At 42.4% G+C, this 72,089-nt stretch overlaps 1 protein-coding gene and 9 non-coding genes across 10 annotated transcripts; 9 read left to right on the top strand and 1 right to left on the bottom strand.

The window, feature by feature from the left end:
• Positions 1 to 4,281: 4,281 nt before the first annotated feature.
• LOC135708980 (uncharacterized) lies at positions 4,282 to 4,803 on the bottom strand. The gene has a single exon (XM_065231174.1). The coding sequence runs from the start codon at positions 4,801 to 4,803 to the stop codon at positions 4,282 to 4,284; it is 522 nt and encodes a 173-aa protein (XP_065087246.1).
• A 40,159-nt stretch (positions 4,804 to 44,962) lies between these two features.
• TRNAE-UUC (transfer RNA glutamic acid (anticodon UUC)) lies at positions 44,963 to 45,034 on the top strand. Its single transcript has one exon. It is a non-coding gene; the product is annotated as a tRNA-Glu (tRNA).
• Positions 45,035 to 45,621: 587 nt separating this feature from the next.
• On the top strand, positions 45,622 to 45,694 carry TRNAF-GAA (transfer RNA phenylalanine (anticodon GAA)). The gene has a single exon. It is a non-coding gene; the product is annotated as a tRNA-Phe (tRNA).
• A 206-nt stretch (positions 45,695 to 45,900) lies between these two features.
• On the top strand, positions 45,901 to 45,972 carry TRNAE-UUC (transfer RNA glutamic acid (anticodon UUC)). Its single transcript has one exon. It is a non-coding gene; the product is annotated as a tRNA-Glu (tRNA).
• A 436-nt stretch (positions 45,973 to 46,408) lies between these two features.
• Positions 46,409 to 46,481, top strand: TRNAF-GAA (transfer RNA phenylalanine (anticodon GAA)). Its single transcript has one exon. It is a non-coding gene; the product is annotated as a tRNA-Phe (tRNA).
• A 204-nt stretch (positions 46,482 to 46,685) lies between these two features.
• On the top strand, positions 46,686 to 46,757 carry TRNAE-UUC (transfer RNA glutamic acid (anticodon UUC)). Its single transcript has one exon. It is a non-coding gene; the product is annotated as a tRNA-Glu (tRNA).
• A 394-nt stretch (positions 46,758 to 47,151) lies between these two features.
• Positions 47,152 to 47,224, top strand: TRNAF-GAA (transfer RNA phenylalanine (anticodon GAA)). Its single transcript has one exon. It is a non-coding gene; the product is annotated as a tRNA-Phe (tRNA).
• Positions 47,225 to 47,414: 190 nt separating this feature from the next.
• On the top strand, positions 47,415 to 47,486 carry TRNAE-UUC (transfer RNA glutamic acid (anticodon UUC)). Its single transcript has one exon. It is a non-coding gene; the product is annotated as a tRNA-Glu (tRNA).
• A 556-nt stretch (positions 47,487 to 48,042) lies between these two features.
• TRNAF-GAA (transfer RNA phenylalanine (anticodon GAA)) lies at positions 48,043 to 48,115 on the top strand. The gene has a single exon. It is a non-coding gene; the product is annotated as a tRNA-Phe (tRNA).
• A 204-nt stretch (positions 48,116 to 48,319) lies between these two features.
• Positions 48,320 to 48,391, top strand: TRNAE-UUC (transfer RNA glutamic acid (anticodon UUC)). The gene has a single exon. It is a non-coding gene; the product is annotated as a tRNA-Glu (tRNA).
• Positions 48,392 to 72,089: the final 23,698 nt, after the last annotated feature.

Here is a 72,089-nt window from a genome sequence, read left to right as displayed (position 1 = left end):
CTGCAGCCTAGCAGCCTATCACCATGGAGCATCTCAACGACTTCGATTTGGCTGATGATGTTGCTCTACTAGCACAACGGCGCTCTGATATGCAGAGTAAGCTCAATGACCCAGCCGAATGCTCCTCTGCGGCGGGTCTCACCATCAACGTCAACAAGACCAAATCGTTGGATATCAACACGGGCTACCCTTCCAACTTTACGGTAGCGGGGCAAGCAGTGGAGAAGGTCGAAAGTTTCCAATATCTTGGCAGCCAAATAGCGTCGGACGGCGGGACCAAGAGCGACATAGGTGCACGAATCAAGAAGGCTAGGGCTGCCTTTGCGAGTTTACAAAACGTATGGAGATCCAACCAGATAAGTCAACGCACCAAAATCCGAATTTTCAACTCGAACGTGAAATCTGTGTTGTTATACGCCAGCGAGACGTGGTGTGTATCAACGGAGAACACTCAAAAGCTGCAGGTCTTCATCAACCGATGCCTGCGGTATATAATTCGTGCCTGGTGGCCTCACAACTGGATCTCGAATGCCGAGCTCCATCGTCGATGTCATCAGAAGCCGATAGCAACAGAAATTCGAGAGCGAAAGTGGAGGTGGGTCGGCCACACACTTCGACGGGGCGGAAACGAAATCTGCAAGCAAGCGCTGGATTGGAATCCAGCAGGACATCGCAGCAGAGGCAGACCCAGGGGCTCATGGCGGCGGAGCCTCAATAAGGAAATTAAGCAAGTCGATAGAAATCTGACCTGGGCCCAGGTCAAGGCAAAAGCGAGCAGCCGCCCAGGATGGAAGTCTTTCACGTTGGCCCTTTGCACCGCTGGTGGTGCACAGGACCCTTAAGTAGTAAGTAGCCGAATCTTAGATCCATAGGCCAACATTAGAGCCATTTTCCCTACATGTTATCCAATGAAAGAGTCTGGTATAAAAGTTTAATGTTCAATATGTATTTATTAGACAGAGGACTTAGTAATTGACATAAGTGTTCACCTGGCTGTCGACAGAAGCAGGCCACTCTCGATGCTCTGATCACGCGATAGTCTGTTTATTCGGCAGCAACCATTGTGTGGTCCTCCTCATTGTTCTTCATCAGCAGTTCTTTCGGTCGATGCGTCGTCGACTTTGGAAAGCAACCGTTTCGTGGTCAGAGTGTGCGTGCTGATCACGTGTTGCATCCATTGCTGCAATGGAAGCGCTCTGCCCATCGTTGGCGATACTGATATACAATGAAACCACAAGAATCCTCGGCTCTGTAAAGTTAATTCAATGGAGCCTTATGAAATAAATTAATAAACAATATAAGTAATTGACATTTATTTCTATAACATAATCGTTTAGTTTTTACAGTTACGTATATTTCGTATATAAACAGGAGGAAGCAGTACTAAGACTCGATTGGCATTAGTAGGGAAGGTTAGCCTAGATGGTTTAGGTATATGGGTTATCAATTTATTTGTCTAATTTTCATTCCTGGCCCACTGTACATTGGGGCTTGCAAAACAAAAAATCAGTCTACCTACGTCACTGAAAGCTCCATCCCTCCCGCATGCATACATCCTTCAACTGATGACCGATCTCCGCGACTAGCCAGGATGTCCATCCGAAGCCATTTCGCGCCGAGTGCACTCTTTATTTGCACTGAATTCGCTGGAGGTGATTTTGAACTTTTCATTTAACGCACTGGTTGCAAATTTATCATCTGCGCGAAATCATCGCGGCGGTGCGCGGGAAAGACCTCGCAAAACGACGGACAAAATTTCATTGATCTTTCGCTGCTCCTCGCTTCCTTGGACACGGCTGGTCTGGGATGAGTCATTTGGTGTCTTCTTCCGTCCAGCTACGTTTGCTCCACCTTCCACACCCAGACGGTGCTGCGCTGATAATGAATAGATTTATTGAGGCGAAAAATTGATGTATTTAAGACCTTGCCCGCTGGTTGCCTTGTCCGGTCTTCCCTCCTCCCAGTCAGCGGCCCTTATTTTGGCACCTTTTTCCAAGCTGTTTTGGCCTTCAGCCACCAAACCAATTCAGTTCCACCCTGGGATGTGAAGAAGCGAACCTAATTGAAATCGACACTCTCTGGTTGCCCAGCAGCCCGGCCTCGCTGATGAAAGACTCAGGGTTACGTTACGCGCGCCCACCGACCGGCCATTTGCTGTTGAGGTGCGTTTTGGGTTGATCTGCGCGAGGAGAAGTGCGCGAGAAAGTGATAACTCACTTTTGGTCGACAAGCGCGCAACACTAACTACCTTCTCAACTTCGTGGAGCCCGGACACCCAACCCAACCCAAATAGGGAGGTCCACGACGGTGAGGAGGAAAGTGCGAATAAATTATGCACTAATTGAATAATCGAAATTTATGAACGCCATGTGCGCGTACGGAAAACGAGGTTGCTCGAGGGGCTACAAGGAAAAGGAAACACAATTGCACATAAAGGAAAAATGGTATGAATTTAGTCCAGGTGATGGCTGTTTCCGCTGTGACCCCGAGCAGGGATGTTAGCAGTTTTGTTCCGAAGTAGATATAACGAACGCGATTGGAGGGTGTGGGAATTCTCATTGTTCTCAATCGTTAAAACTTACTTTAAGAATTAGGCATTTTCCAATCCTCCGGAAGATCACTTGCTCCGTAGAGCTCTAACTCTTTAATCTGTGTTCACAGCAGTGGAACCATCAAACCCATTAAAGTAATCAAATCAAAACGTGCCGCCGTACCCGATCCGGAATGAAATTTTATCACTGGAATCAATTTCAATTAGCAAATATTCATCGATATGTTTGCTGCGGAAGCACATCCCATCCCATTGACCCGTTCCGGAACCCCTTTGCTATTTATGCGCGCGTCAAAATCAAACAAACCAACCCCATCAACAGCCATAACCAGACCACACCGTGAGATGCGACCTACCTCCGACCCACACCGGCTTGCATCCTCATCCTCATTATTTAAATTCAAATGCACATTCAATTTACGCACCCCCCGGTTCCGATAGCCGTTCGGTGGCCATTTGAATGCGCATCCCCCGCATCCTTCAACCCACCCCCACGCTCTCATCACTTGTCGTGTAAATCTACATTAATATGCATGTAAGTGGATGAAAGGGTCCAGTCATGCAGAAAACAGAGGGACCGAGAGTGGATTTGCATCAACTGGTAGTCAGTCACCATGCCTAGCGGCATCGGCGGCGACCAGGATCATCATCATCAACAGATTTCATCCCACAAGGACACCCATATCCTGCACAGCGCAACGTGATGGTTTATGCAAACAAGCGCCGGCACCGGTTTTCAATCGATGTGAAAGGCTTTTGCCGATATATTTACGCACAAATTGAACACCGAAGGATACCAACCATCGAAGGCAATGAATAAATGCATAGGATAACACACAAATCGCACAATCTATCGTCCCCCATCGGACGGAATAGAGCACTGGCAATCCACCAGTCACCAGTCACCGGTCAATCCCCGGGAAAGGGACATGTGAAGGCACCGAAGGCGACAAACGCAGATGCTAGGAAGGGGTTGGTTGGAATATTTATTTTTTCATTTGTTAAATTAAAATACAATGTGAGCTCGTTTTTCAATGGGGTACAAGGTTTCCGTTCCCCTATATCTATGCTGTTTGTTGTTGGTGAAGGATGCAATATCGGAAGTTAAGTGGCCCTTTCGATTGGTTTTTCTGCTGTTTGCTGTAGAAAGGGCTGGAGGAATTTTATTGGCTGCAATAGTGAGCAGGGTTTTCTGAATTTGATTCAATTATTGGTGCGATGAGTTGAGCTCCAATTTTGACCCATGGATCTGGGAAACACTACTGCACCACTTTTTTAAGTTCTTTATTAAGGAGATTTTTAGCCTATGGCTAGTTCATCTCCGGAGAAAGAAGAGGGCTCAGAGTGCTCTAGATACATGGTATATTAACATTTAGTTAATAACTTTGGTTGCTGGCTCTTCAACTCATATTAAAAAAATAACAATATATAAAATAATGAAACAGAGGAATAACAGAAAACAAAATGATTTAAGACAAGCTACAAACGATTAATCCAAACCAAACAGAGCTCAGCTGGCATGGGTCCAATAGGGAAAATCCATTCAGCTGAGATGTCCCGACGGCCGAAAGAAATTCCTGCTATACCAAGTGGTAGATTTTGGCTTCTTTTAAGAAGGTTACTAGTGCTGCCGAGGCCGAAGTATCATTCCCGAGCGGATCGCTGATGCTGGAAGTTAGGCAGAGTGACTCCCGAAGATTTTGGAACTCCGGGCAGTTGCACAGGATGTGTTAGACGGTGTAGGGTACCCCACAGATGATGCAGCTTCTGCGGAACGGCAGGCCACCATAGTTATAGTAGAGTTTGCTGTGCCCGGTTCGAAGCCGCGAAATCACGCGTTGATCCCTCAGGTTGTCCAGTTCTCTCCATGGTTCAGTTGAACCTTTTACTTTGCGTATGAAGGCAATTCTGTTGCGGAACCACTCAGCTTCCCATGCTGCTCGAATGGTCCGCATGATCCACCGTCTGACATCCTGTAGGGGTTCCTTGTTGGTGAGTCTGGGGCCCGATGTCCCGGCTCCGGCAAGGTGATCAGCAGACTCGTTACCTGGCACTCCGCAGTGTCCGGGAATCCATGTGTACACGGTGTTCGGTGGGGCGTACTTGATAATCGCCTGGATCCATGGGTGTTTTGGTGCTTCCGAGGTGATCGCTTGAACGACGCTGTGTCGGTTAATATAAGTATCGGTTTGTTGGCTGGCGTCGTATAGGCACGGAAGATCGCTGCAGCCTCGGCCGAGAAAACCGAGCATTGTGGAGGAAGACTGCTGCTTTCAGCAATACTGTCTCCAAAAATCCCGATACCTACTCCGTTTATCGATCGGGAGCCGTCGGTGTACCGATGTACGTGGTCGGCATAGTTGGACCCAAGTAACTCGGCGACCGATCTGCGCAAAATGATGGATGCATCCCCTGCTTTGAAGCGGTTCTTGATTCGATTGTCCAATTGAATTCGTGAAGAGTGCCAACTTTTCTCTCCATGCCAATGGATTTTGGCCACTGGGGGAGGTCGATGTCGGCGGCCGTACGGAGGACTCTGTTCCCCTCGTCGAGGTGAAAAAACCTATTGTTTCCGGATGTCTTGGCGGAAAAGGCTTCAGCTTTTGTGGCAAGATTTGCGTTTAAGCAGAACCGGAATGGAAGAAGACCCACTTCGATGCATGCGGCGTCTGCTGGAGTGGATGGCAGGAGACCAGATATGATGCGGATGTAGCTGTAGTAGACTGATGCTAGGGTTCTAACCAGCTTCTCGGAAGCGATGCAAGTTATTTCCGTCCCGTAAAGCAACCTACTGTCGATAATGGCTCGCGCCACCCGGAACCGAACATCGAGGTTGTTTGATCGGTGAGGCCGAGAGATCGTTTCAACGAAGTTGAGTCTACTGCGGCAGTCCTTTTTGACCTGTTGGAAATGCTGGTCGAAGGAGAGCGTTCGGTCGATCAGTACGCCGAGGACGCGAACTGTTTTCCTGTTTGGAATGGCTTGCTCGTGGATCGTAATTGGGGTGCTATTGACTCGGTGCTGAGACGGACATACGTGGCATCGGATGCCCTTCCTGGCGGATAGCTGGAAACTCATCGAGTCGGTCCATTTGACGACGGCAGAGACTGCCGCTTGCGCTTGCCGTAGGGTTCGGATCTGTGTAGGACCGGAGGCCACAATCAGCACATCGTCAGCGTAAACAAATATATAAATGCGCCCAGGTAGCCGATCAAATACCCCGTTCATTGCCACCAGAAACAACGTGACTGCGATAACGGAGCCTTGAGGGACTCCGGTCTCCTCGCTGAAACTTTTCGACCGCGTGTTCCCCACCAATACACGAAATGACCGGTCGGTCAAGAAGTTTCGTATGAAATACATCATATGCCCCTTCAAGCCCCGGTTTGTTAGTTTTTTCAGGACGGCTGGCGTCCACGTCCAGTTGAAAGCCTTGGAGATGTCCAAAGAGATGATTTCAACGTGGTGTTCCTGGTCGTAAGCTTCCTTGAGCACGTCCCCCAGAGTGGCAAAGTACGTGGACGTACCGAAACCTTGTCGAAAGGCATGTTGTCGGTGGTCGAGCAAGTTGTTGATCTCAAGTCGACGGTTCACCATCCGTTCGAATACCTTGGCCATGCAGGATGTGAGAGCGATCGGTCGGAACTTAGATGTGCCCCTGTCTTTTTCGTTTGCCTTCGGGATGGGCATGACGAGACTCTCCTTCCACAGCGTCGGGTAGGTATCAGACACCCAGAGTTGGTTGAGCATCTCAAGCATACAACACTTGCCCTCAAGGGGCAGCTTTTTCAAAAGTGGATACCCGAGATCGTCAGGTCCCGCAGATTTGCCGTTGCTGAGGCTTAGTGCGTGCACGAGTTCCTCCCAGGAGAAAGGCTCGTTGATCTCGAGGTTGTCCGTGTCAGGCGGGATGCTGAACTCAGCAACTGATGTACGGGTAGGCTTTGCCAACCGCTGAAAGTGGCTATCGTAACCGGAGATGGCCGAAATTTCTGCGAAATACCCTCCGAGTTCTTCGGCGACGGCTGCCGGTTCGGAGATGGTAACTCCGTTAGCACAGACAAACAGACGTAACTCTTTGAAAAACTTGTTCTTGAAAACATAGTATCTCAAAACATATAACCTCAGTAGCGACATCTATCTGGCTTCTCGCGGAAAACAAGCTTGCTCGCTAACTCGTAAACAATATTGCATAAAAGTTCTATAGAATACGTCAAAGTGATCCTATAGAATACGTCAAAGTGATCCGATGCCAGCGCTACGGCGAGTAGTTCGCGGAACTGATAATATTCAAATCAACCGTTAAATGCATAAACGAAGATACACAATGAAGAGTTACGTCTGTTTGTCTGTGTCGTTAGCTTGAACATGTAATGGTGTCGAGTGCCGTTTACCGCTTTGCATTAATGGTGCCGTTTACCGCTGTGCAGTTCTACGAATTTCATAGGAGTTCTAAGAATCTCACAGAAATGCTATGATTTTTCCAGAAGTGCTACGAATTTCTCAAAAATTCGATCAAAAGATCTACGTATTTTCCAGAAGCTCTACGAATTCCATTGATGTTCTGCGAACTTCCTAAACCAACATGCTTTCAACATTCCAGAAGTTCTACGAATTTACCAGAAGTTCTAAGAAATTCCCAATATATGATATATATGCCAGAAGTCTAAGAATTTCCAATAGTTCTACGAATTGCCCAGAAGTTCAACGAATTTTCCAGAAATTCAACGAATTTCTCAGAAGTTCCCCGAATTTGTAAGAATTTCTACAAACTTCCCAGCAGTTCTAAATTTTCCCAGAAGTTCTACGAATTTCGCAGAAGTTCTACGAATTTCGCAGAAGTTCTACGAATTTCCCAGAAGTTCTAAGCTGTTCCTTGGAGTTCAACGAATTTCCCAGGGGTTCTAGGAACTTCACAGAAATGGTATGAATTTCCCAGAAGTGCTTCGAACTTCTCAAAAATTCTATTAGAAGATCTACGTGTTTCCCAAACCAACATTCCAGAATATATATGCGAGAAGGTCTAAGAATTTCCAATAGTTCTATGAATTTCCCAGAAGTTCAATGAGTTTTTCAGAAGTTCTTCAAATTTCTCAGAAGCTCTCTGAATTCCCAGCAGTTCTAAATTTTTCCAGAAGTTCTACGAATTCTCCAGAAGTTCTACAAACACTTCCCTGCAGTTCTTCGAATTTCGCAGAAGTTCTACGAATTTCCTAGGAGTTCTAAGCATTTCTTTGGAGTGCAACGAATTTCCCAGGAGTTCTAAGAATTTCACAGAAGTGCTATGAATATCTCAAAAATTCTATTAGAATATCTACGTATTTCCCAAAAGCTCTACGAATTTCCTTGAAGTTCTGCGAACTTCCTAAACGATCTACCAACATTCCAGAAGTTTTATGAATTTACCAAATGTTCTAAGAATTTCCCGAAACAAACAAACTTCCCAGTTGTTCTAAAATATGTCAGAAATTCTAAGAATTTCCAATAGTTCTACGAATTTCCCAGAAGTTCAACGAATTTTTTAGAAATTCTTTAAATTTCTCAGAAGTTCTCCTAACTTGTAAGAATTTCTTCAAACTTCCCAACAGTTCTAATATTTCCCAGAAGTTCTACAAATTTCGCAGAAGTTCTACGAATTTTCCAGAAGTTCTACGAACTTTCCTGCATTTATACGAATTTTCGAGAAGTTCTACGAACTTCCCTGCAGTTCTACGAATTTCGCAGAAGTTCTACGAATTTCCCAGAAGTTCTAAGCATTTCCTTTAAGTTCAACGAATTTTCCAGGAGTTCTAAGAATTTCCTAGAAGTTCATTGAATTTTACAGAAGTTCTTCAATTTTCTCAGAAGTTCTCCGAGCTCGTAAGAATTTCTACAAACTTCCCAACAGTTCAATTTTCGCAGAAGTTCTATGAATCTTCCAGAAGTTCTATGAACTACGCTGCATTTCTACGAATTCGCAGAAATTCTACGAATTTCGCCGAAGTTCTAAGCATTTCCTTCAAGTTCAATTAATGTCCCAGGGTTTCTAAGAATTTCAAAGAAGTGTTACGAATTTCCCAGAAGTGCTACGAATTTAGCTAGAGTTCGATCAGAAGACCTACGAATTTCCCAGAAGTTCTACGAATTTCCTTGAAGTTCTGCGAACTTCCCAAACCAACATTCTTCCAACATTCCAGAAGTTCTACGAATTTACCAGAAGTTCTAAGAATTTCCCGAAACAGGCCAACTTCCCAGTTGTTCTAAAATATGCCAGAAGTTCTAAGAATTTCAAATAGTTCTACGAATTTCCCACAAGTTCAACGAATTTTTCTGAAGTTCTATAAATTTCTCAGAAGTTCTCCTAACTTGTAAGAATGTCTTCAAACTTCTCAACAGTTTTAAATTTTCCCAGAAGTTCTACGAATTTCACAGAAGTTCTACGAATTTCGCAGAAGTTCTACGAATTTTCCTGCATTTCTACGAATTTTCCAGAAGTTCTACGAACTTTCCTGCATTTCTACGAATTTTGCAGAAGTTCTACGAATTTCCCTGGAGTTCTAAGCTGTTCCTTAGAGTTCAACGAATTTCCCAGAAGTTCTAAGAATTTCACAGAAATGGTATGAATTTCCCAGAAGTGCTACGAATTTCTCAAAAATTCGATCAGAAGATTTACGTATTTCCCAGAAGCTCTACGAATTTCCTTGAAGTTCTGCGAACTTCCCAAGCCAACATTCTTCCAACATTCTAGAAGTTCTAAGAATTTCCCGAAACAAACAAACTTCTCAGTAGTTCTAAAATATGCCAGAAGTTCTACGAATTTCCAATAGTTCTACGAATTTCCCAGGCGTTCAATGAATTTCTAAAAACCTCCCAACAAATTTTTTCAGAAGTTCTACGAATATCGCAGAAGTTCTCCTAACTTGTAAGAATTTCTACAAACTTTCGAACAGTTCGAATTCGGCAGAAGTTCTATGAATCTTCCAGAATTTCTACGAATTACACTGCAGTTCTACGAATGTTGCAGCAGTTCTACGAATTTCCCAGAAGTTCTAAGCTGTTCGATGAAGTTCAATTAATTTCCCAGGGTTTCTACGAATTTCAAAGAAGAGCTGCGAATTTCCCAGAAGTGCTACGAATGTCTCTAGAGTTCGATCAAAAGACCTACGAATTTCCCAGAAGTTCTACGAATTTCCTTGAAGTTCTGTGAACTTCCCAAACGGTCTACCAACATTCCAGAGGTTCTACGAATTTACCACAAGTTCTAAGAATTTCCCAAAAGTTCTACGAATTTCGCAGAAAATTTACGAATTTTTCTTAAGATCTACTAGCGTTTTGATAAGCTGTACAAAATTCCCAGAAGCTCAATGAACTTCCAAGAATGTTTACGAACTTCCTAGCAGTACTAAAGTGTAAGGTCTACAAATTTCGAAGAAATTCTACGAATTTTGCAGAATTTCTCCGAATTTTGCGGAAGTTCAACGAACTATGCAGCAATTATATGAATTCTGCAGAAGTTTTACGAATCTCGGAGAAGTTCTACGATTTTTCCAGAACCTCTATGATTTTCCAAGAATGTCAACAAACGCGTTGTAAATGGGAATAATGGTGGTAGTGAGCTGAATTCCATTGAGCAAAAGGCTCGAAGGGGTAACTTCAAGATCTACCGTGCCGACTTCTATGAGAAGATTGACTCTGATCAGCGAATCCAAACACATAAAGCAACTAACGATACAGACAAAACGGTTGCTACGACATCAGGACAAAACTAGCACTGTAACATAGCTCGATCGGAGTGGTAGAAAGATAATGATATATTGCTTGCCTGCTTTGTTACAATATATACGGATGAGGACATAGCTAGAATCAGTGTTGGGAAAATATCAAAAAATCAAATCTCACCAACGCCCAAGATCACGCTTGATTTTCGTAGACAAAAATCAACAAGCAAACAACTGCGGTTGATTTTGCAAGCTGTGATATCGCAGCTCGCAATATCAAGCAATCAAAACTCAAAAACTGTAAATCTCACCAAACTGTGGTGAGATTGAGTTTAATGATTTTTGCTTTACACCCGAATGCAACCGAAACTTCCATAATGGCTTACAGCAGTCCCTTCGCGTCTGCCATCGGTGAAGATTAATAAGAGATAGCAAACGATGTGCAATGGAATAATTTTTGTGTCGAGTCAACTCACAGCTTGAGTTTCGAACGTTGTGAATAGTCTCGCAATATCAAAGGAGCTTGTAAAATCATATCAAGCATGATATTTTGTTCCAATATCACGCGTGATATTGCCAGCGCATGAGAGCGAAAAAATATCAATTGATTTCTGATTTGGCCAACACTGGCTAGAATAACATTTGAAAAGGGCGTAACTCCAAAATGTAAACAAAACATATTGTGCCATATATAGAGAGAACAGTTCACAAACTCGATAAACACGAAAAAGTAGAAGAAAATATCACTTCAAATCATCAAAAACGTTTCATCTTACATGGCGTATTTCCAACTTTCAACTCTATTATGCATCTGGTTGTTACGTCTTGCACCTTAACTACGAATTATATTGTTTTAATATGCCAAACGTACTGATTCTGTAGTATCTACCCTAATAAAAATAACCATAAAGAGAGCTTAACGACGTGTTCGGGGTAACATCCAAACCATTTGTGGGATAGTTAACCCATCCGGGATACAGTTCGTTTATGGTATTTGTTTATTAGGGTAGTCACGCCCAATTTGAAATGCATCCGATTGATATTTCACGTGTAAACAACGAACAAAAAGAAGACCAAACAAATCTCCGGGCGTAATTCCACTCTCACAAAATTTGCGAACGAAGAACCAAGGCGGAACAACAAACAAAAAATCCCGAGGGTGTACTTCCACGGCGGATCACCAGTGTTGGCAATTCAAAGGGTGGAAAATCCGAGCATGATGATAGTTTACACTATTAACTATGTGTCAAGCTTATAAAACCATCCAGAAAATGGAAAGTCGTGAAATAGGATTAATTTTTAGGTCATCAAAATTCGAAAGCGATTTTCTCGATATGGTCATTTTGGAGCTACGCCCTTTTTAAATGTTAGTCTAGAATAGCTTGATCTGAATCAAGAAAAGACATAACAAATAAAATCCCATTTTATCCCACGTGTATCATCTTCGGGTTGGTTGGTTGTCTTTATTAAGGAGATTTTCAGCCAGACGCTGGTTCATCTCCGTATGTATCATCTTCGGCTTTACTTAGTGAAGCAGCTTGCCAACAATTTTCTCGTTTCCTTCTACCGCCCCGAGTGAGCTATGTCGCACGGGCTGCTTGTCATGAAAAAAAGGAAGAAGATTATATCATTATTGCTTTCCACTTATGACATAGCGTTATCATTCGGTTCGTTGCTCGCTTGTCATTTCGTTATTTGGAGATATTTTTGATTCCTTGCCTCTGATAAAGAAAGGTCTAGGCGAAGGAATGATCAAGGAGAAATAATAGAAAACGTGAACTGTTCACAGTTTTCTGGAAATAACGATATGGTGATTAGGGGTTCACTCTTTCCTAATCGCGCAGTAAAGCTGAGTTAAGACAGGGCAAGTCGATTGATCAATTCAGTTGAATTCAACTGACTTGAAAGCGAATTGAACGTGTAAACCCTGACATTCAACTAACTTGATCAACTCACACACACACAATTGAAAAAAAAAATGTTGAACCAGGCTCAACTTTTCAAGCCAATTGAATTCAACTGAGTAGACTTGCCTAGTCTAAGCCCAGCTTAAGAGAAGCACATGAGTTTCGTGAAATACAAATCAACCACATCTTCTCTAGCCGAAGAAGACGAATTCATCAAGAAGAAGGCCTCCATTATGGAGTGAGTGATTCACCATGCAAATGCAGTATCATTTAATCGAGGATGATTCGTTGTCACTTCACTTCGTTATCAACGGCACATGACATCGAAGAAATTGTTAAACGTACCCCACCACCGCCACATCAGTGAGGCCTGGCCTGTCAGTCTGACCTTCTTTCTGGTTGCTGAGAACGGAAAGGCGGAAACTAAATCTGCATCTAGTGTGAACCGATCAAATTAGTAAGTCGTTAACTTGTTTTGAATTGATAAATAGGGAGTACGGTATCAGTCATCATGAAATTTGCGGAGGTACAGTCTATATTACGTACAGTCATAGCACTCTTTGGAACTTTCAGAGCTTATTTGTATTTGTTTAAAAATGTGTCCTCCTTACCTTGTTCCGGTGGGAATAAAGACTGGAACGCGCAAAAATTGGTCGACAAAAACATCATTTCTTTCAGTCAAAATTCATATCACAAAAATCTTCTTATTTTTCTTTTGGTAGTTCAATTCATATATTTAAAGGAAAAAATGTTCGTTTATTCTTTTGGTTTGCCAAATCCGAACTGCCGTGCCTTCCGCTTAACCCCTTCCATTAAATTTTGCACAGTCGTCTCATCGACGTTATTCGCCGCCGAACGCCAGTTAGATTTAAACTGTTGCTCGTTTTCCATGGATTCATTCGTTTTTTTTTTTTGGGATTCCGTTTGACCAAGGCCCAATACCGTTCGATAAGGCGGAGTTCTGGGCTGTTGGGAGGGTTGTAGTCTTTGGGTACCACAACCACGTTGTTCGTATCGTACCACTCGATTGCCTTTTTCCCATAGAGGCAGCTCGCCAAGTCCGGCCAGAACAGCACAGATGTATTATGTTGCTTCAGGAATGGTAGCAGCCGCTTTTCCAGGCACTCCTGAACGTAGAGCTCTTGATTGAGGGTTCCCGTAGTAATGAAAATACCGCTTTTTGAACCACACTTGCATATGGCCTGCCAGACGAGATATTTTTTTCGGGAACTTCGATAGTTTGATAGTTTTGAAAATTTCAGCCACCTTCCCTTTTCCTGATGCGGTATAAAACTCCTGCCCCGGAAGCTGCTTGAAATCCGCCTTCATATAAGTTTCGTCGTGCATGACGACACAGTCGAACTTTGTGAGCAGACTCGTTTACAGCTTTCGGGACCGCTGCTTTGCAGACGTGTTTTGTTTGTAATCTCGGTTCGCCACCTTCACCTTCTTAAACGTCGCCAACCCGGCTCGTTTCTTGGCCCGCTGCACAGTTGCCAGCGACGTCCCGGATGGAGAGGTTCGGATTCCGCTTATATTTCACCGCCACCTTCTTCGTCGTCGCTGCCACATCCGGATTATGATTGTCGCCGCTTTCAGGCTTCCTGGTGGTCGACAGACGCTCCCCGAACACATTTAAAACGTTTGTCACGGTCGATTTGGCCACATCCAGCAATTTTGCCAACTTGGCGTGTGAGAACGTTGGATTCTCTTGCTGCGCTAGCAAAATTTTGACACGCTGCTCCTCTTGCTTGGACGTCATTTTGAAAACTGGAGAGCAAACGGTGAAAACTCATCATAGCAACCATTGTATATACACTCAACTTCCAAATGCAGCATTTCTGGTTATTTTTTATGTAACTTTAAAATGAAAAATTAAAATTATTTATCGGAGAAACTACGAATTAGAATTAAATATGTATCGTCTACTTTGATTTCGTTTAAAATTTTCAAATTCAAATCGCTTGACAGATTACCTTTTCAACTTGTGTGAACAGTGTAACTATGGTCAGATAAAGGCATTCGACAAGATTTGTCGACAGTTAAATCGAGCAGATTTTTCATTATGGCAGCATAAAAATTCAGACATACAAATCAGATAGTCTAAACAAACCTATGTTCAGGATCAAACACCACTGCTACCAGTAATTTGATCTATTGTGTCCTTAGTTTAGTGCATGTCGTATTACTCCATCACTATTGAGAAATGATGAAGTATTTGATTTTTTTACAGTTTTCATTCTTGCATTTATCGCAAGGATCTGACTCTAATTGAAAGGTCCCACTTTTTGAAACACACTCCAAAGGCGAGCTCCTTTGTCAGTCAAAATTGGATTTCTTAGCAACAAAATTAAGGAATTACACCGATAATGACCATGCATCAGAACCCTATTCTTAACCACTTCAAACTAGGGAACAACGAAGATGAAGACTAACTAACTCATTTTTTCCTCGCTTCAAGATCATGCTCGGTGGGCAAAGCCGAGTCTTTTCACTATCAGCAAGGCAGAAAAAGTAACAAGGACTAAGATGTGTTCCTTGGATTACTGAAAAATCCTGTTCCCCTAGTTTGATGTAGCCTGGACTAGGAATCGGTGGTAAATCTTACACCCCGTAACGTATCACGAAAAGGTGATCTCAGCTGGAATATGAGGAAAATCGATGAAATTTTTTTTTGTGTATATCGTATTATTGTGTTAAATAGTCGTAACTTGAGAAAAGGACATCATCAATTTTCATCAAATACGAGCCAATTTTTGAGGAAAATAGAGAAACAAATTATACACTCACCTCAACTTTTGCAACTTTGAGCCGAAATCGAAACAATTTTGAGTTACTCCCATCGGCCGTGCATTACTTTTCGGTGATCCCACTCTTGTTATTGACGAAAGCAAGGGTGATCTACCGGTACAGCTTTTGGTTAATTGATTTCCGGGTTTCGGACGGATTTCGGTTTGCCCTGGAAAGTAACCTATTTTTCTTCTCATTTGAAATATTCTAGACCATACCTAGGCAAAACACTTAAAGAAGTACTGTTAATATCATTGATGAATGATCGACCGTCTATTCTTTGAAGGACCAAAAAAAAACAGAAACTGAAATCCAAACCATTCAGAACACCAACAGCCCCGTTGTTCCACTTCGACGATCGGCTGAAATCGTTCATCACAACATGCCATTCCCGATGTTATGTGTCCCTGTCTGTCTCCAGCTCTTATATTTAAACTTCTGCACTGCTGACACTCACGAGGAGAATATCCGCACGATGATGTAGGAACAAATAAATATACATTTTATCAATCTGTCTTTCATTTGTCCGATCCTCTCAGAGCCACCATGAGTTGAATTGAAAATACTCGCACACACACACACACACATTCCGCGTCTCTCATCTCCCGTGTCCATCCCAACCCCACTGGCCACCAACCGGGCAAAAGGGGACGTGTGTTCTACAACATAATGGCTTTTTCATCAGCAAAGTCCTCGTTTCTGTTTGCTTTTTTGTGCCTACAACAATCCCTCTGCTGCTGGATCGGTGTTGTGTTATTCGCACGCCACCACGCCACACACCACCAACAACAGTTGTTTTGTGATACAAATTAAATCGTGTGCCACCTCGCGCACATCATCCCCCATGTGACTCTTCCCGTTACCGACTCAGAGAAGTGGTCGCTCGTCCTGCACCCGCCCCACTTGTGATTTGAAATGGCAGACAAGTGAGCGGAGCATTGAATCGTCAGCTCTTTCAGCACATTCCGTGTACTTCAAAGGCACGTTTACATTTCTCCCCGTCTAAAAATGCTGCCGGTGGCGGTGTTGACGCGCAGAGAATATGTGAAGTGACTGCGCTTTGGAACTAGAATTTTCAATATTTGTCATGTCACGTTGCGCGTCATTTTGTGTGCCAACCCAACCTCGGAACTCATACCGGAACAGGTTCCACGGACGGTTTCACAGGAAAATGAGGCAAATAACACACAGAAAAAGGACGACCCATGTGCCGCCGAAGGGACATTACATTGTTGTGTGTAAAGTGGAACACAATAGGACTGGAATATAGAGAGAAAAAAATCAAAGGGAGAATGGAGGTGTGGGCAGAGCTTTTGTTCGCTGCGAATAGCCCCCTTTTGTGTGAAGGCTTTGTACAATTTTTCTCGCTTTTCAGGAAGTTTAACAATTTGACAAAAACAAACAATGGCATGTGTAGAAGGGTAAACAGTGAGTGCCACTCTCGAGGACAAAACGGGGAGTGTTTGAAAGAGTTAAAACAGTCCCATTCCATCAGAACCCCTTCCAACTATGTATCCTGTTACATAGTAAAAAAAAAATCACAACAGCTCTATCAACCGATTCCCTATCATTATCATGTAGGTTCAGAAAATGACAAAGTCACGAAAAGATGTTTTGCATTCGCCGGCCGACCGACAGACCGACTGTCTTCTCTGGGTATAATTTTATCATACACACACGAGATGACTTTTACACGAGGTGCATAGCTTCGAGGTCCAACAACGGATGCAGTGTGGATGGAGTCCGATCCATTACGGAATCACTGCAGCTTATTATTAGCTGTAATTTTAATTTCAATGCAAATGCAAAAGCGAGCGGGTACTTGCGAGAAAAAAAACGTACAAATATCATTCTAGTGGTAATATTGACGTAAACTGATATGCCTTTGGGGTTCATTTGATGGGTGTGTGTATGTACTTTCTATGCGAAGTGGCATCAAACAGTATTGGAAAAATTGCATGCTGCCGATTCATAGAGTTTTCGTTAAAAGAAAGTTATGCATCACATTTTTTGTAGATGAGATTCACTAGTTCCCTCAATCTTGTTTTTTTTTAGATGAAAATTGATTTGCGACTATATCCCAAGCGAATCCCAACAGATGTAGTACTGGCTGATCCTTTGTTCAAGCGATCGCGACGAATCGATATGCTGTTGGGAATCCGAGTGTTCAAAGATTCAAACTGCACACTTCGAAATACCTAATTTTACACGTGACGGAATCCATCTTTGACATAAAGGATGAGACGTAAACAAACATATCATGTAAAATTAAGTGCTCCGAGACTGAAAAGTTCGGTACTCGATGAAAAGTACGTTTGATTGAGCTGAAATGCGCGTCTATTATGACTCAATTTTATATATATGTCAGTCTCAGGACACCTAAATTTACATGCATTTTTCTAAGTGTGTGGTCAAACATTTTCATTAACAGATTATCGCATGTTCTAGTGTAAGGAGATTATTTTTGGATGGATAGTTGGTGGCACTGCACTATTCAATCCAATTGCTCTGTCCAGACCGTTTGTAGCCAACATTCAGTCACTCACGAACAGGCCTTCGCCCACACAGCATGTAATTGAGGCATTTTTCCATAGAAAATGTACGCTCAGTCCGAGATGGTTTTATGTCAGGTGGGCAAGAGCTCACGGTCTCCAAGTGTTGGTGAGTTCTTTGCCATTATTGTTCACGAAAAGTTCAAAATAAAAATTTTATGGGCGGATTTGGACAGTTTTTGACCTGTTTCATACGACAGGAAGGTGTATGCTGGTCACAAATTCCGTGCCAAACTGATTTCCTAGCGTTTACCTCTCAATCATTCAGACTCTCAATGAGTGTAGTGAATGGTAGTGAATGATAAGGCAGATTACAGTGCATATTCATACCCAACAAACAATTTGAACTGATTAAGAGCTAAAGAAGCCAATTTTTAGCTGAAGAAGCATATTTTTGCATGAATAAGCTCTTATTCAGCTTTCAATGTTCGTTGGGTATGAAAATGACTCATTGAACCTGACTGTTTTGCGCACTGGTTGGTGGTGCAGTAGCCGACAAGGGGCAGATCAATCTTCCGTGAACCAAGCAGCAAGTTCTAGGAAACGATGGCAATTCCCAAACTACGTAAGATGACCGAAGAAAAGCAAGCAGCCGCACGAAGCTTCAAGAACACTTGCTGAAGACTTCCAGACGGATGGTACGAAGTTGGACTTCCGGTAAAGGAGAGTATCTGACAGCTAGGCGACAGTGAGAAGATGTCATTGTGCAGATTTGTAACAGGTCGAGAGGAGGTTGATTCACAACCCGAACATTCACGAGCAGTATCGAGCATTCCTGGAAGACTACTATTGGCAATGACACATGATCAAGATCAATCAGGTAGTTGATAGTGCTTACTTCATGCCTCACCACGCGGTATTCAATCTGGCGAGCACAACAATCAAAACACGAGCTGTGTTCGATGCGCCGTCCATCACATCAACATGATCGATCACCTCTACGTCGGTCCCATGATGCAAAAAAAGCTAGGTGACACTGTGCTGAGGATCCGACTACCTAAGATCGCATTCACTGCTGAGATTATGCAAATGATCAGTTATCAGGCTTGTAACCGTTTAGTTACAATGTCCTAGGTTTTAATTTGTGCATGTTGTTTTAGGAAACTGTAGTGTTTTTTTAGTGTCAGTCAGTCTCGACTGTCTTGGTCTAAATGTCAATGACCTTCCACTCTCCGGCTTAATAATTGCCAGAAAGGAGAGCATCCTCGGTCTCGGAAGTCCTAATTGTTAAGGAGGAAGACCCTGCTCGACCAAGGTGGCCTTGTCACGGTCAGCTGATGTTCGCCAACGAAGGGAGACGCCGTTGAAACCGAGAAAGGCTACTTCAGTAGCTGCACAGGGATTGCTATATTCCCTGGTTGCGATCCGCCATCGCAACGCGCAAACCCTAGCCTTAAATCCGCCATTGTAGTGTCCACAGCTCCAGCCACCGGGCGCCATCTTCCAGACAAGTTGAAGACACCGATCCGCCATTGTCGACGGCGTGATCAAACCACGGACCACCATCGCGGTAAAACAACAGCTGCCCAATACAATCACCACCAGCGAGCGCTCGCCATCGTCCAGCTTACACCACCGGTACGTACCAAGGAAGCAGAAACCCATAGAACACACCCCATAATAGCCCAATAAAACCATCCGCACAATAATTCCATTTGAATAAACTTCTAGACTTTTTCTACCCACACTTTAGCTTCCAATTAATTTCACCATCACTTAAGAAATCCCACAGTTTCTGCACAGTTTGTTCCGCGTACCCCTCCGAATTACCCAGTAGCATGCCGGCCTTGTGACACAGTTCAGGGGTCTCATGCTACTAAGCTAGATATCCGGGAGTCTTGGTAGAGCCACTAGGGTGAGTCTCATCTAGTCTCAGGCTAAGGCCTTGTTGTCCTCTGCTGTCCGAAGAAGTCGTCTCCAATCTACTCGATCCATGGCCACACTTCACCAGCCTCGTAGTCTGCGAAGGGTCCGCAGATCGCCTTCTACTTGGTCGATCCACCTTGCCCGCTGCACGCCTTTTCTTTTTGTTCCTGTTGGGTCGCTTTCGAGAATCCTTTTTCACTGGGTCGTCGTGCGACATTCTTACGACGTGCTCAGCCCACCGTAGTCGCCCAATTTTTGCAACGTGGACGATGGATGGTTCTCCCAGCAGCTGGCGCAATTCGTGGTTCATTCGCCTCCTCCACGTTCCGTCATCCATCTGCACTCCACCGTAGATGGTACGCAACACCTTCCGTTCGAAAATACCAAGGGCGCGTTGGTCCTCCACGAGCATGGTCAAAGTCTCGTGGCCGTGGAGGACCACCGGTCTAAGCAGCGTCTGGTAGATAGTCAACTTCGTGCCGCGGCGAATTTTATTCGACCGAAGTGTCCTCCGGAGTCCAAAGTAGGCACGATTCCCTGCCATAATGCGTCTTTAAATTTCTCTGCTGGTATCATTTTCTGCGGTCACCAGTGAGCCCAAATACACGAACTCATCGACCACCTCGATTTCGTCACCGTCAATCTGAACTCGGGGTGGGAGGCTAACATTGTCTTCCCTAGAACCTCTTCCTTTCATGTATTTTGTCTTTGATGCGTTGATGGTAAGTCCAATCCGTCTAGCTTCAGCCTTCAGTCTGATGTACGTTTCCGCCATCATCTCAAAGTTCCTTGCCATAATGTCAATGTCATCGGCGAAGCCAAGGAGCTGGATGGACTTCCTGAATATCGTGCCACTCGTGTCTATCCCAGCTCTTCTGATCACACCTTCTAACGCGATGTTGAACAGCAGACACGAAAGTCCATCACCTTGCCGTAGCCCCCTTCGAGATTCAAAGGGACTCGAGAGTGTCCCCGATACTCGAACAACGCACATCACTCAATCCATCGTCACCTTTGACCAATCGTGTCAGTTTATCCGGAAATCCGTACTCGTGAATAAGCTCTCAATTAACAGCTGCGGGAAGATATCAATCTATCCAGCAGCACACTGTTCACAAAAGTTGATGAAATTATGTTTTTCGTAGTGTACCAACAGGATTTTGAACGTACTTCGCAAATTCCTTGTTTTAGGGTGTCCTGTTGAATAGACGGGTGATTTTTCGAAAATCTTCATTAAACCTTCCAAAACCTTCACCAATTTAGTATACCAATAGCGTACCTTCCGAATCTGAGGTTCATTTTTAACGTACTGTTGAGTAGTTCAACGGGTAAAGGATTTCCGAAATTATTATTCTCGAACCGGAAACGAAATAAAAACGCACGATCCGGTTGCTTTTATGCGATGCGAGAGAATATAATTTTTGTTTAGTATCCTTTCCAATATTTCCAGGGTAGTTTTAGCATTAATCATTTAGCTGTAAGTCCGGTAGCATAGAATTCTTGCCGGCCCAGTTTGTGGATGACAATGGATTCAATAGGAATGTAGGCTATCAACAGTTCTAGCTTTAGTTCACTTTAGTAGTATAGTTTGTAATTTACTTTGATTTACTAATTAAGATTTTAGTTTCTAGTACAATAAGTAGCCGTAAGTAGAATAACACGTAAATTAATTGCGATGGCGAATTCACTTTTCCTTTTTCAACCAGTTTATCTTTTGTTTTCTTTATTGTTCGTTTTTACTCACCCGGGGTGACAGTCCGTCAAACCTGTCACTCCGTCGTTATCGGAACCGCCACAGGGATGCGCCCCGCGCGATGCTGTCGGTGTCAGGGTGTATTAAGCTGAAGGTGTGCGCGCTGGCCTAATGGCCAACACTCCCTCCAGGGTACGCCAACTACCGGTTGGCTTACGGCTCGACGCGCTGGACATCTAACACCGCTAACTTGGTTGCCGGGCGCTCATAGATTCCGTTGACTGTTTGTACAGTTGCTGACCGGACCTATCCGTCTCGACCGGAGTTTGTATTGATGACCCTTCCTTTCGGCCAGCAGCTCCGGGGCATCTTAGAGTCTATGATGATTACTATGTCTCCAGTAGCGATAGGCTTCACTGATTGGAACCATTTGGACCGACGAGTGATTTCTGGTAGATAGTCGGTAATCCACCGTTTCCAGAACAGATTAGCTAGTATCTGGGAGGTGCACCAGTTCTGCTTCAGGGCGAGACCGCAGTCGGGACTCGTAACCAGTGGCTTCGTACCGTTTGAAGAACCAAGCAGGAAATGGTTCGGGGTTAGAGCTGGAGCGGAATCGTCATCTACTGGCACGTGCGTGAGTGGTCGACAGTTTACTACGTTCTCAATTTCGGTGAGAGTGTTCCTGAGCACTTCGTCGGATGGTTTCTTCGTTGTACAGACGGCCATCATGTTGCTCTTCACGGTACGTATTAGTCGCTCCCAACTTCCGCCCATGTGTGGAGCTAGTGGGGGATTGAATACCCACTCGGTTTCGGAACTAGTGAACTCTCGCATGATCTCGTCATGGTTGATCACTTCTTCCAGCTTTTTTAGCTCTCGCTCCGCTCCGATGAAGTTAGTTCCTCGGTCGCTGTAGAATTTACGGGGTTGACCACGTCGAGCTATAAAATTGCGGATTGCCATGATGCAGGAACTAGTGGTCAGCGAATGGACCACTTCGATGTGTATCGCCCGAATGGTCAAACAGGTAGCTAGCAGTCCCCAGCGTTTTTCGACCCTCCTGCCGATGACGACTTCAATTGGGCCGAAGTAATCAACTCCTGTGTGCGTGAACGGACGTGAGAAGGCTGCTAGACGACCAGGCGGTAGGTCGGCCATAAATGGAGGATTCGGTGCTGCACGTTCGATCTTGCATCTTTGACAATTTCTTCGTACTTGGTTGAAGCATGCGCGTATTCGGCTGATTTGGTATTTTTGCCGCAGTTCGTTTATCACTGTTTCGTGGTTTTGGTGGTGGTATTTATTGTGGTAGTGTGATATTATTAAGGTAGTGATGTGGTGCTTGCGTGGTAGGATGATGGGTTTCCTTGCGTCTTCGGTGGCGTACTGGCAGGCAGCGATACGGGTTCTCATTCGCAGTATGCCGTGTTCGTCTAGCCACGGTGTCAGTTTGTAAAGGGAACTGGATTTTGGAAGTATCGCTGTTTGTTCCCTTCCGTTTTGTGGTGTATTCCGAAGGATGGAGAGTTCTTCGGAGTAACCTTCTTGCTGCGCGATGCGGATCAGATATACTTCTGCTTTACACAGTTCGCTTTCAGCGAACGGTCCCGTTTTAGTCGACAGCTTCTGTTGCTTGAGACGGCAGTTTGCAGTGAACCGTAGAACCCACGCGACTACGTTTGTCAATCGATCCCAACTGGAGTAATCCATGGTACAGACGATTGGTTCTGGAAGAGTGTAGTGTGTTGAAAGGCTTGCTGTGAGTTCGGTATCTGTTGACTCGTTTTGGATTACCGATTGCGGCCACTTGTCGTCAGTTGTCCAAAGAAATTCCGGTCCGTTGAACCACCTGCTCTCAGCAGATAGATCGGGATGCGCGTCCCACTTTGTGCCATCATCAGCGACGTTTAACCTGCTTGGTACGTATCGCCATTCATGTGCTTCTGTAGCTTCCAGAATTTCCGTAACTCGGAACCCGACGAACTGAGTGTATCGCCGATGGTCGGAATTGATCCAACATAAAACATCTCTTGAGTCCGACCAGTAGAACCTCTTCGTGATCCGCATAGACAGCGTCTCGATAACTGTACGAGCGAGTCGTGTTCCGATCACTGCTGCTTGTAACTCCAGTCGAGGAATCGAAGTGAGTTTTAGTGGTGCTACTCTGGCTTTAGAAGTGACGAGAGAACACTGGATTAACCCATTCCTGACAAAACGAAGAAATGATACGGCTGCCATCCCATTTTTTCCGGCATCTACGAAGGTGTGTAGATGTACTTCATCGGCTTCGGTGAATAGATGACTGGAACAGTAGCATCGAGCGATCTGTACGTTCTCGACATTGGGCAAGACTTTCAGCCAGTTGAGCCAGTTCGTGAACGCATCATCGCCTATTTCTTCGTCTCAGCTAATACCGGATCGCCAGATGTCCTGCAACAAGACCTTTAGGTAGGCTAGGAAGTATGCAATCAGTCCAAGCGGGTCGAATATAGTCATGAGGACTCGTAGAACTTCGCGCTTAGTGGGCCGTCGTTGTCCTTTTAGAAGAGCTGTATCGTAACGGTTCCAACCGACTTTGTAGGTAAAGGCGTCAAACTTTGTATTCCACCACATGCCTAGGACCTTCTCAGTCGATAACTCTGATGAAAGATCGAGACTCTTTTCCTCCTTGTTTACTTCTTGCAGAGCCGATGTCACTCGCCTAGAATTACTGATCCAGTTCCGGATTTCAAACCCACCTTGAGCGTGAACGTGCCTAACATCCTTCGCTGTCTGTATAGCATCTTCCTCGCAGGCAACGCTGATCAGCATGTCATCGACATAGTGTGATTTCGTGATGGCTTCGTATGCCGCTGGGTACTCGCTCTTGAACCGCTCTGCGTTGACGTTCTTCACGTATTGAGCACTACTCGGTGAACAGCACGCCCCAAAGGTCATTACCCGCATTGCGTACACCACAAGGTTTCCGTTTTCATCCGTCCAAAAGAAGCACTGGTAACGTTGATCTTCCTCGCGAATCAGCACTTGATGAAACATTTCACGGATGTCTCCAGTTACTGCAACAGGGTGCAGGCGAAACCGTAGCAGAATCGCGAGAAGAGACCAGTTTATCTTTTGTTTTCTTTATTGTTCGTTTTTACTCACCCGGGGTGACAGTCCGTCAAACCTGTCACTCCGTCGTTATCGGAACCGCCACAGGGATGCGCCCCGCGCGATGCTGTCGGTGTCAGGGTGTATTAAGCTGAAGGTGTGCGCGCTGGCCTAATGGCCAACACGTACCTCAAAAGTTAACATACACCCTACAAATCGGTGTGCCTCCAGACGAAGGCTTTTTTCTTAAACGAAACTACATCCTCACTGGTCCGAAACACTACCACAGCAATATTTCCCGGCTCTACCGATAGGCAAAACCAAACACTTTATTATCAGAATGTACGCGGGCTACGCACGAAAACTAACGAAGTGTTCCTAGCACTATCGCAATGTGACTACGATGTAGTAGTTTTTACTGAAACCTGGTTCGGTCCCGATATCGCAAATTCGAAATTATCGCACAACTACACGATCTATCGCTGTGATCGCAACGCCGCGGCGCGTAATAAGCCTATTCGAACGTGGTGGAGGGTGTTTTGATCGGGGTCAGAAATGTTTTGAATAGTGCCGCTGTCTAAATTTCAGGCAGTGAGTGTTTGGAGCAAACAATGGTCGGAATCAAGCTAGCCAGTTTTGAGCTCTTCATCTGTACAGTGTACCTCCCACCCAATTGTGACAATGCATTGTATGAACAGCACTCCGCATGCGTTCAAAGGCTGTTCATCTGAACAGGAGTTTACTGTGGTTGAATCGTTCATAGTCTGTATCAGATGAATCACTATGCCAATGTGAATGAAAGGATCCTGGATTTGGTTTTCACTAGTGATACCGATGGTCTCGTGCTTATGGAGCCTCCGTCATCGCTACTGCGTGTTGATCAACATCATAACCCGCTAGTGCTGGTGATTGAAACTGCAATTGAAAGAAATATTGTCCGTGTAGCGGATCCATTCGACTTTGACTTCAATCGATGTGACTTTACTATTTTGAATTCAATTATTAGCAATGTCTGCTGGGAGAACCTTCTAGTTGATTGCAGTATTGATGAAGCCGTTTCGATCTTCTACAACAAGCTGTATGGGTTCATCAGTGAAGTCGTGCCTTTGAAGCAGTGGGTCGACGTCCACAGAAAAAGGCAACCTTGGTGGAACAATGAGCTCCAAAGGCTCCGTAATCGCCTACGCAGGGCAAGGAAACGTTACTTTCGGTCGAGAAATGAACAGCACAAGGCTGAGCTGCGTGCTTTAGATAGCGAATATAACTCTATCCATGCGCAATGCTTTCGCAGCTGAAACAGGACCCGAAACTGTTTTGGGCTTATGTGAAAAATCGGAAGCGGACCAGTGGTCTTCCTCAACATTTTCGTTACCAGGGAAAAACAGCTGAATCACCATCAGACTCTGCAAACCTGTTCTCGTCGTTCTTTCGGAGTGTGCAAAGTAATAACCGACCACCTTCGACTGAATCGTACTTGACCAGTTCGCCGCATTACGAGGAACGTGACAGTTTACAACTTCTCTCCTCATGATGTTCGCACTTAACTTGAGTCCATAGACACTTCGTTTTCCTCCAATCTTTATTAAACAATGTGCGGAGCAGGCTTGATGGAGCCTTGCTCGCGAGTTTGAAATGAGCCGAGCGTAGCATTTTTCTGAGGAGTAGAATGCCTACTGCCAAATCATTCCACTGAGCTTCAGAGCTTGTGAGCGAAGGGGGATAAAATGAGAGAGAGGTTTGCTGTCATACATGTTCATGTTTTCTATAGCAAACCCCACACGCATCAATATAATATTGATGCGAAGGGGAATTATTGACAATAATATTGATGATGTGAATTCAGAAATTTTGTCAATCTCGACGTATTGACGTCAATATAGCATGTATTGACAATACGATTATTGTCAATAAAAGCAATCGTGTAGGGTTCACTTATCACACGCTCTTAAGCGAACCCCACACGGTAAGAAATATTGTCAATACTTACAAGTATTGACAATAATATTGATGATGTGAATACAGAAATATTGTCAATATCGATGTATTGACGTCAATATAAAATGTATTGACAATACGATTATTGTCAATAAAAGCAATCGTGTAGGGTCCACTATACACATGATAACATGATATACTGAGCTTCTTGCGTCGAACAAAAAAGTCATCCGGAGTCTCGAAAAGCGCACCTCACGTCAAACCATTCTCTCGCTGAAGTTCACTCTCCCTCTCTCTCGAGGAGTTTTTGTTTACTTCTTCCATATTCCTGCCACCACTCACTCGAGGTGAGGGCTGGCTAAACTCACAGGACAAGAGTTTGAGGAGTTTCAGCGAGCCTGGTGTGGAGTCAGTTGCCTTACCTGCAAGTATGTTTTTCAATAGATCGTTAGCGGAGAGCATTTTTCCTAGTAAATGGAAGACTGCAGCTATCACTCCCATTCATAAAACTGGTAGTGTTAACGATATTGAAAATTACCGTGCAATTTCCATTTTGAGTTGCGTTCATAACGTTTTGGAAAGTCTTATCCATGATTCGCTGTACCGTAACGTCCATCATGTGATAACAGAGAGTCAACACGGATTCGCAAGGAAGCGGTCCACAACAACCAACTTGATGTGCTACTTGAAAAGCGTCAACAGGTCGATGCAGTATGTGTTGACTTCTCCAAAGCATTCGACAAAGTTCCACACTCAAACGTGTGGGATTCCCGGAGTGGCTTACCCGGTGGATTGAATCATACTGACTGACTGATTGACCGCAGTACTTTTGTGCGCCTTGGTGGTTCCTGCTCTGAAATGTTCTCTATTACTTCCGGGGTGCGTCAAAAGAGTCACTTAGGACCCCTGCTTTTCGTACTGTTTGTGAACGATCTTTGCGTACTTATCAAATCACCGAAGTATATGTTCCCTGATTGATTTCTTTATTATAGAGACTTATATATGTTCCCTGATGACCTGAAATTCTTTCGTATAATCACCTCTATGGTGGATTGCTGTGCTCTCCAATTGGACATCGACTCTCTTCTTCAATGGTGCTTATTGAACGGAATGGAAGTGAACCTTTCTCAAACGTTACGTTATTTCATTCAACCGATCGAGGACAACTGCAATTTTCGATTACAAGATGTTTTCTTCAAAAATGTTAACCGAATGTCATCAATCTAGGATCTGGGTGTAATTCTTGACAGCAAGCTGACATTTACCGATCACATAGCAGCAACAATCGCCAAAGCCTACGCGATACTTGGATTTATCAAACACAACACGCAACAGTTCGAGAATGTCCATTGCCTTAAATCATTGTATTGTTCTCTGGTGCGAAGCATACTGGAATATCTAGTTCTAGCAAACTTAATTTCAATGTTCCGCGGTTAGACAGACACGTCAGAATGATTTCCTCTGCATTACTCAATAGCGAACACTCTACGGGCAAAATAATTCGCTTGATGTTTGTTGCCAGCGATTTAACGAGTCTCGTGACAACTACGATTTTAATGTATCTAAAAACGTTTTTAAAAATAGGATTAGCTCTAGATTAAGGAAATAAGCGGTTTGTGCGTTTTTTTATACGAATAAAATACGAAATAAATAAATAAATAAATAGTCAATTGATGATCGAGTTCCACATATGTTATGTGGAAAAGGGCAATATCTAATCGTTTGATTGCTGTATGACTGCGAAGCCGAAAAACTCCCATGAGTAAAAATAGAGCATTAATTTTGTTACAGAAACCAAAAACTTCATGACTTTTGTCAGTCCCCACCAAGTTCCAAATTTCTCAGAACAAACGCCCGTTAATCATTAACGAATAAATTTTCGATTCGCAAAAACTAAAACCCAAACTACACATTCGCTTCAAACGACTCCGCTTTGGCCTGCATGTGCGCCAAAGAACCATAAAACCGAACTTATTTTCTCATCCAATCCACCACGGCCGTACCACCGTTCCGTCCATGGCAGACACAACTGTCATTATAATTACATCGAAATGGTTTGGCAAAATAAAGGCTGCAGCCGGGACGATCGTGACCTGAACCACCCCTTTCCGAACTGGCTGGTTGGTTGGTTGGCTGGCGGATCCTGTATCTGCACGACACCAGAACTTCTCCAGAATTGGCAGCGGCAGCAGCAGAAGCAACAGTATCGGAGACGAAAAAAATAACATTACAGGAGTACCATGAAGCAATATAACTAAACTACAGGGAGAGAAAGGGCAAGTACGGAACATGCGAGGATCACCGTAAAATCATCATCTCGTCTGCAGTGGATGCCACCCTCTTCCCTTCGAGATGGGACGGGAGCAGCTTCTACCGCAGTAACTACAGCAAATCACATATTGGCCACACTTAATCAGTGCGAGGTCTCTAGAGAGACGCGACCTTCAGTGTCTAACGAAAATCGCATGGCCTATGTATTTGCTGCCGCCAATGGGCACGTCTTTTAACGATTTTACGACAACAAGCAGAAAAAGGTAATTGTTAACCATAAAACTCAGAAAAACATTTCCCTCCGAGTTGCCACTGCCAAATATGTGCCAAACAAAAAACCACCAAATTTTTCCCCTTTGACTCCGCATCGAGCAAAAAAGAGCGTCCTTATCCCATCCCAAAGCTGCTGGTAGGAATGGATATGGTAAGCGCAAGGCAGAACCTCTGCAAATCATAATGTGTATTACTCTTTGAACTTGGAAATTATATGTACACCGTATAGCAATTTTCATGGGCGCGACCGCAAGAATAGCGAGAGACGACGAGGACAACGACGACGACGACGACGCTTACCGAAAGAGGCTTCTGACTGGCTTCCGACCACGACGACGACGGGACGACGACGGCGACAACGACGGCGAAAACGATCGACGATGGATGATCCTCGCTTTGCGATTCGGAACGGTGCTGTGGTCCTCCCTGCCAATCGGAGAGATGCGACGACGATGTTGGTTCAATGCAACGGGCGAGATGGGTCTTCTGCATTATCCAGGAGTCATATTGCATGCATTTCGTTTGGTTATTGTCGAGGAGAGGAATCGTGAGAAAAAAAAAATGGGAACCGATGTGTATGGGTAATTTCGCGATCTGCATTATTGTACAAAAGAACGAATGCAATGGAGGGAAACAGCACGACAATCACGCAGCTTCTGGGCTCGTGTGTTGAGGTGGGAATTATGCTCTCTGCAGAGGACAATTAGGCCCAGCAGAGTTGGGTTTTTGTGCATTGCAATTTAATATTTAGAACAGAACATTGTAGTACTTTTTTGAAGATCATTCTGGGGTTGGGAATCGCAGCACAAAGATCCGAAGCCAATGTTCTAATGTGAAACATTGTAGGTTAGATTTAGTTTTCATTAGTAGATTGAAAGAACATATATCGGAGGTTAATAAGGTCAAAAACCAAGAGGAAAAATGCCTACCATTACCACATCTGCTGCACAATTGTAATCCATAAATGAATTGTTTATTTTTGGGACAAATTTTGTACAAACAGTTAAGTGAAATTTTCATACTCTTCGATTTTTAATGCGCTATGATCTTGCCGTATTAATGCACTAACGAAAATCTACACTGCAGAGGCCATAAAAAAAACTTGATTATTGTATGAATTGAATAGACTTACCTTTTGACGTACGACTACGTCTGTGATAGGGATACACTTTGTGAAAACCAAAACAAAATTATGAAAGATTTTGAACGTTAATAACTCAGCTGCCCCTGGACCAATTTCAATAATTTTATCATCAATCGATCAGAAATATTTCTAATCATCTGTTAACTTTAAGGCTTTATCATATTTCAAAATTCCAGTATCTAAAGTTGCACAAATATGCAACTGTTGCTATAATAATTAAAATTATCGCCGTTTGCCTGCGAAAAGTTGAATTCCATCCGGTCTCAAATTTCTATCCCTACACAAAACACAAGCTCCTGCTGCAGTTAACAAATAACGCGGATTTATTATATAAGACCACGTAGTCATACGTCACCATTCCGGACGACCCCATAGGGCTGTTCCTTGTAGTTTTTGTAACATGGTAGCGTAATAAATAAAAATCACAGTTTTCACTATAATTGTTCATTTAGAAGATTGAACGATATTTGCGCTTTATAATTATGGGCCGAACATTAGGGACGTCATTTGGAGACGTGTTCTTAATTATGGCCTACGAGCTTTATTTGATAACTTTGTATTGGTGAAACCATTCACGTTGACTCTGCAATTTCTATTTTCTTCTTTGTGAAGGACGGTACACACGCTGTTTCCAAACAACCCAAATTTGAGTAAGATCTACTCATATCCGTCAAAAGTAGACCTATTCGAAATTGAGGAAACAAAGTTGAGATGACGGTGACGAATAGACAACATTGATCTGATTCCGAACGATGTCATCTTGTCAGTTCCAACTTTGTTTACTCAATTTTGGGTAGCACTACTTTTTACGGATAAGAGTAGATCCTACTCAAATTTGAGTTGTTTAGAAATAGAGTGTAATCAATCCTGCCGTCAAAACAAACTTCACGTCAAAATGATCTACTCATTTTTTTAGGGGCTGTGCATTAACTACGTAGACAGTTTTTTGAGATTCTTGCCCCCCTCCCCCTGCGTAGACAATTGTCCGTATATAATTTTTTAAATTTGTTTGGGCCGTGGATAATCGCCAACCCCCTCCTCCCCTAAGCTGTCTACGTAGTTAATGAACAGCCCCTTATCTAGTTCGTTTTTTGTAAGGCTCAATCGCGTTAGCTTTACGGAGCCGATAATTCATTGTTCTTTGTTTGTAACAAAATTCACTTAATTCTATGTATAGCAGGAGTTGGGCCGAATACTCGCTGCTTACCCGAGGTTAGAGGGGTACATTGTCGAAGAATAAGAAAGGGGAGGAGTTTGGGGGTAGTATTTCGTTGTCTCATCAGAGCGATATCGCCAGTTTGAATGGTAGTGTGGCTCTAGATTCGTCTGGAGTTCGACCGGCTATGGTGACCAGTGGGCGACGATGAGACTCATCGACACGGGGCACAAGACAAACAAAAACTAATAAAGAGATATAAAAGACAAACGAATTAAATTCTTATACTAGACATTTGCAGAAACACATGAATATAGCAGAGATCGCGGGTACCCAACACGTCTCTGATAGGGATATAGGGTTGTCTTCCTTGGACCTCGATGGTATTCAAAAGTCGCTCTCTGGCGGTGTCATTATCCGTACATTGCGAAACTGCGTGATCGATGAATCTTCTCATATTTGAGTACCGTTCTCTCATATTCACTAAAGCGTAGGCCACTCATAGATTATCAAATATGAGCAAATGTCACTCATATTGAAGTGAAGTTTACTCATATTTTAGTAAACATTTACGCAGATTTATTTGCCGTGTAGGCCCTTCGAAAAACTATCAAGCCGAACAATGCATTAAGTCCTAAGTAACATTAATCGATTCTCTTTCGTTAATAACTTGGCTACAAAACCGTTTCTTGCCGTGTTTGCAGAATTGCTAGATAATACCTTCTTTGATCGAACTATGTGTTGAAATTAGCTAGAAGTGTCTACACATGGCCGCGGGGATGACAAGAGAAAATATACGAAGAGAATCTGTCAATGTTACTTAGGAGCTAATGCATTATTCGGCTTGCTATCATTTGACTTGACAGTTCGTTATATGTGTGTTCGTGAGATGATCTATTCAGATCTGATCAGCTTTTATGTTGATTCTAAAAGCATCGTGATTTATTTTATCTGGATTAACCGGAAAGAAAGCACTGTTTCTTTAATCCCCATCAGCTCTAAACGAGAAGTTAAAGTGACGTCAACAATGTGGTTACGTATGAATGATAAGGAGTGAAAAAAGCGATTTCACATGCTGAACATTTGTAGATCGAGATTCATCTTCGATAGGACGAAGTTGCATCCATTTAAAGATGGTATATAGAAGGTTACTGTCTTGAGCAAAGTTGTTCAGATGACCACGGTCATCCGGATTGTCTTCATATTAGTTCATAACTCTCTATCACTACGTGGCGCTAGTATACATGTGAGCATCCGGAACATATGTTTCGAAAGCCTACCCATATAGGATGTTGCTGTGCAATGGAAGTATTTTCGGAACAACGGGCGGTGTAGATGCCGGATATTGATGCAAGACGCCATTTTGGAATCCAAGATGGTGGCCATCTGTTTTAGAATACTGTCAAATACTATACAATAAGGATATTTTCAGAACGAGAACGACGGGTAGATGTCAAATTTTGATGTCCGCCGCTATTTTGAAATCCAAGATGGTGGCTAACGGTTTAAAAAAACTATCAGATGAGGCTGCGTCATTTCGTAGAAGGACATTTCACCGATAGACGTTTCACCGAAGGACGTTTCGCTGAAGGACGTTTCGCCGAAGGACTTTTCGCAGAAGAACATTTCACCGAAAGGCATTTCACCGAATGGATCATTTAGCCGAATCGGTCATTTCACCGAATGCGTCATTTCGCCGAATTTTACTCATGAATCAAACTGAAAGATCTGATCATGTTTAAAAGAAGAAATCATTCCTATAGATATTGATTATTTATAAAATAACAAAATCAGCACAACTCGAATGAACTGCTCATGTTTAAAAGAATGAAGCATTACTATAAATCAAAAATATTGATGATTTCAAAATTTCTGGAATCAGCATCTCGAAAGAACTGATCATGTTTAAAAGAAAAAAACATTACATTTAAATAGCTTGAAAGGTTGAAAACATCGTACCTTCTAAATCTTTTAACGAGACTGTTTTTAAAATTTACTGAACTTTGAGGAAAATTCAAAACAGTAGAAAAATGACTTGCTCTTTGGCAAAATTACCCATTCGGCGAAACGTCCTTCAGCGAAATGTCCCGCTCCCCCATCAAATACCCACCAATATACGTAGTTTCGGAACGAGGACTTATAGATATCAAAATTTGATGTCTACTGCCATTTTAAAATACAAGATGGCGGCCATCGGTTATTGAAAAAACTGTATAATACGAGTGTTTCCAGAACGGGGACGACCTGCAGAGGCCGAAAATCGATGATGGACACCATTCCAAGATGGCGGCCATCGGAGGATGACGTAAAGATGTCAAAATTTGATGTCCGCTGCCAGCTTGGAACCCAAGATGGCGGCTATATGTTTAAGAAATACAATAAAATACGAGCATTTCCAGCCCAAAACGCTAAAAAATGTCAATTTTGGTCGAAGCAAGTTCCGAGTTGAATGAAACATTATTGGTAGTAGCGAACATATGAGTAATGTTTCATTCCAATCGATCAGACATATTTTTACAAATCTGTTAAAATTAAGACTTTATCATTTTTCAAAATTGCACGAATGTTTAACTGTTGCTATGATAATTAAAATTATCACCGGTTGCCTGCGAAAATCGATTTCCCTAACACAGATTTCAAATTTTAATTCCATCCGGTCTCACCGGTCTCACCACGTGGTGAGTGGTGATGTTCTCCAGTACACAACGAAAGGCTTCCCGCAACCAGCTAGCTATCAAGGCTGCCCTTAACCGCTGATCGGATTCAGTTCTAATCACCGTGTGTTATAATGTCCGGTCGTCATCATCAGCTGCAGCAGCAGCAGCAGTGCTTTCGGCGCGTGGCTTTGAACATTGTTCTCCAGTACACAACGAAAGGCTGCCTGCAATTAGCTAACTGCAGCCCACATGTGCATCCATAGAAGGAGGAAGAAGCCGTACCGTTAAGCTGGGCTTAGACAGGGCAAGTCAATTGATCAAGTCAGTTAAATTCAACTGACTTCAACGCGAATTGAACGTGTAAACCATGCCATACAACTGACTTGATCAACTCACTTGAATTGAAACATAGTTGAACCAGGCTCAACTTTTCAAGCCAAATGAATTCAACTGAGTTGATCAAATGAGTTGCCTAGTGAGTCGCTGTGGGCCATCTATGCCAAGTGCGTCACCCTCATTCCAAACAACATACAGCTCACGAGCCTCATCTGTGTTTAACACCCTAATAGCTCAGTATTACTCAACCATCATGACAAAACGGTCCTTTTCAGGACCACCATAAATTTGTTAAAAAGTATTTTTTGGTCATTTGTCAAGGTCATCAATCCGATGTCAGTTCCCATATCAAGATAGAGCTGGAATTAGGGCGTAACAGCTTTTGTAAACAAATTATTCTTTCGATGATGTCCTGAAAGTCAAGGCTTGCCCACGCAAATCAACATCACCATCAGGTAGGGTAAGACTTTCCCTACCCGACGGTTATGTTGGTTTGCGTGTGCGTGCCTTGAATTCCTAAAAATCATCGCCTAATTCCAGCTCTATCGGGATATGTTCAAATCTAGCATACCATGTACTTTAAGGCAACATTGGGGGCACAATTTCAAAGTCGGTCGTGGCATGAAAGTGGTCTGATTTTGATCCAGAGATGATGGATTTTAATTCTTCATACACCAATCCATAGGAACTTTTTCTACGAATATGTTAAAATTAAGACATTAAAATTTCACTATTGAAAATTTCACGAATGTGCAACTGTTGCTATGATAATTAAAATTATCACCGATTGCCTGCGAAAATCAATTTCCCTAACACAGATATCAAAGTTGAATTCCATCAGGTCTCACCAAACGGTGTTTATTAAATCATCGCGTGGTACACTCCGAAAGGCTCCCCGCAAGCAGCGAGCAGCAGGTCACATGAGCGTCCATAGAAGGAGGGAGAAGCCACACCGCTATTGATCGGAATCAGAAGCTTTTCGTAAGTTGATGTGGGCCATCTATTTCAGGCGCGTCATACTAAAGAGTATAAACAGAGAGAACCCCAGTTAAATTCCTATTCCTACACAAAACATAAGCTCCTGCTGCAGCTAACAAAACAGATTTATTATATGACGGGCTGGTAGCAGGTCACTTTTTAGTGACTTGGTCACTATTTTGAAGCCAGTCACTAAAAAGTCACTTTTTACACCAAAACGTCACTAAAGTCACTATTTCCCTAAAAATAGTCACTAAAGTCACTTTTTCACAACTAAAATAGAGTGAAATTTAAAAATATCAACAAAATGCTTAAATTTAGTACTTGGCACTAAGAAAGTCTACAGTAGTTTTAACAAAATATACATATCTGTTAAAAAATTGAAAATTTTAACCAGGGTGACCAATGAACCGCAAAACTTTGGAAGACCAGGAAAACTATTGAGAAATGACTTCAATTTCGATTAAAAATCGGAGAAAATATACCTTCTTTCCCAGAAAATAAACTGTAAATCTTGTAAACTTTCCAAAGGTATTTGTCTGTGATAGATTTTCAAAAGTCTTTCAATGATGATTACGAACTTTAAAAAATCCAAAGTAAATTTTAAGAGAATTTTAAATGATTCTATGGATAACACCAAGATATATCAGAGAAGAATACCAAAGTACGAACTACGAAACTCTCATGTAAAATTAAGTGCTTTGAGAACCGATTTCAATAACGGTGCCGATGGTGTAGTGGTAAGCGTGATTACCTCTCACCCCAGCAGGCCTGGGTTCAATCCCAGTCGGCGCCGCCGGGATGTTCTGAGGCATAACATCTCTGATCATGCCTTCCTTCGGATGGGAAGTAAAGCCGTTGGTCCCCGGTTCATGAGTTGATGGGTCGATAGGTAGGGTCCAGGTGTGGGAGCTGCCTTCCTGGCACGTTGGTAGCATTGGTGCTCAGCACGGAAAACAAGATCAACGGAAAAAAACAAACCAAAGGAGAACCGATTTCTTCATCTCCGCTTAAATCTTAAGCCAGGTTTACCTATATTGTTAAACTTGGCTTAACACATACGAGCGTCGCTTTTGATTGTTGTTTAAATTATTGGAAGATTGCCGTAAAAGCTCAACGCAGATGTCGCCACTGCATGATGATGATAATGTTGACAGACTGCATATAAAATTCGTGAAAATTAGCGTTAAATCATAATTTTCATCAAGCCTGTGTAAAATTCTTCCAATATAACATTCGAATTGCAGAAGAAAACGTTTTTACGATCAGACTGATGTGCAACTTTGACTCTTCCAGTTGAACTTTCATAAGATATATTCATTTCATTTCGCGGCTCTAACAATGCTGCATCGTAGATATGATGTAAACAGAAGTAAATTGCTCAATTACTCAAAATAGAGATGATTTGTCATCTTGCTATCACTTTGAAGACCATCTAGCACCATTTTATAGTATGGTGCGTGTTGAGTTAAGCAAGTTCCGTTGCGTTTTCCGTCGAAAATTGTGAGCATCAATATGTTTGCTAACAAAAGGCCAAAATGAACATTTATTGAATATTGGCGTCCTATACAACCAATCTCCATTACCATCAGCATGATACAACCTTTCCTAAGTAAATTCACTTAATTTCCACTTTCATCCTAGTGGAAATCGCACATATTCACCATTTTCCGAAAAATGCCGCTGCGCAGGAGGTAACCTTTCCCTGTGGGTGCAAACTTGTTATGCATAATTTTCCATGAAAACATCTCCGATCCATACCGAAATAATAACAGTTAGTTTGCAAACACATTTTCTTACACGATTCAAGCAAAAGTTTCCACGGGAAATTATTAGTTTTTCTTTATGTACCGATTTGCCCCAAAAATCGTCTGTTTTACTTGAAGAATTTGGAAACTATCCTCCTTCTAGTAGTTCTCACTTCGAAATGTAGGTGGCGAAAGCATGGAAAAGTTTCACTGCAAGACGCCAATTAGAGTCGCAAAGTTCAGCTCAGAAACAATTTTGGAAATAATTCCAATACTGAGAGTGCATTTTAACGAGAGTTCTGAGAAGAATTCTATGATCATTGGATTCTAGTTCAAATTCTAATAAGAATTCAAATTGCTTAAGGGGAGCTCTGATGAAAATTCCATAAAAATCCCGTGAACTCCAAAGATGGTCTCTGCGGATAATTCTAAAAGAATTCTGGGGTGATTTTTGAAGATACAAGAGAATTCTAAAGAGTTCGAAATAAATTCCGAGAAGAATTCCAATACAATAGTATTTTGAGGGTTCAAAATTTCAAAGTTATTCTGTGATGGATTGTTGTTTTGAGAATTCTGAGGAAATACTATGGGAATTCTAAGGAGAATACGAATTGAATTTCCAATTGAATGCAGGGAGAAGTCCAAGATTATTCTACGCAGAAATTTATGAAATTCCAGAGGTTAATGGCATGTAAATTCTAAAGAGAATTCAAATAAATTTAACATGTATATATGAAAGGAGCCTTCAGGAAGTTCCTAGAAGAATCAATAAAAAATCAAAAATAATCTACTTTAACTAATCATGTGTTATTACTTCATGCGTGAATTTAACGATTTACATAGTCAGAGATGCTCAACATCAAATATCAGGCTTAAAGTGGAGATTTTATAACATAGATAAGGAGATTAAATTATAGAGTTGATAGTTCTGTTATAGTACGGCAGTATGAAAATTGTATATACAAAGTAGAAAGCGAGCAAAGGACAATTTTGAAGAAGGTACGAATCGGGTAGTTGCTTACGTCAGATGGCGACTTGAGTGTGAAGCAATCGATAGAACTGTTTCCGCACATCGGAGGTACATGAGCAAATTGGCGATCATCCCTTTTGCCAGTGGCAGGCGGAAACACCCCTCACCATCCCTCATTAACGGATGAGCTTGGTAAAGGAGAAGCTCTACCCGATTCGTACCTTCCTCAAAATTGTCCTTTGTTCGCTTTCTACTTTCTATATACAAATTTCACACTACCACACTATAACGGAACTATCAACTATTTACTTTTATCTCCTCATCTATCGTATAAAATGTCCACTTTAATTCTGATATTTGATGTTAAGCATTTCCAACTACGAAAATAATCTATTTCCAAGAATTTTGTTGATTGTTCTGCAAAGAATTTCAATAATGCAATATTATTTTAGTAAAAAATTATTTGCCTGAACGTTTAAGAGAAGAGGAATTATTCTAAAAAAGTTATTGAGATCATTCTGAAGAAATTCTGTGAAAAATTCCAGCGAAAAATCTACCTTTAAAGATTTCGAACGCAGAATCAAGTTCAAGATCATAAAAAATGAGAATTACTATTTGCTAGTCATCATTCCGTTGTTAGATGCGATTAAATTAGAGAAATTGATGAAATTAGATTTTATGTTCCATGGCATAAATAGTTTATGTCAATTTCCGTAATTGTAGTCACAAAAGTCACTACTATTATATCGCATCAGCACTACCAGCCCTGATTATATGAGACCACGAAGTCCTACGTCACCATTGCGTACAACCCCATAGGGCTGTCCCTTATAGTTTTCGAAAACCGATGGTCGCAAAATCGATTTTTTACTTCTACACGTCGTCCCCGTTCAGGAAATACCCATATATTGGTAAAATAGAAAACCGATGGTCGCCAAATGTGACTCCAAAATGGCGGCGGACGTTGAATTTTGAGAGAGAGAGAGAGAGAGAGAGAGAGAGAGAGAGAGAGAAGGATTAGTAATTTCCACGTATCTGTCAAGGATAAGCAAATAAGGTAGTGGAATTAAATGGAAATTACTAATCCTTCTCTCTCTCTTTATACAGGTATTTCACTAAGACGCCCACATTCGTCAGGATCTACACGTCGTTCTCATTCCCGAAATATCCGTTTTGTCGGGAATTTGACAGAATTTTAAAACTTTTAGCCACCATCTTGTATCCCAAAATGATGTCCAACCCGAAAACCGACGGTGGACATCGAATTTTTTACATTTACAATCGTCCTCGTTCCGATATTATCCCATATTGTAGGGTATATGATAGTTTTTGACGTAGGACTACGTCTTTGATTTCTATATGAGAGTACATTTTGGGAAAACCGAGAATGGAACATGTAACAAAATTATGGAAGATTTTGAACATTAATAACTCAGCTGCCCCTGGACTAATTTCAATAATTTTATCACCAATCGATCAGAAATAAGTGTACGCATCAATAACACTGCTTTTGACTGATGATTTTCAACAAGAAACTATTGAAAAAGTGGCAATGTCAAGCAATGTCCAATGTACAAATAAAAAGTAATAGTTTTATCAGCGTTTTCATGAACTAAAAGTTCTTCCCAAACCCAGTCGTCAAACATATCTCCGATCTGATCTACGAGGTGTGCTGAAGGTGTTCCTGGAAAATGTGATCCGTGATGCTGTCACCTACTCTGAACACGCCAAGCGTAAGCGGTCATGGATGTCGTCTGCGTTTTGAAGCGACAGATGCACTCTGTACGGTTTCGTAGGTTAAATCATCACCAATTTTGGCAACAAAACGGCCCTTTCAGGGGGCAACAAGCTTATTACAGTAAAGAGTTGGAATTGAATTTATATGTGCCTGTTTGTCCATATTTAGAACCACACGTTCTCAACGACCACACAAATTGCTCTCCAGAGTTGTAATCTTGTAACCAAACTTGGAAGCAGGGGTGCAAGTGATTTTGATCGATTCTCTTCATCAACTTTCTCTTTGAAAAAAAAACTACAAATTTGGTACGCCTAACTCATAAACGGAAAGAGTTAAGATAATAGATGATCGATCAATTAAAAGAACTAAATTTTCTTCATATTTGTTCCGTGCCCTAGCGGTCCTACGTCAAGCTCCCGTTCGTGCCCCTAGGCACAGAACTTCTACTTTTTTCTTACTCAAATCCATTGCAACAGAAAAAAAAATAATGGCTCCAGGTAATCGAGCCATTTTCTTCGGATAATCGAGCCCCCCCCCGGATAATCCAGTCCGACCTGTATAAAACTTCCTCCCAACTCTGAGTTTTTTTAATCCGATGCCCGCCATCTAGGATACTAAAATAACAGGGGACGTCGAATGTTGATATTCACACGTTGTCCTCTTTCCAAAAATACCCATATTATTAGGTAGTTGACAGTTTTTCTAAAACCGATGGTCGCCACCTTGATTTTAAAAATAATGTCCAAAATCGATTTTTTACTTCTACACGTCGCACAGAGGAGTAGCGGATTTTACGTATTCTCGGCAACCTAAGCAGCGACCTTCTTTCTATAGCCTTTTTCTCTATGGAACGCACACATATGCAGTATTGGTTTGTTTACAATCTTTTGCTGCCAGCTGCTCTAACAATTTCAGTCGAAAGAATTGTCAAAAACTGTTTTGAAACGCTTTTACAAAGTTCCAATCTTCTCTAGTGAGAGCGAGTATTGTCGGCAACCAGTTTTTCTTCGGCAACCGTTCCATTTGAACTGCATGTAAATCTGCTGTTCTATTATCGGCAACTCGAAATCAGCTACAATTTGTAGTGCGTGTGTTTCATTTCAAGAAAACCCTGCTAGATTGCTTTTTCTCAGTGGTAAAAATATAGTCAAATTGAAGCTGAAAGCATAAAGAATCGTTTGCATGCATTCAGCGAAGTGTTTTCGTAAGAAAATCCAGTGAAAATAGTGTTTCAATTTGTGTTGCCGAAAATAGTTTGTCATGCCGAAGCCGTCATTTCCCCTATTTGTTCTAGAAAGCTGGCCAAAAGTCCGAAAAGCGAAATGTATGAACCAAATTGTTTTCGGTGTTTTTAGTAGCAACACATCTTGCTCATGACATAACCACTACATGATAACTTGATAAGTTTTTAAACCCTCCTACCTGTCAATATCTTAGCCTCTGGCGCAGTCAGTTGGGTGGTTAATAAAAGTGCGTTCTCATGAATCCAATTTATAACGGTAAGTAGATTGTTTTTGAACAGTTTGCATGTTTCAACACAAAATTTGAACTCATAGTTTTGTCATGGGCAGCATCAATGCAATGCATTTGAAAGAAATTAGCAAGTACATGAATTTTAAGGAATACAACGACATAATAAAATCATCCTCATATTTCTTCTTTTTGGATTTATTGCCAATTTACGTAAAGATGTTATTTTTTTAAATTTTGTTCGTTGAACGGTTTTTCCAGAGTCTGAAACATCGCATCGTTTTATATCAAGGCTATATTTATGCCAGATAATGGAAACATGTTCCAAAAAGGTACTAGGTATATGACAGATTATTGTTTGGTGAAAGCAAGCTGGCCAACATTTTGAGATGCCCTTCTGAACGCAAGGCTACACTTAAGCGTGACTTCTGCCACTTCAAATCCGATTTAAAAAAAAGATGGATTGCCTCCCTTTATCGCAAAAGTTTTTCATCAGTGCCAACAACGAATGGATGAATTCTGAAATTCAATTCACTTCTTGGGGTCCTCCAGCATGCAGAAAAGGACGTCCAACTAAGAAGTTTGAAGATTCAAGTGAGAGGTCAAAGCGTAGGAGAACTTCAGAACTCAGAACAACCGCTTCGGTTAACGAATTGACATATGCTGCTCAAATGGGTCAGCGAGCTGTTGGAAATACAGCTGCTGCAAATGTTATAAAATCAGTAGCAGCATTCCCCTCAACAGCTGCGAAACTTAATCGAGTTATCCTTAACCACCATCCAAAATATCCTCATCAACATACGCCTGAGGAAACTTTAGCTATTTTTGCTGAGGCTGACTTGACGAGAATGCAATATGAGGTTATTCACGTGGCAGATAAATCGATCTACCCTTGTTATTTGGTTTTGAAACAAGCAAAGAATCACTGTTACCCAAAGGAAGAAGCCATTACAGTTACCGAAATACTCGCAGAAGTGCGTCTTCAGGATCTACTGGATCATACGGGATTACGGTTTTGCAAGTATCTGGGTGAAATTTTGGATCAGTTATCCGACGAAGAAAAATGCAGCATTCAGCTGTTGACCAAGTGGAGGTGTGATGGATCTCAGCAGTCACGGTATAAGCAGAAGTTTGACGATGCGGAAGCTGATGATACAAATATTTCCCAAAGTTCATTAGTACCAGTTCGACTGATTACTATACTGCCGTTATACGCATAACTGTCCCATGTTCAGTGCGCAAAACAGTCAGGTTCATTGTGTCATTTTGATATGAATATGAACTGCCATCTGCCTCATCATTCACTGCCTCGTGAGAGTCTGAATGATTCAGAGGTAAACGAGTCACTGACAGCCGAGCACTCAGTCAGTAGCTCAGTCAACACGTTTATTCTGCCGTGATGGAACCCAATATTTGTTTTGAATGACTGAGCGTACATTTTCTATGGAAAAATGACTCAATTACATGCTGTGTGAGCGAAGGTAAGCGGTGAGCGTCGCCTGCTCGTGAGTGACTGAATGTTTTTGTTGGCTCATTCTTGCCTTGTCCTTTACCGTTTTTTTACAAACGGTCTGCACAGAGCAATGGATTGAATAGTACAGTGCTTTCACACTCAGCCTAGGCAGTCAATAATTTTAAGCTCTGCCCATGTTCTATGCAATCCGTATTGCCGTCCAATAAGGATTCGTTTTGTTAAAGAAACTAACGATATTACGGTTGAGGAAATTTCGTATATTGAGAAGTAAATAGAGAGCCTTCAACAAACGGAGATCAAGACAAACAACGATAAATTAGTAAAAGTTAGTCTTATTTTGTCTTATTTCCAACAATGGTGGACGGCAAAGCATGTAACTATGCTACAAGTACTTATTCGACAATGAGATGCTACATTTGTGGAAAAACTTCTAAGAGCTTCAACAGTCTTGACAATCTTCAGCCTTCTAATCCAGAATCGAATTTAGATTGTCGATTTTACATGCAAGGATTAGATTTTTTGAATCGTTGTTGCATATTTCTTACAAACTAACTATAAAGAAATGGCAGGTAAGATATTTTGAAGTAAATCTAAATCATCTTCGAATAAACTTCCATTAGGTCAGACATCCTGAAGAGAAACAGATAGTTAAGCACAGGAAACTTGACATTCAGAAAGCATTCAAATCTGAAATAGGGCTAATAGTTGACGTTTTTGCATCTCAAAATGATGTCCAACCCGAAAACCGACGGATTTCAAAATGACGGTGGACATCGAATTTTGACATTGTTAGTCCTCGTTCCGAAAAAAAACCCATATTGTAGGGTATATGACAGTTTTTTAGAAAACCGATGGCCACCATTTTGGATTCCGAAATGGCAGTGGACATGAAATTCTGACCTCTACATGTCGTTCTCGTTCCATATTGTAGGCATGCTTGGCATGCACAGTTTAACTCACCAACTACTCATTTGCTAACAGCTTTTCACTCAGTTGTTGAAGTTAGGTTTTCTTCGAAGTAATTGATAGAGTAGAATAGTTTACTATAAACATGCAAAGAGTAACTTTTGAATCAACACCATTGAATTTTTACACTAAAGGTACGAGATGTGTAGCGAGCTTTCCTCACTTCATTTTGAAAACGCAAAAACTAATACAACTTATTACTAGAAATAAATTCTACTATTTTTTTACATATCCATAACAAGCTTAAGCTCTATTCTATTGACTGCTTCAAAAAGAACTATGTTTCGTCTACTGTGTGCAAAGTTATTAGCAAATGAGCAGCTCATGACCAAAAATGCCAACAATGATTTTAGGGTATTTGACAGCATTTCTAAAACCGATGGCGGCCATCTTGGATTCCATAATGGTTTCCAACATCAATTTTCGGCCACTACTCGTCGTCCGCGTTCGGAAAATACCCATATTTTAAGGTATTTGACAGTATTTTTAAAACAACTGGCCGCCATCTTGGGTTTCGAAAATGGCGTCTTGCATTTATATCCGGCATCTACACAGTCTCGCTGTTTCGGAAATATGTACTCACATTGCACAGTAACATCCTATATGGGCAAGCTTTCGAAACATAGCATATTCAGGAAGTTCACATGCACACCAGCACTACGTAGTGAGATAGTTCTGAAGTTATATAAACGCCATCCGAAAGAGCTTGGTCATCTGAACAACTTTGCTCAAGACAGTAACCTTCCATATGACCATGATCTCGAGATATAGCTTATACAGGAAGTTCATGTGCACACTAGCGCCACTCAGTGTGAGAGTTCTGATGAGCAATCAATTTTGCTAGAATTTTCCGGAGTCTAATTGACGCCAACATACAGACAAAGAGTTATGGTAGATAAATTCAAGATTAAAATTTTTAACTGCCTTCAAAAACGCTTGCTTTAAAATTTTGCTCCTACCTTCGTGAATCGCAAACTGAAACTTGTTCGCACAATGGCACTGCAATGCTTTCAAAAGACGCAAAGTAACTCGAGCGTTTATTACTATTATCATTATGTTCTACCGAATGCAGAAGTTCAGATTGTTCACCTGTTGTATTGCCCAACCGAGAATTAGGATCCCTTCCAGCAGGGTCTAATCAATGGCGAAAATTATAGCGACGGCCAAAGATTTGTGTTCCCTTCGGCCTGTATGCATTGTTCGGTATGCTACCAGCAGTGCAGCGCCGCCGAAGATGATTAGAGGGTTGTGCAAACTTCTTCTGAACGGGACTGAAAAATGAAAACCCATTTTCTGTGGGTACTGGAAGCTGAGTGAAAAGAGCGATAAATTACTTACTTCATCCTGAGACCGAGAGCGCAGAATGGAAGGCAGTAACAAACTTCTAGGAACACGATTATCGTTAATTGAATCATGATGTATTGAGCGAAATGATCGATGTAACCCGGTTCGCTCGGTGCAGTTCAATGTCGGGTGGATGCTGGGCGCTGGTGCTGCTGGTGTCGTGATTTTGAACCAGCCCGTGAAATAAAGATGAGCTGATCTTTTAGAAAAAAGTGTTGTACCCCGTTCACACTACAGCCAATACTATGTGATATAGCATATCTTGATATCGTAATCGATCAAGTTTCACAGGAAATCAAGCTACTCTATATTACGTAATATACTGTATAGTGTCAACAGATGTAAAAATAACTTCCCATATGGTCTAGTGGCTAGGATATCTGGCTTTCACCCAGAAGGCCCGGGTTCGATTCCCGGTATGGGAAAGCTTTTTTTATTGAAGAGCAAAATTTTAAAACACAGTGACAAATTTGCACGATCATTGCAACACAACTACTTGCGCCGTACACTTTGGAGCGATGCTTGAAACGGGAAAACGATAGTTCCGCACCTTAGCAACAGTCAACAACCTTCCAAATCAAAAACGCAAATCACCACACATGCCCTATCAAACCACGTGTTTTTCGTTTTTTGTTTTAGCCACCACTATACGTAATCACAGCAAGCGTTGCAAAGCAGCTGGCGTTCGCATCGCTGCTGATGTTATTTGTATTTATTCCACACACTGACTGGTGAACCGCCTGCTGAGAACGCCTCTCGTCGAGCTTTATCTGTATCACCGTCACGCTGCCTGTTGTTGTTGCTGTTGGTGCCTATCTTGCCCAACGCTATTCTCTCCCGTCTTGTCTAAACGAACCGCAGCGCAGAAACCCGGTTGTTCTCTATGGGATTTTTATTCGATTATCGCACTCTGCTCCCCGTCTCCCTCGATCGCTGCTTGTTTGATTGAAAATTATTACGCTGAACCGGTCGGTGGAGCTCGTTGGGATTCGAGAGTGAACGAAAATAACTCGCCGAAATAGCTCAGTTGGGAGAGCGTTAGACTGAAGATCTAAATGTCCCCGGTTCAATCCCGGGTTTCGGCAAAAAACGCTGATTCTTTTTTAGTGTTATTAGATATTTAAGGAAAGAATGACAATGGAGATTAGCTACTGCGATCTCAGAAGATATCGATGCAAAAATAGAAAACTAGCAGTCTCAAATCATCATAATAGAGTGATTTTAAACCGTTTGATTTATGGTGCACATTTAGAATGATAACATTCAGACACCTCAAATTAGGTATGAATCCTCCCATATGGTCTAGTGGCTAGGATATCTGGCTTTCACCCAGAAGGCCCGGGTTCGATTCCCGGTATGGGAAATATTTTAAATATGCACAGATAAAAATTCTGAATTTTAATTGTGATGTGTGATGGTGGAGAACTTGCTTACACATTTGATGAAAATCTTGAATTTTTCAAGTAATCAATTTTCGAAAAGATAAGGAAAGGGCGCGCCCCCCTTTCCTTACATTTTTGAAAATTTTGATAACTTGAAAAATTTTATTGGATCCGTTGAATGATTATCGTACGGTCTTTTTGATCCTAACTGAGTGGAACCATTGCCTTACATATATATATAGCTGCCAGTCGTGATGGAAGTCAATATTTTTTATTTAAATGTGCAATATTATAAATCGTTCCACTCAGATAGACCGTTCGATAATCATTCAACGGATCCACATACAATTTTAATTCTATTATAATACGCTGAACCGCTAAAGCCAAGTGCGATTCGAGAATGGCTAAAAATAACTAGCCGAAATAGCTCAGTTGGGAGAGCGTTAGACTGAAGATCTAAATGTCCCCGGTTCAATCCCGGGTTTCGGCAATAATGAAGATTCTTTTTTAGTGTTATTAGACATTAAGGAATTAATGACAATGGAGATTAGAGCTACTGCGATCTCAGACAGATATCGATGCAAAAATAGCAAACTAGCAGTCTCAAATCATAATAGAGTAATTTTTAACCGTTTGATTTATGGTGCACATTTAGAATGATAACATTCAGACACCTCAAATTAGGTATGAATCCTCCCATATGGTCTAGTGGCTAGGATATCTGGCTTTCACCCAGAAGGCCCGGGTTCGATTCCCGGTATGGGAAATATTTTAAATAAGAGTAATTTGCATTGTGTGAAACCCCAGAAAAAAAAACACCCGTCTCACCACTAGCCACCGTCCCCGCCCCCCAACACACACCACCTCCACCACCATTGAATTTCGAAAATCTCTGACCGCCTTTGTCCCGAACTTTGGGAAAATTATTACTTGAAAATTTTTATTGTATCCGTTGAATGATTATCATACGATCTTTTTGATTCTATCTGAGTGGAACCATTTATTGGCACATATGGCTCAATTGGAAGTCAATAGTTTTTATTTGAATGCGCAATATTATAAATGGATTCATTCGGATAGAATCAAAACAATTTTTATTCGATTATCACACACGGAACCGGTAAAATCATGTGCGATGCGAGAATGTTTAAAAATAACTAGCCGAAATAGCTCAGTTGGGAGAGCGTTAGACTGAAGATCTAAATGTCCCCGGTTCAATCCCGGGTTTCGGCATATGGTGATACATTCTTTTTAGGTCGATATTAATTAGCCGAGCATATCGGAAGGGTTTGACTAGCTGTGATCCTCTGAATGGATCGAAGCCATTAATAATAAGTAAATGACGAACTCGTTGAGTTTTACATTTACTATATCATAATAATCTAGCACCACAAAATAGGACTGAGTTCCACGGAAAATTACCTCCCATATGGTCTAGTGGCTAGGATATCTGGCTTTCACCCAGAAGGCCCGGGTTCGATTCCCGGTATGGGAAATATTTTAAATTAGAGTGTAACACACATTAAATTATTGAAATCTCTCACTTTCTCCGACTTTTGTTCTCTTTACTTTGTCCAGACCCCCGACCTTTGCGAATCTGAGTGGATTTATTGGAACATATCAAGAACAACATGTGAAAAGGGCATACAAGCTTTTTGTAAACAAACCTTCTTATGCCCTTTTCTCGCCACCCATATGACACCAACGCAAACCATCAACATCATCGGATAGGGGAAGCTGTTCCCTTCCCGATGATGTTGTTAGTTTGCGTGGGCGACCCTCGGTTGGCGAGAAGAGGGCCTACGAAGATTTGTTTACAAAAAAGCTTGTATGCCCTTTTCACATGTGGCTCTTGATATGGCTGCCAGGTGTGTTGGAACTCAGTGCATATGTTTTTATTTCAATGCACAATATTATAAATGGTTCCACTCAGATAGGATCAACAAGATCGTTCGATAATCATTCAACGGATCCACAAACAATTTCTATTCGATTATCGTACACTGAACCGGTAAAACCATATGCGATTCGAGAATGTTTAAAAATAACTCGCCGAAATAGCTCAGTTGGGAGAGCGTTAGACTGAAGATCTAAATGTCCCCGGTTCAATCCCGGGTTTCGGCATATGGTGATACATTTCTTTTTAGGTCGATAATAGTTGCCGATCGTATCAAAAGGGGGTTTCACTAGCTGATTCTCTGAATGGCTCGATCGAAGCCATTAGTTAATGACAAAGTGATTCTAAAACTTTTTAGTTTATGGTTTACATATACTATATGATAAAAATCTAGCACTACAATACAGGACTGATTTCCACGGTATATTACCTCCCATATGGTCTAGTGGCTAGGATATCTGGCTTTCACCCAGAAGGCCCGGGTTCGATTCCCGGTATGGGAAATATTTTAAATGAGCACTAATTGGGTCTTACATATTACATTCAGAAGAAAAATAAGGTATTAAATAGGTACCAGTACATTTGACCAAGTTTAAGTGTATATCGAACTGTATATTTACGTGAGCAGCACATGGCAAAATAGCGAGAAAAAAATAGGTGAACAGGTTGCAGCGAGAATTGCTCAATTTTTAGTTTTCTGAAGTGGTAAAAATATGGGATACAGCCGTTTTGCATATTGCACTGTTAAGAAGTTCTATTACTATTATTATGGAAAATTTTCTCAGCTATAACTTTGTACAAAATCGTTTTTCATCCAAATGTCAATTTAAGTAGTTAATAATAATTGTTCTAGAGATTGATAATCTTATGGCATGATCGAGCAGCTGTTTTGCGGGCAACACTGTATTCTGCAGTGTGACAAAGTAGCCACGATGTTTGTGCTCTATTCTTCGCGCCAGAAGCACCAATGTTGCCTGCTGAACAGGTAATTGAGCATAATCATAAGACAACAGTAACTTTAATCATTAATAACTTTTGTTCCTTATATTTTATTGAAAAACGACGTTCAAAAAATTGCAGCTGAGAAAATTTCTTACAAGCACAGCTATTTTTTTTTTTAATCAGAGCGATATGGAGAATTGTTATTTATTTATTTATGACTAAACATCAACAGGCGTCATTGGCCCCAATGATGTAACCTAAACTAAACATGAAAAGTACTAAAACTTAACATCAATAAGTCAATGGTCATCTCGTAAAAAAAGGAACATTGCTAGACAAACTAAACTGATCTAGAAAAAACGAACTAAACCTCCGGCGAAGCAGCTGGCGAGTCAGGTCAAAGTCAAGTAGTGCGGAGACCCTATTGAAGAGTCTCTGTAAACCACCGATTGCGCCGAACATGCTATAGTTAGTTCGCTGTATGGGCATGCGCAGCATTGCATTATTCCGTAGGGCTCTGGGTTGAACATTGATGTCAACTTGCTCAAGGAGAACAGGACAAAATATCTGCAATTAGCAATGCCCTTGCCGTATCTCTTCGGACCGACAGGGGCTCCAGATGGATCAGTTGCAAACGACATTCGTAGCTAGGCAATCGGAAGGGATCCGTCCACGGCAGTTTACGTAGCGCATATCTCAGGAACCGTCGCTGAACAGACTCAACTCTTTCGACACCGTTGTTGTAGTGAGGAGTCCAGACAACCGAGCAGTATTCTAATATGGAGCGAAACAAGGAGCAGTACAACGATTTAAGGCAGTAGATGTCCGTGAAGCCTTTGGCAATCCTGAAGATAAACCCTAAAATTCTGGAAGCTTTGTCGACGGCATACGAGATGTGCTGCTTGAAAGAGAGTTGTGTATCCAGAACCACACCTAGGTCCTTAATTTGGCTGACGAGCTCAATTTCAGTGCATAACAAAACATACTTGAACATAATAGTCTCTTTCTTGCTCGAAAAAGAGATAACCGAGCATTTGGACGGGTTAACCTCCATATGATTCAGAATACACAAATCACCAAAAGCATTCTACTGACGTTGAAGGAAGCAACAGTCTTCAATTGAGTAAATTCGAGGGAAAAGTTTAAGGTCATCTGCGTAAGTTTAATCGTGGTCCCTCAGTTACCAGATTCACGGCGTTGAAGTAAATCAGGAAAATCAGCGGTCCCAGGTGACTACTCTGGGGTATGTCGGACGTGGCAGCGAACATATGGGACTGGTGATCACCAATGACAACAGTAAGATAGTGATCGGTGAGGTACGACTGAAACCATAGCAAAAGGCAGCCGTGGATACCTAGCCTGTCCAGTTTTGCGATAAATATGCGGTGATTCAATTTATCGAAGGCAGCAGATAAGTCAGTATAACATCCGTCTGAGCACGATCCGACATACTGTTAGAGATGTAAGAAGTAACCGTTGAAAAACGTGCAGCAGTGGAGACAACAAACTGTCCAAGTGCGTTTTGACGAACGCCGATGGAATTCCGTCAGGACCCGGATTGTACGACGACTTGAGTAACGAGGAAGTCCTGGAAACCATCTCGGGATTGATATCAATTCTGCTCATGGTTTGGCCAGAGAGTGGTACGTAACTGGCGGCTAGTCGGACATGGTCGTCACTCAGTCTCTCGTCTGTGAAGACACTAGCACTCCTTTCGGATAAACTCCACGATAGTAGGCTTTCACCAATTATGAACAACTATTTGAGCAACTTGTTGTCTGAGAAATATATGAGCTTTTCCCATGGAAACTCGACATGTTTAAGCCCCCTTCTTTATAATTTTTATGTAAAAGACATTGATGGTTGTCTTGATGAAAATTGCTCGCTAAGGCAGCTTGCAGATGACGGCGTTGTGTCCGTTATAGAGCCAAGTGCACCGGACCTGCAAGGACCATTGCAAGATACCTTAGAAAATTTGTCTACTTGGGCTATGAAGCTGGGTATCGAATTCTCTCCGGAGAAAACTGAGTTGGTTGTTTTTTCTAGGAAGCATCATCCTGCAAAGCTTCAACTAAAGGGTAGAACAATCACTCAATGTATATCTTTCAAGCATTTAGGTGTCTGGTTCGATTCCAAATGCACATGGGGAAAACATATTGCGTATCTGAAACAAAACTGCCAGCAAAGGATTAATTTTCTTCGTACAATTACCGGAACTTGGTGGGGAGCACACCCGGAAGATCTGATCAGGTTGTACCGAACAACCATCCTTTCGGTTTTAGAGTACGGCAGCTTTTGCTTCCAATCCGCAGCAAAAACACACATTCTTAAGCTGCAACTGATTCAATACCGTTGCCTTCGTATTGCGCTAGGCTGTATGCACTCGACTCATACGATGAGCCTCGAAGTACTCGCGGGTGTTCTCCCACTGACAGATCGTTTCGCTAAGCTGTCTTTCCGGTTTCTCATCCGTTGTGAAGTATTGAATCCTTTGGTAATAGAACACTTTGAGTTTGTACTATGAGTACATGACGCTGGAGGTTGGTCCTTCTTCATTAATCTCCAATCGTGATTGCTTTCAAGCCTTCTATAGTTCCTCTGTAAATTTTGATCTGACCATGATGCAAGAAATCCGTGGAATACCAGATCACCATCGGTCGATGGTTGTTCCCTTAATTTTTGCAATCAAGTACCACCATGTAAGTAATGATAAAAGATTTTTCACAGATGGGTCAACCATAAATGCTTCCACTGGATTTGGTGTATTTAATCAATTTCATAGCGCCTCCTGTAAACTGCAGAAACCATGCTCCGTATACGTTGCGGAACTCGCAGCTACATTTTACGCAGTAGAGTGAATTACCTCACTACCTTCTGACCATTATTTCATTTTTACGGATAGTCTTAGCTCATTGGAGGCTATTCGTTCAATGAGGCCGATGAAGCACTCCTCGTATTTCCTGCCTGAAATACGATTTAAACTGAGTGCTTTATCTAACTGCTCATATACTATCACCTTAGCTTGGGTCCCATCTCATTGCTCAATTCCGGGTAATGAGAAAGCGGACTCATTGGCTTAGGTGGGCGATATGGAAGGCGATATTTTTGAGCGACAAATCGCCTTCAACGAATTTTTCTCCATTGCTCGCCAGCAAGTCCTCATCAGTTGGCAACAAAAATGGAATGATGGTGAATTGGGAAGATGGTTACATTCTATTCTCCCACAGGTGTCGAACAAAACCATGGTTCAAAGGGTTGGACATGAGCCGCGACTTTATACGCGTTATATCAAGGCTTATGTCGAATCACTGCTCGTTAGACTCGCATTTCTATCGAATTGGGCTCTCAGGCAGCAATTTATGTGCGTGTGGCAGTATTTATCACGATATCGAGCATGTTGTTTGGTCGTGTACCTTACACCGTGTTGCCAGATCTGAGTTATCCACATCCCTCAGGGCCCGAGTAAAAAAAACCCGCGATACCCGTTAGAGATGTCTTGGCAATCCGAGACCTCAACTATTTGAATTTAATTTATGTGTTTTTAAAACGGATAGCTTTGAGGATTTAGTAGTTAGTGTCATCTTGTGTTCCCTCAAGTTGTTAGCTGCCCATCGGTGTACCCCCATGTTTGTCTTTTTCATCAGAGTGTCGCCTAGTTCGAGATCAAGAGCACATTGCTCTACAAACCTTGAGTTTACAATCCCTACCCTGCCATCCATTTGTTACAATTTGTTACCCCTAACCTCGAGATAGTAGATGAGGCCAGTTTCACCAGAGAAGTGGGCGCCTCGCATAAGAAAGGAGCTATGCCCTGGGCGGTTACAAAACAAAGATCCAAACTGCGGTTGTTTTGGCTTATAACATGATTGATTTGAGAAAGAGTGGCTGAGCTGTAATTGTCCAGAAGGAGCGAAGCGTTGGAATGGATGACAGAGTGATCCATATCAGGATAGAGGAAGCGGTTGCGACTGTTTTTTTTTTCCAATAAATCCCTGGGAGATTGATGTCATCAAACACAATAACTTCGTCGGTTGCTTTAGCCGTATCCAGAACAGAGAAAACCGTTTGACAATGGGTTTCGATGAGGTCACGCTCGCGTATACGGTCGAAAGGAAAGTACACCGCACAGAGAAACAAGGTACGATCGTCCAGTTTGATCGACGTCTACAGCTGCTCCAAGCATATCCAAGCATTATTTTCTAGTATCCTCGCTTTAAACCTAGAATTTACAGCCACTAAAACACCTCCACGTTTAGCTTTATGGCTATTAGCAGCATTCCTATCGCAACGAAAAACTTCGTAATCGTCGCCGAACACCAACCATGTCTCCGTGAGAACAATGATGTCGCAGCAAAGATCCGAGGTAGCTACATGCTGGCAGTTGGCGGATTTCTCATGCTGACAATTGGCAGGATGGATTCACGGACATGACGTGGCTAGTGCGGAGGCTGCAGAACCGGATTCACAGCTAGAAGTAGGTATCAGGCAAAGGAGAGGCTGAATCTTCAGTATACTTGCCAGTAATAGCTGGTTGGAAGACCCCCGACCTACATCTACACTCAGGGCCGAGACGACTATGCTGAGCGCTGGCGCTGGCTGGAGTAAGCGCGACTTGGGCAGAGAAATCGGGGGCTTCCACAGTACTATCCATGATGCGTCTCAGTGGTGATGGTGATGGTCCAGAAGCAGTAGAGGTTGCGTTTCGTAAGAACGGTGTGCAAGTAGGTCCGTTTTCGGGCAAACAATATCGGAAAACCCCGTTTCTCGACTCAAGCGGAGGACCGGGATGTCTTCTGGTCGCTGGCGGGAAGGGTTCGAATGCGGAGAGTGGAAAACGGGCTTCCTCAAGGCGAGCAACAACTGGCAGATGTAGTTTTTTTTTGGCACTGAAATTCGGATCAACATCAGGCTCCGAAAGCTCACAATTACAGTAGTACTTGCCTGATGTAGCAAGCTGGAAGACCCTCAGCTCACATCTGGACTCAGGGTCAGGACAACTCGAATGAACGCAGCACGCAGGCAACAATAGGCGCGACTGAGCTAGAGGAGCTGGCTACTCCCAAAATGCTGTCTACGGTGCGTCGCTATGTCCATTTAGAATCCGTAATAATAAAATCATCTGTATCTCGGTAACGGATTGACGTAAAAATAAGGTTGATACATCAAAGCAAAGGTAATTCACTGTACTTTTAGGAAAAATTATCAATACAAATCATTTCTCTTTGTTTCAAATGAAAATTCGCACTTTCTTCTTTATTCCTCCCATCAAATGCTGCACACCTCCGGAGCCAACATCCTTGGCACATTTGTTCGACATTTTGGTCATCTGAATCGCATCCCGAGCCACTCTTTCCACTTTTCTTAAGCTTCCGCTTCATTATTGTCCAAAATCTCTCGATGGGCTGGAACTGCAGGCAGTTGGGTGGAATTATGTTTTTATCGATGAAATCTACGTTATTATCGCGGTACCACTGGATGACTTTCCGGCTGTAGTGGCAACTCGCCAAAACTTCACGGGACCTTTATGGGCTTTAATGAAAGGTAGTACGCGATTTTTGAGGCATTCTTCCTTTTACAGCTTCGAGTCCATCGTCTTATTCGTCACGAACACTTTGGTCTTTGCTCCGCAGCTGCATATCCCTTGCCAAATCATCAGTTTTTTTTTTGGCAAATTTGTCCATAAAAGCAAACTTAAACTTCGCAGGAACATCTCCTCGTGCCGTCGCCATGTAGAATTTTTGGCCAGGAAGCTGTCCGAAATCCATTTTGACGTAGATTTCATCGTCGATGAGCAGGCATCCTTGGTACTTCGTCAAAACCTGCTGGTAAATTTCCGAGCTCGAGTTTTGGTGACGAAACTTTGCTTCAACGTTCTGTTTGGTTGCTTGCTGGCTCATTAAGAACGATATCCTGCTCGCAAACGAATTCTTCGAACGGTACTGCGAGCAGCACCGTATTTTTGTGCGATTTCATTATCTGATAGTCCAGGGTTTGCTCTTATGGTTCTCAACACCTTCTGGTTCAGCTTGCGGTCATATGTTCCACTACGGCGCTTGCTTACCTTGAGGCTCTTTCGCTCCCTGAAACGTTTGAGCACATCATACGCGGTTGATTTGGCGATTTTCAACGTTTTTGCGATTTTTGTTGCGGACCACGTTGGATTATCAACGTGGGTGTGCAGAATTTTTTCTCTCCTCTCGGCTTCCATCTGGAATAATTTTTGACTCACTGAACGAAATACCGTGAAATTTATACCACACGCCTAGGTAAACAAACCGCTGTAAAATAATTCTTGCTTGTCACTTTCCGTGCCGCTGAAACACAATAAGTGATTCCGGATTCCGGACAGAACTTTAGTAACTTCCATATAAACTTCAAATGGTTTGTGCTACGTCAGTTTCTTACCAAATAAGTTCAAATTTTAGGAGGTGTTTCAGAACCCGATTAGGAACCGATTGAGAACTGTGAAGCAAAAATTTCAAAAATCTGCATCCGGAATACCTGCATTAAGAAAGAGAGAGGATTTAGTAATTTCCATTTAATTTCACTGCCTTAATTGCTTATCCACGACAGATACGCGTCTTTCGTCTACAATGTGTGGACTTCTTCAGTGTATTGTAAACATATTTAGAAATCGTATGTATACTTTGTTTGGTGCTGGATCATTAGGCTGAAGTACATGAGGCCGCATAGGTTGCTCCAAGAGAAGGCCAGGGGGTATGGAGGAGTAGAGGCCGTTCTCGCTCCAGTGGCGTTCCCACCTCATTGGCAGTCCCACCTCACTGGTGCACCCCACCTGCGCTCTTAACGTTACTGCTCAACCTGCGCTCTTGCTCCATTACCACTTCCGCCCACTGCCAAAAACTGCTCATATTTAAAAGAAGGCAACATACGCGATGACAAACTACTAAGAATAACTCAAAATGCCAACAATCACAAGAATAATTTCATTCGTTACAACTGCTCATGACAATCTCCTAGAAAACTAATGCATGATGAAATATATAAAATAAAAACCTGGAGTGCGAAAAATAACAGCAACTCTAATGAACTGATCACGCATAGTTTGAAAAAGTAGTGTAAATTTCTATTCAATATGATGCACATAGATGAAGCGTCATATATCATACAAGTTTTCATTATAAACATTTCATGAAATGATGCCAATATTGTATGCAACTGTACATCTTTGTAAGCAACATGTCTTGCATATTTCTGGTTTGCGTGAAATGAAATATAAGTTTGCACACATCAATGTTTACAACATGAGCATGAGCATTGACGACCATACATTTCAGTAGTTGCTACTCCGTGATAGATTTAGCGAAATTTGCACAAAGCATCATATGAACCCATTCTCAGTGTGCAAAATCTGGTGAATCCTTATTTTTGAGGTCAATAACGGCGCCGGCCACGTCCTTACGCTCATCAGGAAGGGAAAGGATGGTTATTTCGGCACCAGTTGTTACTAGAGTTCGAGTTTGGTTAAGGATGATCTACGGAGGTCTACGAAGTTTATGAAAAATTCTGCATTTGATTTTAATCTGCAGATTTGGTTTTCATTTGCTGAAATATGATGAATAAAATTGAATTTGAACCAAACTTTCATCAGCAATTCTATAATTAATCAATCGTAAAGGTGAACTTTAAATCTTCTATCGCTCGGTGATTTCAACATTGATATAAAATGAATAAATTTTATTTTTGAAAATTGCACACTTCAGCACACGCAGCTGACGACAACCTGTAAGCCAAACCTAGACGATAAAGAAGCAAAAGAGGCTACGATCGAGCTATTAACTCATATCTACTACAGCCTGGAACCATTTGTAGCATCCAATCTTACGGTAATGTGCGTTTTTCACCACTCACTGGCTCAAGTCAATCTGTGGCTAAATAACTATAAGGCACTCACCAGCGAGAAGGAGGGTGGATCACCGACCGATCGACTGAGATGAGCGCAAGATGGATCGTCACGCGGATCCATCCCGGGGAGAGGACGTTGCTGCTGTCGTTGATGATGATGACCATGTCGTCGTCGTCGTCGCAAATCTGTTCCAGACCGGCACAATCAGTCGTCAATTGGAAGGAGGAATGTGTCTTCTCGTCCACGCAGATAGATCACAGAAAGCCACGGACGAAGGCCATCATCGAGCATGGGGGGGATGGAATGGGGACGGGAAGACGACACCGTGATGGCCATGTCCAATAGTGATCCTCGCACGTAACCTCACACAGTACTTTTTCTGTCTCGTGCTGTCAGGGCCTCTCGGGTGCCTGACGGTGGAAAAGACACGGTCATCAACGACGACGACGATCAAGCAGCAGCAGCAACATACCGTGGAACAAGATCCATAATGTTACATGGTCCTCTGTCGTGTTTCGCCGGTTCGGATCAGTCACTGTCCGGCACCTCCTGTGGGTGCGATTGTTTATGTGAGTTGAATCCACGGTGACGACTCTTCTGACTGGTATGCACTTCGTCGTCGTCGTCGTCGTCGTCAATTGAAGCAGCTGGCAGCGAGAAGAAGCTGAAAGGGGTAATTGCTGAAATACACCAGTAAATACCACTTGTTATAGAGGGAGGGGGATGGAAATAATGAGAAGAAGGAAAATCGAATTAAGTCAGATAGCATAGCCAGTCGTCGTCGTCATCGACGACGGGAAGCAGATGGGGTCCGAGGGGAAGATTCGCGCGATTTGAACCTGACTGAGGCACGAAGTAGGTATAATACACTTGCAATAGCTTGCGCTGGGCTGATGGCTGCTGAAGTCGAGGATAAATTATTAAACTTTCAAGGTCACGTTCCGGTGTGATCAATAAGGTGTTGAGTTGTTGCTGATTGTTACAAAGTTTCGCTCGATGAGGATGGGTGCCCGCTAGAGTTGTGAGGTGATTTTGGTGAGATGGGGTGATTCAGAAGAATGAATGCTTGTCCTACAACGAGGAATATAAATGCTTTGCAATGTCAAATAAAAAAACTCGCTCACTGAAAACACCAGAACACTCTGTAGGGGAGATTATGATTGCGGCTCTCTTCCAAGAAAGCTTTATGAAAAACGGAACCGTTTCGAGATTTTTTTTTTTAAGCATTCCCATACCGGGAATCGAGCCCGGGCCTCCTCATGAGTTTGTTAAACTTTGGTCCTATGGCCTTTTTCCGCGTTTTAGAGCTATTTTCGTGTACATTAGGTTTTCTGGTTAATTATGCATTATTCAGCGTTTTAGAGCTTCTTCGCGTTTTAAAGTGTTTAATTTTTCACGTTTATAAGACTTTTGACGGCAGTTAAAGTTAGTTTTGAGATTTTAAGATTTTTTTACGTTTTAAAAGCTGTTTTGTTTTTTCGTTAACTGAAACTCTATACGTTCCCTAACTCGATGACCCTTTCAATTTTGCAATCATTTGTTCTCTCCCTAACTACGAAGCCTAATTTGCTAAATTTCACCATGTGTTTTAAACCGTCCTAAGTCTATGTAATTCTATTTTTTGCGGTAAATTTAAATAAGGCCAAAGACGCATTTCGCGCCAAATCGTATTCGGAGCTGGCAGCACCCTCTCAGATTTCAATTAAACTTTCTGGATGTGTGGACCTTGACTAAATATGCCACTTTGCATACTAAGCTTTTCCAAAATTTATCTAGACTAACATTTAAGAAGGGCCAAACTTTTTCTGCCGATTTTTTTTCAAAGAAATATTATGGAAAAAATAGTAACTCCTAAAAAAATGCGTTGTATTGATGAATTGATGGAAATTTTCCAAGTTATCGAAAAAAAAATACTGGAAAAAATTTCATTTGAGACATACACTGAAAAAAATCGATTTTTAAAATTTAAAGTCGATTTAAAAAAATGGCCATGTTTGATTTGTATGAAACTTTGCCTCAAGATAGGTAATTATGTTTACTACCAACCGTCCATACATCGCGAGATGGGCACTTTTAAGGAAAAAAAGTTTTTCTTACAAAAACTTTTTCATGTCTGAACTGATTTTTTTTTTGCCTTTTTTACACAAAACTAAACCAGTGAAGCTCAAAATCATCTCAGAAACCCAATGAAGCTCAAATTGCGATTCAATTTTGTCTAATCAGCACTTAAGTTCACTTTGATTAATCGAGAATTTCATATTAAAAGGGCTCATGATGCATTTCTCGCCAAATCGTATTTGGAATTGGCAGCACCCTCTCAGAGTTCAATAAAACTATTTGGACATGTAGACCTTGTCAAAAAAATATCATTCCCTTATTCTGTTGTCTACTACTGATATAAAATTTGATAATATGTGAGAGAAAAAAGACAAGATTTTTCATATATCATTTATTTATATTTTTTCAATGTTTTAAACCTATTTTCATACATGCTATTTTTTCCTTTTTCCAATCAAGTTAAATATTTTTGGTTCATCTTCTGAATTAGAATACCTTTTTGCCACTACTTTGTCACCAGTTATAGGCACAAAACTGTGGAATTTCTGAGTGCCAGATATTGTCTTTGTTCTGTTATATAGTTCTTCGAGTTTTTCTGACATTTCGATGTACTGTTCAGTAGATATGTACTCGAAACGTAGTTTTGTCGTATTTTTATCTGTTTGTTCAACTGCCCAGTTATATAATTCTCGTGGAGTTGTTATGGTGTTTCCAAAATCTCGAGCAAGACTAGCTCTCTTTGCCATTCGCTTGAGAGTGCTACCAATGGCATCACAGGGACCTTTTCCATGAGACGTTGAAAAAAAATGCCATTCTGCTTCTAATCCATGCTTTGACGGAAATTTACACAGACTAGCAAAGTGTTTATTATTTTTGTATTGTGATGCTGTCCCATCTGACATAAAAGTAATTTTAGAAAAATCTAAAGGGTGTCCACGATGAAATTGCCACACACAAAATTGATTCGCAAAATTCGAGTTTTCATCCGATTGCCATCAAATTTTCAGGGATTGAGAAATAACTATTAAACTTCATTTTACCATTTTACTCGTATTTTATTTACAGTCCGTACGCAAATGCCCGCACCTTGGCCTTAACCCCGGCCATAAGATTCTGCACAACCTGTGAATCAACCGTTTTTTGCATGTAAACCCATACTTTCTTCAGTTCCTCGGCTGTCTTCACTACCTTAGGTCGTTTAAGAAGGTGCTGCTTCATAATCGCCCAGTACTTCTCGATGGGGCGGAGCTCCGGAGTGTTGGGAGGGTTGAACATTTTCGGCACGAAATTGACCTTATTGTCCGCATACCACTTCAGCACGTCCTTGGAGTAGTGGCATGAGGCCAAATCCGGCCAGAAGATTGTTGGGACGTTGTGGGCCTTCAGGAGAGGAAGCAGCCGCTTCTGGAGGCACTCTTTTATGTACACCTGTCCGTTCATCGTGTCCTGGGTCACGAAAGGTGCACTCCGCTTCCCGCACGTGCAGATGGCTTGCCAAACCAGGAATTTCTTCGCAAATTTGGACATCTTCTGAGTGCGGACATGCTCCGGAACGCTGAACTTATCCTTGGCCGTGAAAAACAGGTTGCCGGGGATCTGTTTGAAGTCGGCCTTCACATATGTTTCGTCGTCCATGATGCAGCATTCAACTTTTGTCAGCATGTTGAGGTACAACTTCCTTGCACGGGTTTTGGCGGACTTGTTCTGCTTCTCGTCGCGATTAGGGGCCTTTTGTACCTTGAACGTTCGAAAGGCTGGGCTTAGTTTTGGCCTTCTGGACAAAACTTCGGCTTAGGTGTAGCTTCTTAGCCACATCCCTAACGGAGGCGTTCGGATTTCGGTTGAAGGCCCCAACTACGCGGTTGTGATTTTTGGTGTTGTACGGAATACTTTTTCCTTCACTTCTGGGCTTCCGATCGGTGGTCAACCGTTCCTCGAACCGCTTAATCACTCGCGACACCGTGGAATTCGCGATTCCCAACGTTTTAGCGATGGAACGATGCGAGAGATCCTTGTTCTCGTGATGAATGCGCAAGATTTTATCACGCACGAGCTGTTCTTTCGACTCAATTTCCGCGAGTTTTGATCACAGGACTTTAAAACTTGCAGGATGTAAATAATGCACTATGAACTAAATCCACCCAAATTTTCATTAAATTCTACCCAACGGTTAAAAAGTTAGAGCAATTTCATAGTGTGGCAATTTCATCGTGGACACCCTTTATCGATTGTTTAATAAAATCTATCATTTTTGAGATGAACAACTGAACTGCAACTGTATCGTGAGCAGAGTTAATGTACACGTGCATCTATCCCGCGTGATAGAGACACACTTTCTTTAAGATCGTAGGTGCCTGGTACATTTCGAGACGTATTATTTCGCGTTTCTTTTTTGTTCCTACGTGCCTCATTCGTGTCACATGTGCTGTGTCTCATGAGCTAAGCTCGGCGAGCTCCAGGGAGATCGGCAGCGCACCTACGTCCTGCGCGCATGCTAAAAGTGGCTGGTTGGTGATAAAAAAAAAAAAAACAGCAGAGAAATGTTGTAGTCCTGTCACATTCTCGTGTTGCTGGCACAATGATTGATTTCAATCAGTTGGTATTCAGTTTTTGAGAGTTGAGAGATTGTTGTTTTATAGAAGTATTTCAAACGGAAGATGAGTTAAACGATTACGAACCAATTACCGGCGGAGTTCATGGTTCAAAATATTGATTTAGCTCCACCAAGTTCAAACGATTTCAAACCAGCACCTGATCATTCTCACAAATTTTGTTCTCATTAGGATGCGAACTCATACTGCACTTGGCCCTTTGAAGTTTATGTGGGAATTGAAAAATTGAACGTTAGGATAATTAGTTATTAATTGATTAGGAAGATGATGTTCTTCTGACATGGTTCATTTACTACTCAGCAGACAACATTGGAATAATAGGACAAAAAATCGAGGCTATTATGTTATAAGGGCAAGATGCAGTGTTGCCCTGAAAACAGCCAATTAATCCTACCAGCAAGTTATCAACTTGGAAATTAATTAACAACAAATTTTCTTGACATTCAATTAAAAAGTGGTTTCAACAAAGTTGTAGCTGGGAAATTTTCCCGTAAGAGGGGGGAGGGGTGCTCTGATGGACAACTTTTCCGTAAATCATTATGGTGCAGGGCTAGAACGATGAGGACAAAACATACACTTTTCTTATAGTAATTCCCATATAAACTTCAAAGAGCCAGTGCAGAATCAGTTCGCCACCAAATTAGCTCAAATTTTGGGATATTGATCAGCCTGGTTTGGATCCGATTGATCTTGGTGGATCAAATTGATAGGTATTTTGCAGCTGATTCATGAAGTCATCCATTAGTATTTTCAGCCTTTCAAGCTGCAGCCGACATAACTAGTTAATTCAAACATGTACTTAAATTTGAGAACTTTTCAAATATATTTAGAAAAAAAGATGGTGTGTTCGTCCCAAGTAGTAGTCAACCTGAAAATATGATGAGAAATAAGAAAACTGGATTGTAAATTTTGGGATGAATCCAATATGCATGCTTTATCGGCCTCCTGAGGACACGTCCACTTCCTCTGTTGATTTGCTGGTGCTGTCTGACAATGCACCTACAGCCACTACACCAGGGTACGAACTGCTATCCGAGTTGCAAGGAATTTTGTTGTTCTTCAAGAAACTTCGTGGTAATTCAGGGATCTTTTTAAAAGTTCAGGAAACTATCTTGAAGTGCAGATTTTTCTTTAAAATTCAGCTAACTTTGTAGAAGCTCACCGAGCATGGGGGCATGAAGTAATTCGCCTCCTCGTGGTGTGCCCTGGAAACGTTAATTATCGAACCCAAGGGAGAGATATTGCGGCTAAACGAACTACCGCAGAGTAAGGACGCTGGAACCCCATCCAGCTCGTCCCAGGAGGTTGATAAACCCTGCACAAACTGTAGCTTATTAACTAAAGTTCGTACCAAACGCATAATTGACTTGTTAACTCTGAAATCATGGATTTATTTGAAGTTTTCTGCTCGATAGGCCCAAAATGGGCGATTAGGCCGTAGTAGTTCTCTACCCTATGCTACCTTTCCTCTAAAATAGGAATGGTTTGTGCAAACGCAAATGAAATGTCGGTCAAAGCAACCAAGATTCAACAGCCTGTATTTCGCTTACCTGCACCTTCCAGAACTTCGAGCTCTGCAGTTCTAGCATTAATCGTAGCACATGAGATAAGGCACATGAGATCAGCGCACGCCAGGATTTTTTGGTGTCGCATTTGTTTCTCGCTCGTATCTTATTCTCGCGTGTCTCTTTCTCGCTCGTCACATGTTGTTTTCGTTGCGACGGGAGACAGTTTGTTGAGAGTCTCGGCAGCACATTTTTGCACACACGAGGAAAATGTAACTCTGATCGTGAGTCATTACTTCTGATATGATAATGAAGCTAACATTTTAAAGTTTATTGTCTTTCTTATAATAAACTTCAAATGGATGTATTGTTGCTTGAGAATTATTCCAGTGATATCCTTGAGCAGCGTTTTGGATAATGAATGAATAAATTTCAGAAAAATCACAAATTGCTAGAATTTTGCCTTCTTAGAAAATATGACTGTCGTTTGTAAATAAAGTCATGAGATATAAGTTTGTTGATTATATCAATGAGATAGGAACAAATTCATCAACAGGCTTGATAATCGTTTCCAAATTACAACGATCAGTATTCAGCCACTGTTGAAACACAACATCTTGTTTGTAATTTGATTCTAATAGCAAAGTAAGTTCCTCTTCAATATGTTCATTGGAAGCACACTTTTCGCAAGCACGGAAAAAGCAATCAGTTGTTCTAGTAGAAATATTACAAAGCATTTTTTCTATTATTGCATCTTGTGACATAATTCTTAAACTGTTGATCATTAATTTTACATTTTCATGAATTGTACAAATGCATACATTATGTATACCAGTAGAATCAAGCAAAATGCAATGTTTTGGTCGCAATTGTTTAAATACAGTGAAACCAATATTAATATCTTTATATTTATCAACAAATATCATGTACGCGTCTTTGAGGGACATCATTAACAGGCGTTTTTGAACGTGTTCTTTTCGTCCATTGCTAAACTCGGATACAAAATCATTTGTTCCGGGCATAGGTCTACTAATATCATTGTCATCAAAAAATTACCTAACTAGTTTTTTTGTATCATCGTTGATCCCATGCCCACTTCTTTTGTTGGGTGTGCTTAGAATACCCTGCTCATTAACAAGGCTCTTCACCTGCCTCATCATGTACGTTGGTGCGTTGAATTCTGCTACAACTATATTCACGGACCAAGACTTTGGCAATACTGATAATACTGTTATCTGATCTTTTCTGTCAGCTGTAGGGGAATTGAACTTCTCCTTTAGCTTCACAATCATTTCTTCGTATGCCTCTACTTTGCTAATGTCTGCTGTATCCAAATATATTTTTTCGCACTGCTTGTGTAATTTCTAGAGATGTCGATAATCCATGCTCCTCATTTTCCTCGATGAAATTGGAGATAAATTCAACGTTTGCACAAAGCCATTAAACTTTTCAACATTGTATGGGCGTTGCAGATCATCTGCTGATGGAACTGACTCCAATGATGGACTTGTCTTCACAACTTTCGTTATCAGATTGACTGCTGCTTGTATGAAATCAACTTTAGTTTTATAGTGCTCATAGGTAGAATGAAGTGGTAGGTATATAATGTGAATGGTTTAGGTGTAAATAACAGAAGGGCATATAGAATTATGATGCGATACGTTGATTTCCCAAATTGTTGTTGATTCGAAAGAAGATCTCAATTTAAATTTTATTCATACCTTATTCTTTATGGATAATTTGAGCTAAGAATTCTAAGTTGCTATAGGAGTATCGGATTATATTATTTTCATATGGAATTCTCGATTAATCCAAGTGATTAGTTGCTGATTAGACAAAATTGAATCACAAATGGAGCTTCAGTGGGTTCTGAGATGATTTTGAGCTTCACTGGTTTAGTTTTGTGTAAAAATGGTACGTTAAAAAAATCAGTTCAGACATGAAAAAGTTTATGTAAGAAAAACTTTTTTTCCTTAAAAGTGCCCATCTCGCAATGTATGGACGGATGGTAGTAAACATAATTACCTATCTAGAGGCAAAGGTTCATCCAAATCAAAAATGGCTGTTTTTTATAAATCGACTTTAAAATTTAAAAATCGATTTTTTTCAGTGTAGGTTTCAAATGAAATTTTATTCAGTATTTTTTTCGATAATTTGGTCAATTTTCTAAAAGTCATCAATACAACATATTTTTGTTGGAGTTGTAATTTTTCCATAATATTTTTTTGAAAAAAAATCGGCAGAAAAAGTTTGGCTCTTCTCAAATGTTAGTCTAGATAAATTTTGGAAAAACTGAGTATGCAAAAGTGCTTATTTAGTCAAAGTCTACACATCCAGAAAATTTTATTGAAATCTGAGAGGCTGCTGCCAGCTTCGATTCGATTTGGCGCGAAATGCGTCTAAAGCAGTAAAACTGATTATGTATAGGGCAATGGCGCAGTAAGATGGGGGGGGTAGTTAGGGTCCAAATTTCCTTCCCCAGAGCCTTGATATAGATATAAAATTAGCTCCAAGCTCTCCCTCCAATGCTCTGGATACGAGTCTGTCTGCCAAAGCTGGTTGAAGAGTTCCAGCATTTTTACTTTACCCGGGATAGGCAGGTTCTTGAGCAGCGGGTAGCCGATCTCGTCTGGGCCGGCTGATTTCCCGTTGCTTCTACTAAGCGCGAATTGATGCTCCTGCCAGGTGAAATTGTGGTTGATCCTCTGGTTTTTCATGTCCGTAGAAACTCGAAAACTACTTACGGACGAAGTCGATGGGTTTGCTAGCCGTTGAAAGGTCGCCTCGTACTTGGAAATCGCAGAGAGGTCAGCGAAATAGTCGCCAAGCTTATCTGCAACGATTGCGAGGTCGGAGAGTGCAGCGCCGTCTACATGTATATGCAGTGTGGCCGTACGTTGCTTGCTACTGAGGGCGTTGCCCTTACCCCAGAGCTCCGCCGAAGACTGTGAGGCATTTAAGCTTTCGAGGAAGTCAGTCCAACTGGATCTTTTGGCATCTCGGACCAATTGGCGACACTGGTTGTGCCGTTCTCGCTAGATACAGAGCGCTTTTTCTCTATCCGGATCATCTATGGGAAGCCGTTTGACTCGTCGAAGGGCCTTTCGCCGGGCCTTAACTGCCTTCTTCGTTTCCTCGTTCCACCATCTGAGGGCTTTACGCCTCGGAATGCTGCTGGTTTTCGGGATGGTTGTTGACGCAGCTGCGTTTATTGCTTCAGTGAGACTTTCGATGCTGTCAGGGTTACGTTGTTGAAGGAGCGACTGGAAGGTTTCACCGTAACTCTCCCAATCGGCTTCGTCATAGCGCCACCGAGGTCTCCGCGTTTCTGCCGGTATAGCGTATAGAGTTGCACCTGAACCGGGTAATGATCGCTACCGTTGAGGTCCGAATTGACGCTTCACTGCATTCTTCCAGCAAGGGAACGACTAACAGCAGTTACATCGATCGCCGTGGTGTACCATCCATTAATTAATTTAGCTTTATTTAGGAGGCTTTCAGCCTTAGGCTGGTTCGCCTCCAACTGTACCATCCATTGAAGAAGGTCGGCGATCCGTCATTCCTCCCTTTCGAACTTGTCTACCAGTGTGGAACCCCTCGAGTCGAACCGGGGGCAGCTAGAGTGGTGCGCGTTCAAGTCACCCAAAAATATACGCGGTTCAGGTAGGTTATCGAAGATGCTGTCGATTTGACCGTTGAGGTTTGCTAATCTCCCACAAGGCAGGTATGCGCATGCTATTGCGGTGTTGGCTGGTTCGTCCAAGCAGACTCCCAAAATGAGAAGCTCTGAGTCAAGGTCGATAAACCGAAACGGAACCTCCTTCAGAACCGACGGAGTGTTGGAAATTGTTCCCACGTTTAATTGTCCAGCAGTATCTACCGCCCAACGAACGGTTCATCTGCTCCACTGTTACCTTGTTGACTTCCTGGAGTGCTATCACCCAGGGAGAATTGGCTTGACATAGCAGCTCCAAATCCGCTAGATGATGGAAAAAACCGTTGATGTTCCATTGCAACAGGAAATTTATCGGCTTTGGCAAGGCCGGTATGGGGTACGAGCTATACGAAGCAGGGGACCCAGTTTCGTCACGGTGATGGCTGCTGCTCTGGTCGTCGGGTAGGCTAATATCGAACATACTCGATGCATCGTAGTGCTGCAAAACGGACGAAAGGTCGATTTCGTATGCCGAATGAGGCAGAGCCCCACCAAAGGCAGGTGCAGGCGTTCCACCAACCCTGGGCAGAGATGTCCCAACGGAAGCGGAGGATGTGTTACCCGGTGACGTTCTGGTGACTTCGGTCGTTGTGGCGGCGGTTTCGATTCCTTCGGAGTCCTTCGGGGAATGGGTTGATGAGCCTTTATCCGTCCCGATATCACGAGCAGAATTGTCTGCCTCATTGTCCGTAGGGGGATGAGCGTTTCCGCTCTTGTGCGTCCCTTTTCTAGACTTCCTTGGGCGCCGGAGTTGCCGTCAGTTTCGCACCGACGGGGTTCCGGCTACCAGGGGCTACCGCTGGACTCTTCTGTTTGTTCTTCGTCCGAGGACCACAGAGGTGGTCCTGCAGGACCGGTGTAGCGAAGGCTGGTGCCCTGCGAGCCCAAGGCACAAATATCTTCGCCTGGTCGGTTCGAGCGTCGGGGGGTGTCCGAGTATTCCGGTTGGGATATAGCTTCCGGTTCAACGGTACCCGAGGCCATACACAGGTATGCTTGGCGATGGTTATTGCGTGTGTTCGAAGTACTTGGTGGTGGTGAGTTGGACATTGGAGATTTCAGAGAGGATGGCGAGTGTCTGATAACCGGTGGTTGGAGGTAATTGCGAAACAATTACTTCCATTTTCCTTTGGTAGGTTTGACTTTGTCGGGTGGCTCTGGTGAATTGCGATGCGGTTTTGGAATTTTGGGAGCTTGGGCTATGCGTGGTGGGCAATTTGGTGGGTCGAGGTCGCTGATGGGACGTTTGGCAGTTTTCGGCGTGTTGACGTTTGGCAGAGGAGTGTCTGGCCTGGTAGCGGCGTTCGGACTGTTTACTGGGGTGATGGATGCATCCGAGTTCTCTTCTGTGGTGAAAGATGAGTCACTGCAAGGCTCGATGGGGGTTCTTTGAGACGATGCTGGGATAATGATCGGCGAGTTAACAGCGGTGTTTATTTTAGGCGGTGGTGGTATCGCTATGGGTTGCGCTAGGATGATCTGCCGGGTGTCTGGATGTTACTTTCGATCAGCTGCAGTTTGCGTTGGGTCTCGATTTGGGTGGCTGTCAGGGCTTCGATGGCTGATTGTAAATTGCTGCTCATGCGCTCCATTTGTAGACTGGTTTGTTCCATTTGTTGCTGGATCATGGCAACAAGGTTGGCCATGGCAGGATCAACATGGGGTGTGTCGATCAGTACAGAGCCGGGATTACCGTTTTTGAATTGTAAGGCGGCTTGTAGTTGCAAAATCGTTCTGTCCTTGTCACGAACTTGGTTAGCCAAGTCCTCGATCCGATTATTCATTTCGATGAACTTGTCTTCGAGGCTGGCTGAAGCTACTCCGGAATATGACCTCGTTCCGTTGCTATGTTCGTAGAGACGCCAGGCTTCGGGATATGTGAGGTCCCTGTTGATCTTGATTCTTTGAATTTCGGATTCCTTGGCGTAACTGGGGCAGGAGCGATCGGAGACTCCATGCTCGTTTGAGTTACATTTCTGGCAGAACTTCGAATTTCCTCGGCGATCGTATGATCTCCGGAACATCTCCCACAGATGGCCTTAGCTGAAAGGCATCTCAGCCTGGTGTGTCCAAAAGCCCAGCAATTGAAGCACTGCATGGGCGATGGATAATACCGACGTGTTCGACATCTTAGGAATCCAAAATCCACGTATTCCGGAAAGCAGGTGCCATGGCAGGTGAGAATCAACGTGGGCGTGTTAACTATACCGTCTCCGCTTCGTCGGGTTATACGTCTTATCTCTTTTACTTCTTGATCACGCAAGTCGTCCATCAATTCATTTTCCGGCTCATTCTGGACATCTCTGCAGCTTACCACACATCGTACTGTGTTAAGGGAAGGTAGTGGCAAGACTTCAATCAGCGTCATGGCACAATCGTTTGGTGGCCTTTTCACGATAGTTATGCTTTTAAGAACCTTCCATGGCGTCATCCTCAGCATCTGACACCATACCAGGATTGTTGTCAACTACTCGGCGCTCACTGGCTCAGATTTAACGATTGAATAGATCACATCATTCGAGCAGTTTAAATTTACGTTTCCTACCACTCGAACTTTGCCGTAGAATACTATTTTGAAAAAAAATCTTCTAAAACCTCTATTATGCTAAGCTAGAAAAATTAATAATGTATCACTTCATTTTCCTAAAATCGCTGGTAGAAGGGCGTCTCAAAACTGCTCGACAATATGATTAATTGAAAATTTGAATTTTGGTACGTTGACTTATCTGGTTAGATCTCCATACATTTCGTAAACTCGCAAAAGCAGCCCAACGATTTGGTCTTGTTTACGATGATGATTAGACCCACCGCAGAGGAGCGTTCGGCTAGGTCGTTGAGCTTACTCTGCATATCAGAGCGCCGTTGTGCATCATCAGCCTAATCGAAGTCGTTGAGGTGCTCCATTGTGATTGGCTGCCAAAGCAGCCCACGGTTAGGTCGATTGCACCCATGATCTCGACGATAGTATACATCCTTGCCTCACACCTACGACTACCCGGGTAGGGTCGGACAAGAACCCATTATGCAGGATTCTACATGTGAAAGCCTCATACTGCGCTTCAATGCCGTTTTATCCTGGACTCCTTTGCGTCTCAGGGCGTCCCACAGATTTTCGTGATTGAGTCGATCGAAAGCATTTTCGTAGTCAATGAATACCAAATAGAGGGAATCTTCTAATTCGTTGATCTGCTCCAGGATTATGCGGAGCTTGACAATATGGTCCACACAAGATATTTCGGTACGGAATCCTGCCTGTTCCCGCCGGAGAGTTGCGTCGATCTTCGCCTGTATCCGATTCAGGATAACTTTGCAAAGAACTTTGAGAAAACACACAGTAACATGATGCCTCGCCAGTATTAAATCTTAAAACGCCCTAATAACCCAATATTCCCAACAAATTGGGATTATCTCATCATAATTATAAATTCAGATAAATTTTGCATGAAATTTAAAAATCATATAGGGGAAAAGTTGGCTTCGGCAATACCTTAACCTATTATCGTCAGGGGGGTAAACAACGTCCTTGAGAGCTCAATTTTGGCATGTGGATACATTGTGTTTCAGAGCAACCATTGGCCAAAATTGAGTGCTCTGACGATAATAGGTTAAGGTATTGCCGAAGCCAACTTTTCCCCTAATCAAGTATTTTCAATTTCTGCGACTCAAAGATGTCCGACAAGAAATCCCCTCTTATAACGACACTGAAACCGACATCAAATCGTTTGAAAATTGCTTCTCTCAAAAATGGCAACATTAGGTTTAAAATTCCGTAAGGCATACCATCAATCTCGTCACATAGCATCCCTTCTTACCTCCAATACATTAAAACCAAATCGCCCCATAAGTAACAACATCTCGTCGGCATTTTCGGCATGGACGACAAAAGTTCGGCACGAAAATTAATCATACCTGCCTCCACTGCCCAGCCGATTTCTGCGGTGTTTTACGAAATTGAATTCCTGTCGCTGTCGCTCTCCTTCAACGATCGTCGGTAGTCCTCTCTCGTCAGATTGGCTTGAATCTCGACCGATCACCACCAGCCAGGACACAAGACAATTACCAATATCTGCGCGCTCTGATCATGTACAGTGGAACATCCTGCGTACCTTTGTACAATTCCTGTCATTTCCACGATCGACTCACGAAGGCTTGACTGTAGTAATAATGATGGATACACTCCCGCTTGGTCACGTTCTGCGTCCTTTGATTTACGGAACCGATTTGGATTATTTGCGCTGTAATGATTTTTGGACGGTGATGGGATTTCAAAAGCAACAGGCGTGATTTTTCGAAATTTGGAAATTGCTGTTGCAGAGCAAGTACATGTTTCACATCATATTTTTCACAGTGCCTTCCAAAAGATAATTTCTATCTTCATCACCTCTTCACCGTGAACTTCTCGCTTACTTCGTCAATTACCGTGTCGTTTCAGTTTCATTACACCACCGTCGTCGTCGTCGTCATATGGACCAGAGAAGGCTTATTCATCTCAACCAACTGGCTCTCCCTCGTCAGGTATGGGCACCGCGCACATGACCATTACAATCTGTCATCAATTATTAAACCTTTATGAATTATGCCTCGCACGGTGAACACACAAACTGCAGCCAATAAATCGCACCAAAACCGGTGCCAATTCCGTACGAGGGGTCCACGTACTAGATCAAGGTCAGCATACCACATCTAGCGAGCCCACCGGGCACAGTAACCTCCCAAAAAAAAAAACTAGAAACAACCCACGTCATCTATTATCAACTGTCAGTAGGAAGGAAGACAACTCCGACTGTGCATGCTTGGATCCGAGGAGCGCAGAGACGGAGAAGTCACGGGACAATAGGTAAAAAGTTGACAACCCAGCCGAAAAAAGAAACCTTTTTCTTCGTGCCGGCTATTAAACGCCTATTAAATTCCAATTCAAATGACAATCATTCCCGCCGGGGACAACCAGTTGTGTGCTGTCCACGTCCTATAACGCTTGTGCTTGACTCCCAAAAACATTGCGTCGTCGTCGAGTTTATCCGCGTCCCACAACAACAACACACCGTAGATTTAATTATAAGGTAGGGTGACTCGGCGCAGCTGAAATGATTCGGCGCACCATAAATTAAGGTATCGAATCCTAAAACCTCATAATAACCGCGTGCGAGCAACACACCAAACAAAACTGCCATGCCACACACTCATTCGGAGATTGTTCCCAACTGACAGACCGCGGAGGTGATGGTGGCGGTAGTTGACTGGCAGGAATGCCATAAGCAAGGAACCCCGTGCGCTGGACATTTATATTGTTGAGGTGAAGCTTTATGACGGGATGAAGAACAATACAAACGTCGACGACGACGACGACGACCACGTCCCTTTGAAACGAGCAGCGATGGAGAGGGGAAAAAAATCTCCAGCGTTGACAATCTATAATCAAACGATAATTCATCTTCGCGAGCGGATCGAATTTGGAAGAATATGACAGGTTCTTAAGGTGGCGGATTCTTTGCCGGGCTGTGA

This window comes from Ochlerotatus camptorhynchus, unplaced genomic scaffold, assembly GCF_037179485.1.
Source record: "Ochlerotatus camptorhynchus isolate MF236.1 unplaced genomic scaffold, CSIRO-AGI_Acam_v1.1 ptg000343l, whole genome shotgun sequence".
In the NCBI taxonomy this organism is placed as follows: Eukaryota; Metazoa; Arthropoda; class Insecta; order Diptera; family Culicidae; genus Ochlerotatus; species Ochlerotatus camptorhynchus.
Note: the sequence above shows the minus strand (reverse complement) of the source record. Positions and strands in the feature narration are given on the sequence as shown.

Coding starts and splice junctions, on each gene's coding strand:
- LOC135708980 (XM_065231174.1), bottom strand. CDS start 4,803: ATGCTCGGTTTTCTCGGCCGAGGCTGCAGCGATCTTCCGTGCCTATAC.